At 43.6% G+C, this 65,781-nt stretch overlaps 10 protein-coding genes across 10 annotated transcripts in view; 1 reads left to right on the forward strand and 9 right to left on the reverse strand.

Annotated features, from left to right (window-relative positions):
* The window catches only part of LOC128448734 (integumentary mucin C.1-like), a gene marked incomplete at both ends in the record, with an annotated part of 2,940 nt that extends 2,395 nt beyond the window's left edge, over positions 1–545 (reverse strand). The window contains one exon of the mRNA XM_053431506.1: positions 222–545. Within this exon, the coding sequence (XP_053287481.1) occupies positions 222–545 (324 nt within the window). The remainder of the gene's footprint in view (positions 1–221) is intronic.
* Positions 546–9,287: 8,742 nt separating this feature from the next.
* Positions 9,288–10,448, reverse strand: LOC128448735 (mucin-2-like; the record flags this gene model as incomplete). Its single annotated transcript, XM_053431507.1, has 2 exons — positions 9,288–9,842; positions 10,134–10,448. Coding segments are annotated over 2 exons (870 nt in total), but the record flags the coding sequence as incomplete, so codon positions are not given.
* Positions 10,449–11,519: 1,071 nt separating this feature from the next.
* Positions 11,520–14,338, reverse strand: LOC128448736 (phospholipase A2 inhibitor and Ly6/PLAUR domain-containing protein-like; the record flags this gene model as incomplete). Its single annotated transcript, XM_053431508.1, has 4 exons — positions 11,520–11,692; positions 13,717–13,833; positions 13,958–14,125; positions 14,224–14,338. Coding segments are annotated over 4 exons (573 nt in total), but the record flags the coding sequence as incomplete, so codon positions are not given.
* Positions 14,339–14,443: 105 nt separating this feature from the next.
* On the reverse strand, positions 14,444–18,312 carry LOC128448203 (uncharacterized; the record flags this gene model as incomplete). Its single annotated transcript, XM_053430774.1, has 5 exons — positions 18,172–18,312; positions 16,070–16,171; positions 15,804–15,971; positions 15,565–15,681; positions 14,444–14,610 (listed from the first exon to the last, which is right to left on the reverse strand). Coding segments are annotated over exons 1-5 (606 nt in total), but the record flags the coding sequence as incomplete, so codon positions are not given.
* Positions 18,313–29,225: 10,913 nt separating this feature from the next.
* LOC128448737 (integumentary mucin C.1) lies at positions 29,226–31,230 on the reverse strand. Its single transcript, XM_053431509.1, has 3 exons — positions 31,225–31,230; positions 30,511–30,542; positions 29,226–30,466 (listed from the first exon to the last, which is right to left on the reverse strand). Exons 1-3 carry the CDS (start codon positions 31,228–31,230, stop codon positions 30,028–30,030), a joined length of 477 nt encoding a protein of 158 aa, XP_053287484.1. The 3' UTR covers positions 29,226–30,027.
* A 7,089-nt stretch (positions 31,231–38,319) lies between these two features.
* LOC128448738 (integumentary mucin C.1-like) lies at positions 38,320–39,486 on the reverse strand (the record flags this gene model as incomplete). Its single annotated transcript, XM_053431510.1, has 2 exons — positions 38,320–38,874; positions 39,187–39,486. Coding segments are annotated over 2 exons (855 nt in total), but the record flags the coding sequence as incomplete, so codon positions are not given.
* Positions 39,487–41,130: 1,644 nt separating this feature from the next.
* Positions 41,131–42,324, reverse strand: LOC128448739 (mucin-2-like; the record flags this gene model as incomplete). The annotated part of the gene is made up of 2 exons (XM_053431512.1): positions 41,131–41,691; positions 42,001–42,324. Coding segments are annotated over 2 exons (885 nt in total), but the record flags the coding sequence as incomplete, so codon positions are not given.
* A 1,278-nt stretch (positions 42,325–43,602) lies between these two features.
* LOC128448740 (phospholipase A2 inhibitor and Ly6/PLAUR domain-containing protein-like) lies at positions 43,603–46,285 on the reverse strand (the record flags this gene model as incomplete). Its single annotated transcript, XM_053431513.1, has 5 exons — positions 46,234–46,285; positions 45,810–45,920; positions 45,544–45,711; positions 45,303–45,419; positions 43,603–43,778 (listed from the first exon to the last, which is right to left on the reverse strand). Coding segments are annotated over exons 1-5 (624 nt in total), but the record flags the coding sequence as incomplete, so codon positions are not given.
* A 4,236-nt stretch (positions 46,286–50,521) lies between these two features.
* LOC128448202 (putative nuclease HARBI1) lies at positions 50,522–53,347 on the forward strand. Its single transcript, XM_053430773.1, has 5 exons — positions 50,522–51,318; positions 51,859–52,323; positions 52,405–52,517; positions 52,598–52,709; positions 52,818–53,347. Exons 2-5 carry the CDS (start codon positions 51,891–51,893, stop codon positions 53,186–53,188), a joined length of 1,029 nt encoding a protein of 342 aa, XP_053286748.1. The 5' UTR covers positions 50,522–51,318; positions 51,859–51,890; the 3' UTR covers positions 53,189–53,347.
* A 10,655-nt stretch (positions 53,348–64,002) lies between these two features.
* On the reverse strand, positions 64,003–65,175 carry LOC128448741 (mucin-2-like; the record flags this gene model as incomplete). The annotated part of the gene is made up of 2 exons (XM_053431514.1): positions 64,003–64,554; positions 64,849–65,175. Coding segments are annotated over 2 exons (879 nt in total), but the record flags the coding sequence as incomplete, so codon positions are not given.
* Positions 65,176–65,781: the final 606 nt, after the last annotated feature.

The following is a 65,781-nucleotide window of genomic DNA, read 5'->3' on the forward strand; positions in this document are numbered from 1 at the left end:
GGGGTAGTGGTTGTTGTAGGCGGGGTAGTGGTAGTTGTAGTTGGGGTAGTGGTTGTTGTAGTTGGTGTAGTGGTTGTTGTAGTTGGGGTAGTGGTTGTTGTAGGCGGGGTAGTGGTTGTTGTAGTTGGGGTAGTGGTTGTTGTAGGCGGGGTAGTGGTTGTTGTAGTTGGGGTAGTGGTTGTTGTAGTTGGGGTAGTGGTTGTTGTAGGCGGGGTAGTGGTTGTTGTAGTTGGGGTAGTGGTTGTTGTAGTTGGGGTAGTGGTAGTTGTAGTTGGGGTAGTGGTTGTTGTAGTTGGGGTAGTGGTTGTTGTAGTTGTGGTAGTGGTAGTTGTAGTTGGTGTAGTGGTTGGAGAGGTCGTTGTTGTTGTAGTTGGGGTAGTGGTTGTTGTAGTTGGGGTAGTGGTTGTTGTAGTTGGGGTAGTGGTAGTTGTAGTTGGGGTAGTGGTTGTTGTTGTTGGGGTAGTGGTTGTTGTTGTTGGGGTAGTGGTTGTTGTAGCTGGGGTTGTGGTTGTTGTTGTTGGGGTGGTGGTTGTTGTAGTTGGGCTAGTGGTTGTTGTTGTTGGGGTAGTGGTTGTTGTTGTTGGGGTAGTGGTTGTTGTTGTTGGGGTAGTGGTTGTTGTAGTTGGGTTAGTGGTTGTTGTGGTTGGGGTAGTGGTTGTTGTAGTTGGGGAAGTGGTTGTTGTAGTTGGGGTAGTGGTTGTTGTAGTTGGGGTAGTGGTTGTTGTAGTTACGGCCATGGTTATATGGCTATTGGTTGTTGTAGTTGAGGTAGTTGTTGTTGGGGTAGTGGCTGTTGTAGCTGGGGTTGTGGTTGTTGTTGTTGGGGTCATGGATGTTGTTGTTGGGGTAGTGGTTGTTGTTGTTGGGGTCGTGGTTGTTGTTGTTGGCGTAGTGGTTGTTGTTGTTGGGGTAGTGGTAGTTGTAGTTGGGGTAGTGGTTGTTGTAGTTGGTGTAGTGGTTGTTGTAGTTGGGGTAGTGGTTGTTGTAGGCGGGGTAGTGGTTGTTGTAGTTGGGGTAGTGGTTGTTGTAGTTGGTGTAGTGGTTGTTGTAGTTGGGGTAGTGGTTGTTGTAGGCGGGGTAGTGGTTGTTGTAGTTGGAGAGGTCGTTGTTGTTGTAGTTGGGGTAGTGGTTGTTGTAGTTGGGGTAGTGGTTGTTGTAGGCGGTGTAGTGGTTGTTGTAGTTGGGGTAGTGGTTGTTGTAGGCGGGGTAGTGGTAGTTGTAGTTGGGGTAGTGGTTGTTGTAGTTGGTGTAGTGGTTGTTGTAGTTGGGGTAGTGGTTGTTGTAGGCGGGGTAGTGGTTGTTGTAGTTGGAGAGGTCGTTGTTGTTGTAGTTGGGGTAGTGGTTGTTGTAGTTGGGGTAGTGGTTGTTGTAGGCGGGGTAGTGGTTGTTGTAGTTGGGGTAGTGGTTGTTGTAGTTGGGGTAGTGGTAGTTGTAGTTGGGGTAGTGGTTGTTGTAGTTGGGGTAGTGGTTGTTGTAGTTGTGGTAGTGGTAGTTGTAGTTGGTGTAGTGGTTGGAGAGGTCGTTGTTGTTGTAGTTGGGGTAGTGGTTGTTGTAGTTGGGGTAGTGGTAGTTGTAGTTGGGGTAGTGGTTGTTGTAGTTGGGGTAGTGGTTGTTGTAGTTGGTGTAGTGGTTATTGTAGTTAGGGTAGTGGTTGTTGTAGTTGGGGTAGTGGTTGTTGTTGTTGGGGTAGTGGTTGTTGTAGCTGGGGTTGTGGTTGTTGTTGTTGGGGTGGTGGTTGTTGTAGTGGGGCTAGTGGTTGTTGTTGTTGGGGTAGTGGTTGTTGTAGTTGGGGTAGTGGTAGTTGTAGTTGGGGTAGTGGTTGTTGTAGTTGGTGTAGTGGTTGTTGTAGTTGGGGTAGTGGTTGTTGTAGGCGGGGTAGTGGTTGTTGTAGTTGGAGAGGTCGTTGTTGTTGTAGTTGGGGTAGTGGTTGTTGTAGTTGGGGTAGTGGTTGTTGTAGTTGGGGTAGTCGTTGTTGTAGTTGGTGTAGTGGTTGTTGTAGTTGGGGTACTGGTTGTTGTAGAGGGGGTAGTGGTTGTTGTAGTTGGGGTAGTGGTTATTGTAGTTGGTGTAGTGGTTGTTGTAGTTGGGGTAGTGGTTGTTGTTGTTGGGGTAGTGGTTGTTGTAGGCGGGGTAGTGGTTGTTGTAGTTGGAGAGGTCGTTGTTGTTGTAGTTGGGGTAGTGGTTGTTGTAGTTGGGGTAGTGGTTGTTGTAGTTGGGGTAGTGGTTGTTGTAGTTGGTGTAGTGGTTGTTGTAGTTGGGGTACTGGTTGTTGTAGAGGGGGTAGTGGTTGTTGTAGTTGGGGTAGTGGTTATTGTAGTTGGTGTAGTGGTTGTTGTAGTTGGGGTAGTGGTTGTTGTTGTTGGGGTAGTGGTTGTTGTTGTTGGGGTAGTGGTTGTTGTAGCTGGGGTTGTGGTTGTTGTTGTTGGGGTGGTGGTTGTTGTAGTTGGTGTAGCGGTTGTTGTAGTTGGGGTAGTGGTTGTTGTTGTTGGAGTAGTGGTTGTTGTTGTTGGGGTAGTGGTTGTTGTAGTTAGGGTAGTGGTTGTTGTAGTTGGTGTAGTGGTTGTTGTAGTTGGTGTAGTGGTTGTTGTAGTTGGGGTAGTGGTTGTTGTAGGCGGGGTAGTGGTTGTTGTAGTTGGGGTAGTGGTTGTTGTAGTTGGTGTAGTGGTTGTTGTAGTTGGGGTAGTGGTTGTTGTTGTTGGGGTGGTGGTTGTTGTAGTTGGGCTAGTGGTTGTTGTTGTTGGGGTAGTGGTTGTTGTAGTTGGTGTAGCGGTTGTTGTAGTTGGGGTAGTGGTTGTTGTTGTTGGAGTAGTGGTTGTTGTTGTTGGGGTAGTGGTTGTTGTAGTTAGAGTAGTGGTTGTTGTAGTTGGTGTAGTGGTTGTTGTAGTTGGTGTAGTGGTTGTTGTAGTTGGGGTAGTGGTTGTTGTAGGCGGGGTAGTGGTTGTTGTAGTTGGGGTAGTGGTTGTTGTAGTTGGTGTAGTGGTTGTTGTAGTTGGGGTAGTGGTTGTTGTTGTTGGGGTAGTGGTTGTTGTTGTTGGGGTAGTGGTTGTTGTAGCTGGGATTGTGGTTGTTGTTGTTGGGGTGGTGGTTGTTGTAGTTGGGCTAGTGGTTGTTGTTGTTGGGGTAGTGGTTGTTGTTGTTGGGGTAGTGGTTGTTGTTGTTGGGGTAGTGGTTGTTGTAGTTGGGTTAGTGGTTGTTGTGGTTGGGGTAGTGGTTGTTGTAGTTGGGGAAGTGGTTGTTGTAGTTGGGGTAGTGGTTGTTGTAGTTGGGGTAGTGGTTGTTGTAGTTACGGCCATGGTTATATGGCTATTGGTTGTTGTAGTTGAGGTAGTTGTTGTTGGGGTAGTGGGGGTTGTAGTTGGGGTGGTGGTTGTTGTTGTTTGGGTTGTTGTTGTTGTTGGGGTCATGGATGTTGTTGTTGGGGTAGTGGTTGTTGTTGTTGGGGTCGTGGTTGTTGTTGTTGGCGTAGTGGTTGTTGTTGTTGGGGTAGTGGTAGTTGTAGTTGGGGTAGTGGTTGTTGTAGTTGGTGTAGTGGTTGTTGTAGTTGGGGTAGTGGTTGTTGTAGGCGGGGTAGTGGTTGTTGTAGTTGGGGTAGTGGTTGTTGTAGTTGGTGTAGTGGTTGTTGTAGTTGGGGTAGTTGTTGTTGTAGGCGGGGTAGTGGTTGTTGTAGTTGGAGAGGTCGTTGTTGTTGTATTTGGGGTAGTGGTTGTTGTAGTTGGGGTAGTGGTTGTTGTAGGCGGTGTAGTGGTTGTTGTAGTTGGGGTAGTGGTTGTTGTAGGCGGGGTAGTGGTAGTTGTAGTTGGGGTAGTGGTTGTTGTAGTTGGTGTAGTGGTTGTTGTAGTTGGGGTAGTGGTTGTTGTAGGCGGGGTAGTGGTTGTTGTAGTTGGGGTAGTGGTTGTTGTAGGCGGGGTAGTGGTTGTTGTAGTTGGGGTAGTGGTTGTTGTAGTTGGGGTAGTGGTTGTTGTAGGCGGGGTAGTGGTTGTTGTAGTTGGGGTAGTGGTTGTTGTAGTTGGGGTAGTGGTAGTTGTAGTTGGGGTAGTGGTTGTTGTAGTTGGGGTAGTGGTTGTTGTAGTTGTGGTAGTGGTAGTTGTAGTTGGTGTAGTGGTTGGAGAGGTCGTTGTTGTTGTAGTTGGGGTAGTGGTTGTTGTAGTTGGGGTAGTGGTTGTTGTAGTTGGGGTAGTGGTAGTTGTAGTTGGGGTAGTGGTTGTTGTAGTTGGGGTAGTGGTTGTTGTAGTTGGTGTAGTGGTTATTGTAGTTAGGGTAGTGGTTGTTGTAGTTGGGGTAGTGGTTGTTGTTGTTGGGGTAGTGGTTGTTGTAGCTGGGGTAGTGGTTGTTGTAGTTGGGGTAGTGGTTGTTGTAGTTGGGGTAGTGGTTGTTGTAGTTGGTGTAGTGGTTGTTGTAGTTGGGGTACTGGTTGTTGTAGAGGGGGTAGTGGTTGTTGTAGTTGGGGTAGTGGTTATTGTAGTTGGTGTAGTGGTTGTTGTAGTTGGTGTAGTGGTTGTTGTAGTTGGGGTAGTGGTTGTTATAGTTGGTGTAGTGGTTGTTGTAGTTGGGGTAGTGGTAGTTGTAGTTGGTGTAGTGGTTGTTGTAGTTGGGGTAGTGGTTGTTGTAGTAGGGGTAGTGGTAGTTGTAGTTGGTGTAGTGGTTGTTGTAGTTGGGGTAGTGGTTGTTGTAGTTGGGGTAGTGGTAGTTGTAGTTGGTGTAGTGGTTGTTGTAGTTGGGGTAGTGGTTGTTGTAGTTGGGGTAGTGGTAGTTGTAGTTGGTGTAGTGTTTGTTGTAGTTGGGGTAGTGGTTGTTGTAGTTGGGGTAGTGGTTGTTGTAGTTGGGGTAGTGGTTGTTGTAGTTTGTGTAGTGGTTGTTGTAGTTGGGGTAGTGGTTGTTGTTGTTGGGGTAATGGTTGTTGTAGTTGGAGAAGTGGTTGTTGTTGTTGGTGTAGTGGTTGTTGTAGTTGGTTTAGTGGTTGTTGTAGTTGGTGTAGTGGTTGTTGTAGTTGGGGTAATGGTTGTTGTAGTTGGAGAAGTGGTTGTTGTTGTTGGTGTAGTGGTTGTTGTAGTTGGTGTAGTGGTTGTTGTAGTTGGGGTAGTGGTTGTTGTAGTTGGGGTAGTTGTAGTTGGGGTAGTGGTTGTTGTAGTTGGGGTAGTGGTTGTTGTAGTTGGGGTAGTGGTTGTTGTAGTTGGGGTAGTGGTAGTTGTAGTTGGTGTAGTGGTTGTTGTAGTTGGGGTAGTGGTTGTTGTAGTTGGGGTAGTGGTTGTTGTAGTTGGGGTAGTGGTAGTTGTAGTTGGTGTAGTGGTTGTTGTAGTCGGGGTAGTGGTTGTTGTAGTTGGGGTAGTGGTAGTGGTAGTTGGTGTAGTGGTTTTTGTAGTCGGGGTAGTGGTTGTTGTAGGCGGGGTAGTGGTTGTTGTAGTTGGGGTAGTGGTTGTTGTAGTTGGTGTAGTGGTTGTTGTAGTTGGGGTAGTGGTTGTTGTTGTTGGGGTAGTGGTTGTTGTTGTTGGGGTAGTGGTTGTTGTAGCTGGGCTTGTGGTTGTTGTTGTTGGGGTAGTGGTTGTTGTAGCTGGGGTAGTGGTTGTTGTTGTTGGGGTAGTGGTTGTTGTTGTTGGGGTAGTGGTTGTTGTTGTTGGGGTAGTGGTTGTTGTAGTTGGTGTAGTGGTTGTTGTAGTTGGAGTAGTGGTTGTTGTTGTTGGGGTAGTGGTTGTTGTTGTTGGGGTAGTGGTTGTTGTAGCTGGGCTTGTGGTTGTTGTTGTTGGGGTAGTGGTTGTTGTAGCTGGGGTAGTGGTTGTTGTTGTTGGGGTAGTGGTTGTTGTTGTTGGGGTAGTGGTTGTTGTTGTTGGGGTAGTGGTTGTTGTAGCTGGGCTTGTGGTTGTTGTTGTTGGGGTAGTGGTTGTTGTAGCTGGGGTAGTGGTTGTTGTTGTTGGGGTAGTGGTTGTTGTAGTTGGGGTATTGGTTGTTGTAGGCGGGGTAGTGGTAGTTGTAGTTGGTGTAGTGGTTGTTGTAGTTGGGGTAGTGGTTGTTGTAGTTGGAGAAGTGGTTGTTGTTGTTGGTGTAGTGGTTGTGGTAGTTGGTGTAGTGGTTGTTGTAGTTGGGGTAGTGGTTGTTGTAGTTGGGGTAGTGGTAGTTGTAGTTGGGGTAGTGGTTGTTGTAGTTGGGGTAGTGGTTGTTGTAGTTGGGCTAGTGGTTGTTGTAGGCGGGGTAGTGGTTGTTGTAGCTGGGGTAGTTGTTGTTGTAGTTGGGGTAGTGGTTGTTGTAGCTGGGGTAGTGGTTGTTGTTGTTGGGGTACTGGTTGTTGTAGTTGGGCTAGTTGTTGTTGTAGTTGGGGTAGTGGTTTTTGTAGTTGGGGTAGTGGTTGTTGTAGTTGGAGAGGTTGTTGTTGTTGTAGTTGGGGTAGTGGTTGTTGTAGTTGGGGTAGTGGTTGTTGTAGTTGGGGTAGTGGTAGTTGTAGTTGGTGTAGTGGTTGTTGTAGTTGGGGTAGTGGTTGTTGTAGTTGGGGTAGTGGTTGTTGTAATTGGGGTAGTGGTAGTTGTAGTTGGTGTAGTGGTTGTTGTAGTTGGGGTAGTGGTTGTTGTAGGCGGGGTAGTGGTTGTTGTAGTTGGGGTAGTGGTTGTTGTAGTTGGTGTGGTGGTTGTTGTAGTTGGGGTAGTGGTTGTTGTTGTTGGGGTAGTGGTTGTTGTAGGCGGGGTAGTGGTTGTTGTAGTTGGGGTAGTGGTTGTTGTAGTTGGTCTAGTGGTTGTTGTAGTTGGGGTAGTGGTTGTTGTAGTTGGTGTAGTGGTTGTTGTAGTTGGGGTAGTGGTTGTTGTTGTTGGGGTAGTGGTTGTTGTAGCTGGGGTAGTGGTTGTTGTTGGGGTAGTGGTTGTTGTAGTTGGGCTAGTGGTTGTTGTAGTTGGGGTAGTGGTTGTTGTAGTTGGGGTAGTGGTTGTTGTACTTGGAGAGGTCGTTGTTGTTGTAGGCGGGGTAGTGGTTGTTGTAGTTGGGGTAGTGGTTGTTGTAGTTGGGGTAGTGGTTGTTGTTGTTGGGGTAGTGGTAGTTGTAGTTGGTGTAGTGGTTGTTGTAGTTGGGGTAGTGGTCGTTGTAGTTGGGGTAGTGGTTGTTGTAGTTGGTGTAGTGGTTGTTGTAGTTGGGGTAGTGGTTGTTGTAGGAGGGGTAGTGGTTATTGTAGTTGGGGTAGGGGTTGTTGTAGTTGGTGTAGTGGTTGTTGTAGTTGGAGTAGTGGTTGTTGTTGTTGGGGTAGTGGTTGTTGTTGTTGGGGTTGTGGTTGTTGTTGTTGGGGTGGTGGTTGTTGTAGTTGGGCTAGTGGTTGTTGTTGTTGGGGTAGTGGTTGTTGTAGTTGGTGTAGTGGTTGTTGTAGTTGGGGTAGTGGGTGTTGTTGTCGGGGTAGTGGTTGGTGTAGTTGGGGTAGTGGTTGTTGTAGTTGGTGTAGTGGTAGTTGTAGTTGGAGTAGTGGTTGTTGTAGTTGGTGTAGTGGTTGTTGTAGTTGGGGTAGTGGTTGTTGTAGGCGGGTTAGTGGTTGTTGTAGTTGGGGTAGTTGTTGTTGTAGTTGGGGTAGTTGTTGTTGTAGTTGGTGTAGTGGTTGTCGTAGTTGGGGTAGTGGTTGTCGTAGTTGGGGTAGTGGTTGTTGTAGCTGGGGTAGTGGTTGTTGTTGTTGGGGTAGTGGTTGTTGTAGTTGGGGTAGTGGTTGTTGTAGTTGGAGAAGTGGTTGTTGTAGTTGGGGTAGTGGTTGTTGTAGTTGGAGAGGTCGTTGTTGTTGTAGTTGGGGTAGTGGTTGTTGTAGTTGGGGTAGTGGTTGTTGTAGTTGGGGTAGTGGTTGTTGTAGTTGGGGTAGTGGTAGTTGGAGAGGTCGTTGTTGTTGTAGTTGGGGTAGTGGTTGTTGTAGTTGGGGTACTGGTTGTTGTAGTTGGGGTAGTGGTTGTTGTAGTTGGGGTAGTGGTAGTTGTAGTTGGTGTAGTGGTTGTTGTAGTTGGAGTAGTGGTTGTTGTAGTTGGGGTAGTGGTTGTTGTAGTTGGGGTAGTTGTAGTTGTAGTTGTAGTTGGTGTAGTGTTTGTTGTAGTTGGGGTAGTGGAAGTTGTAGATGGGGTAGTGGTTGTTGTAGTTGGTGTAGTGGTTGTTGTAGTTGGGGTAGTGGTTGTTGTAGGCGGGGTAGTGTTTGTTGTAGTTGGCGTAGTGGTAGTTGTAGTTGGGGTAGTGGTTGTTGTAGTTGGGGTAGTGGTAGTTGTAGTTGGGGTAGTGGTTGTTGTAGTTGGGCTAGTGGTTGTTGTAGTTGGGGTAGTGGTTGTTGTAGTTGGGATAGTTGTTGTTGTAGTTGGGGTAGTGGTTGTTGTAGCTGGGGTAGTGGTTGTTGTTGGGGTAGTGGTTGTTGTAGTTGGGCTAGTGGTTGTTGTAGTTGGGGTAGTGGTTGTTGTAGTTGGGGTAGTGGTTGTTGTACTTGGAGAGGTCGTTGTTGTAGTTGGGGTAGTGGTTGTTGTAGTTGGAGAGGTCGTTGTTGTTGTAGTTGGGGTAGTGGTTGTTGTAGTTGGGGTAGTGGTTGTTGTAGTTGGAGTAGTGGTTGTTGTAGTTGGGGTAGAGGTTGTTGTAGTTGGGGTAGTTGTAGTTGTAGTTGTAGTTGGTGTAGTGGTTGTTGTAGTTGGGGTAGTGGTTGTTGTAGTTGGGGTAGTGGAAGTTGTAGTTGGGGTAGTGGTTGTTGTAGTTGGTGTAGTGGTTGTTGTAGTTGGGGTAGTGGTTGTTGTAGGCGGGGTAGTGTTTGTTGTAGTTGGCGTAGTGGTAGTTGTAGTTGGGGTAGTGGTTGTTGTAGTTGGGGTAGTGGTAGTTGTAGTTGGGGTAGTGGTTGTTGTAGTTGGGCTAGTGGTTGTTGTAGTTGGGGTAGTGGTTGTTGTAGTTGGGCTAGTGGTTGTTGTAGTTGGGGTAGTGGTTGTTGTAGTTGGGATAGTTGTTGTTGTAGTTGGGGTAGTGGTTGTTGTAGCTGGGGTAGTGGTTGTTGTTGGGGTAGTGGTTGTTGTAGTTGGGCTAGTGGTTGTTGTAGGCTGGGTAGTGGTTGTTGTAGTTGGGGTAGTGGTTGTTGTAGTTGGGGTAGTGGTTGTTGTTGTTGGGGTAGTGGTAGTTGTAGTTGGTGTAGTGGTTGTTGTAGTTGGGGTAGTGGTCGTTGTAGTTGGGGTAGTGGTTGTTGTAGTTGGGGAAGTGGTTGTTGTAGTTGGGGTAGTGGTAGTTGTAGTTGCTGTAGTGGTTGTTGTAGTTGGGGTAGTGGTTGTTGTAGGAGGGGTAGTGGTTGTTGTAGTTGGGGTAGTGGTTGTTGTAGTTGGTGTAGTGGTTGTTGTAGTTGGAGTAGTGGTTTTTGTTGTTGGGGTAGTGGTTGTTGTTGTTGGGGTTGTGGTTGTTGTTGTTGGGGTGGTGGTTGTTGTAGTTGGGCTAGTGGTTGTTGTTGTTGGGGTAGTGGTTGTTGTAGTTGGTGTAGTGGTTGTTGTAGTTGGGGTAGTGGTTGTTGTTGTCGGGGTAGTGGTTGGTGTAGTTGGGGTAGTGGTTGTTGTAGTTGGTGTAGTGGTAGTTGTAGTTGGGGTAGTGGTTGTTGTAGTTGGTGTAGTGGTTGTTGTAGTTGGGGTAGTGGTTGTTGTAGGCGGGTTAGTGGTTGTTGTAGTTGGTGTAGTTGTTGTTGTAGTTGGGGTAGTTGTTGTTGTAGTTGGTGTAGTGGTTGTTGTAGTTGGGGTAGTGGTTGTTGTAGCTGGGGTAGTGGTTGTTGTTGTTGGGGTAGTGGTTGTTGTAGTTGGGGTAGTGGTTGTTGTAGTTGGAGTAGTGGTTGTTGTAGTTGGGGTTGTGGTTGTTGTAGTTGGAGAGGTCGATGTTGTTGTAGTTGGGGTAGTGGTTGTTGTAGTTGGGGTAGTGGTTGTTGTAGTTGGGGTAGTGGTAGTTGGAGAGGTCGTTGTTGTTGTAGTTTGGGTAGTGGTTGTTGTAGTTGGGGTAGTGGTTGTTGTAGTTGGGGTAGTGGTTGTTGTAGTTGGGGTAGTGGTAGTTGTAGTTGGTGTAGTGGTTGTTATAGTTGGAGTAGTGGTTGTTGTAGTTGGGGTAGTGGTTGTTGTAGTTGGGGTAGTGGTAGTTGTAGTTGGTGTAGTGGTTGTTGTAGTTGGGGTAGTGGTTGTTGTAGTTGGGGTAGTGGTAGTTGTAGTTGGGGTAGTGGTTGTTGTAGTTGGTGTAGTGGTTGTTGTAGTTGGGGTAGTGGTTGTTGTAGTTGGTGTAGTGGTTGTTGTAGTTGGGGTAGTGGTTGTTGTTGTTGGGGTAGTGGTTGTTGTTGTTGGGGTTGTGGTTGTTGTTGTTGGGGTGGTGGTTGTTGTAGTTGGGCTAGTGGTTGTTGTTGTTGGGGTAGTGGTTGTTGTAGTTGGTGTAGTGGTTGTTGTAGTTGGGGTAGTGGTTGTTGTTGTCGGGGTAGTGGTTGGTGTAGTTGGGGTAGTGGTTGTTGTAGTTGGTGTAGTGGTAGTTGTAGTTGGGGTAGTGGTTGTTGTAGTTGGTGTAGTGGTTGTTGTAGTTGGGGTAGTGGTTGTTGTAGGCGGGTTAGTGGTTGTTGTATTTGGGGTAGTTGTTGTTGTAGTTGTGGTAGTTGTTGTTGTAGTTGGTGTAGTGGTTGTTGTAGTTGGGGTAGTGGTTGTTGTAGCTGGGGTAGTGGTTGTTGTTGTTGGGGTAGTGGTTGTTGTAGTTGGGGTAGTGGTTGTTGTAGTTGGAGTAGTGGTTGTTGTAGTTGGGGTAGTGGTTGTTGTAGTTGGAGAGGTCGTTGTTGTTGTAGTTGGGGTAGTGGTTGTTGTAGTTGGGGTAGTGGTTGTTGTAGTTGGGGTAGTGGTAGTTGGAGAGGTCGTTGTTGTTGTAGTTGGGGTAGTGGTTGTTGTAGTTGGGGTAGTGGTTGTTGTAGTTGGGGTAGTGGTTGTTGTAGTTGGGGTAGTGGTAGTTGTAGTTGATGTAGTGGTTGTTGTAGTTGGAGTAGTGGTTGTTGTAGTTGGGGTAGTGGTTGTTGTAGTTGGGGTAGTTGTAGTTGTAGTTGTAGTTGGTGTAGTGGTTGTTGTAGTTGGGGTAGTGGTTGTTGTAGTTGGGGTAGTGGTAGTTGTAGTTGGGGTAGTGGTTGTTGTAGTTGGTGTAGTGGTTGTTGTAGTTGGGGTAGTGGTTGTTGTAGGCGGGGTAGTGGTTGTTGTAGTTGGTGTAGTGGTTGTTGTAGTTGGGGTAGTGGTTGTTGTTGTTGGGGTAGTGGTTGTTGTTGTTGGGGTAGTGGTTGTTGTAGCTGGGGTTGTGGTTGTTGTTGTTGGGGTAGTGGTTGTTGTAGTTGGGCTAGTGGTTGTTGTAGTTGTGTTAGGTGTAGTTGTAGCTGGGGTAGTGGTTGTTGTAGTTGGGATAGTTGTTGTTGTAGTTGGGGTAGTGGTTGTTGTAGTTGGTGTAGTGGTTGTTGTAGTTGGTGTAGTGGTAGTTGTAGTTGGGCTAGTTGTTGTTGTAGGTGGGGTAGTGGTAGTTGCAGTTGGGGTAGTGGTTGCTGTAGTTGGGGTAGTGGTTGTTTTAGTTGGAGAAGTGGTTGTTGTTGTTGTAGTGAGAGTGTTACACAAACTAGTCCCACAACAGGCTGGTCCACTGGTAATGGTACCAACATCTTGCATGAAAGGCAGTGACCCCAGGCTGGCAGCAGCTGCACACAGATTTGTAGATGCACAGCCAAAAGCTGGAGAAGTGACGCCCGTATTTGTCACTAAAGATGAAACACAATTGTAGGTTTGTTAGTTGGATAATTTCAGAGAGAATTCTTCACTTTAAGAATAACATGAATTCACAAGGAAATATTTTTGATGACAGTAGTTTAACATTAGTTGTTGCCATGGTTACAGTGGTGCAGTATTTTAACATCGCACCTTATTACTGACATGTACACGTGTACTTCAGGACCTCGTGACATCACTGATTTCACAGTTATATGTTCTCACGTGTGCAGCAGAGAATACGTGTGATCCAATCCAACCACACCCTTCAACTATACTGGTTGTTTTCAGAGGTGATACAGGCCTGAAGCTTTCAACCAGCAGAGGGCAGCAGAACACTGTGTTTCAGTCTGATGTTAAGTTACTTGTCTCAGTGAAAGAAGCAAGTTCACAATTTAAACATACGTTCACGTCAGTACAAATGTTGAACTAAATCTAACTCAATTAATGAGTTTGTTCAATGTTTATTGTTGTGCAGTAATCATCTTATGTTTTCAAGGCTGTTACCATTTCTTAGTTCAATTATTATTAAAACAAAGAATTGTTCATTTAAGTCATTTTGGAATCAAAGAAAATCACAATTAGCAAAAACTTTTTTGTCGACAAAGAAAGATATTTTTATAAGGAAGTGTAAAGCATTCCCTTGAAATCTTAGTTCCTGTATAGACACAAACTTACTGTTATGAATCTGTAACTTCACAAAGGAATAGTTTTATGTTTTAGCGACCCTCCAAAGAGGCACAAGCTCTTACTGTGTTGTTTAGGGAAGTTTCAAATGAACCTGAAAAAATCTGTTGAAAGTCTCGACCATCTTCCGGGGGATATGCTACAGAGAGATAAAGGATAGTTTCCATTTTTGTCCATAATTCCAATATTTCGTTTGTTAGTCTTTTGTAGGTCACTGTTATTTTTACAGAAGGAGAGTCTGAAAGTTTTAAAGGGGACATATTATGCCCATTTTACCACAGCTGATATGGCTCCTTGGAGTCTTAATGAAATGTCTGTAACATATTTTGGTCAAAATACCACAAGGATCATTTAAAACAGCACCTTTTTACCCTGTCTAAAACAGCCCTCCTTAGATTGACCTGTTTTGAGTGTCCCGCCATCCTCACCCCCAGTGAGCCTGGCTGCGAGAGCCCCAGCTCCCCAGCGCAGCCCTGCAGTCGGAGCAGTGGGAGCTTGAACTGGCGCAGCAGCAGCATCTTTCCACACTGTTGAGTCAACGTTTAGAGGTGTCCCGGGGGTCCCTTGTTTATGCGGCCACTTTAATGTCTGACGGGTAGCAGCAGCAAGCTAATGCTAGCCGGGCTCCACCGGCCCGGTTAGCTCGCTCGTCCAAGGCCATGTAGCGAGACTCCCTACATGGGCATGGTGTGACTATGACGTTTATTTCGGTCGTAATCCCATTCGACGCACTCTAGCGTAACGTTTCTGACATAGAGGAACCACAACAAATCGCAGGAGTCGTTTTCATCCAGAGTTTTTGGGTAGGTAGACATGCCAGATACCCAAATTAACGTGTAGAAGCACTACAAAAGTGGAATTTTCATAATATGTCCCCTTTAGGCAACGCTATTCGTCATGGCGCTAAAACAAGAAATTGTGCCAAACAAAAGATGCGAAAGGTCCAGGCAAAATGAAACTTCATCAAAATATATTAATAATTAATAGTTTTGTCAACTGGTTAAGATGAAACTTGTCTTAACTACTTTATGTCCTGGGTGCTGTTTAATTCTAAAACATAATGATGATCGTAACATGAAGAGAAAATAAACTTTTCATAAAAAGACATAAGGCAGTAAAAAGTAAGCTTTTAATCTCTAATGTTATGGATCATAAATACAGACTAACACAGATGATACAGATTTAATTAAAGTGCTTTAAAAGTTTAGTGCATGAGTAAATATATCTTAACTCGTCACTCTTTAGTATGAATATGTTAAAAATACTTAAAGGTAGTAGAATAGGTTTGAAGTAAACTTTGTTTAATGCAGTATATAAGAAGAAGACTTACCACTGGCTTGAAAGCAGCGATCCTCTGTTCCCTTACATTGTACTGAAGAGCTGCAATCAGAGGTCATGGGGTTACAAACGTGACACTGTAGACTGTTAACTGCTGGAACCATAGGGACTGAAACAGACAAAAAATGATACTGTTTATTAGAGGAAGAGAGAAGATGGAAGTGTTATGGATTAAAAACAGAACATTTCAGGAGATGGATGCAGATTAAGAAGACTCATCTACATCTACTTACAAGGCAGAGTGACAGAGTTGCAGCTGTCTGTGTTGCAGCATGTAGCACTTGCAAGTGCACTGGAAACACCCAAGTTCACTGAAAATGTCTGAGAGCCTGTGGCTGGACACAGGGAGGGGGGGGCACAGGCCTTGTAGATTTGCTGTCCAGGAGTCCCAGATGAAACGGCTGCAGAGTCAAAGTGCAGTTTGTTAATGGTGATGGAAAGCACACGTCACTTTGCAGTACATGTATTTCACTGGAAAGTAACTTGTAGAGAAGTTTACCTTGAATGGAAGCTGTGATACACATCGTGCCTGTGGGACATGTAACTGCTGCTGTGGTTGAACAGGTAACATTCGTACAAGTTTCACACACAAGTGTTGTTGTAGTTGGTGTAGTGGTTGTTGTAGTTGGGGTAGTGGTTGTTGTAGTTGGAGAAGTGGTTGTTGTTGTTGGGGTAGTGGTTGTTGTAGTTGGGGTAGTGGTAGTCGTTGTAGGGGTAGTGGTTGTTGTAGTGAGAGTGTTACACAAACTAGTCCCACAACAGGCTGGTCCACTGGTAATGGTACCAACATCTTGCATGAAAGGCAGTGACCCCAGGCTGGCAGCAGCTGCACACAGATTTGTAGATGCACAGCCAAAAGCTGGAGAAGTGCCGCCCGTATTTGTCACTAAAGATGGAACACAATCGTAGGTTTGTTAGTTGGATAATTTCAGAGAGAAGTCTTCACTTTAAGAGGAACTTGAATTCACAAGGAAATGTTTTTGATGACAGTAATTAACATTAATCGTTGCCATGGTTACAATCGTGAAGTATTTTAACATCGCACCTTATTACTGACATGTACACGTGTACTTCAGGACCTCGTGACATCACTGATTTCACAGTTATATGTTCTCATGTGTGCAACAGAGAATACGTGTGATCCAATCCCACCACACCCTTCAACTATACTGGTTGTTTTCAGAGGTGATACCGGCCTGAAGCTTTCAACCAGCAGAGGGCAGCAGAACACTGTGTTTCAGTCTGATGTTAAGTTACTTGTCTCAGTGAAAGAAGCAAGTCCAGAATTTAAACATACGTTCACGTCAGTCAAAATGTTGAACTAAATCTAACTCAATTAATGAGTTTGTTAATGTCAATGTTCATTGTTGCAGTATTTATCTCATGTTTTCAAAGCTGTTACCATTTCTTAGTTCAATTATTATTAAAACATAGAATTGTTCATTAAATCATTTTGGAATTAAAGAAGCTCAAAATGAGCAAAAACTTTTTTGTTGACAAATTAAGAGATTTTTATTTCGTCATGGTGCTAATACAATAAATCGTGCCAAACAAAATATGCGAAACGTCCATGCAAAATGTAACTTCATCAAAATACTAGATTACAATTATCTAAGAAAAACAGAGCCTTTTAAAAATATATATATATCTCTGAATTTTCTAGATAATTATCTACGAAAAATAAGGCATATTTAATTAAAGTGCTTTAAATGTTTAGTACATGAGTAAAAATATCTTAACTCTTCACTCATTAGTATGAATATGTTAAAAATACTTAACGGTAGTAGAATAGGTTTGAAGTAATCTTTGTTTAAATGCAGTATATAAGAAGAAGACTTACCACTGGCTTGAAAGCAGCGATCCTCTGTTCCCTTACATTGTACTGAAGAGCTGCAATCAGAGGTGATGGGGTTACAGAAGTGACACTGTAGACTGTTAACTGCTGGAACCACAGGGACTGAAACAGACAAAAAATGATACTGTTTATTAGAGGAAGAGAGAAGATGGAAGTGTTAGGGATTAAAAACAACATGTCAGGAGAAGGATGCAGATTAATAAGAGTCATCTACATCTACTTACAAGGCAGAGTGTTGGAGTTGCAGCTGTCTGTGTTGCAGCATGTAGCACTTGCAAGTGCACTGGAAACAGCCAAGTTAACTGAAAATGTCTGAGAGCCTGTGGCTGGACACAGGGAGGGGGGGGCACAGGCCTTGTAGATTTGCTGTCCAGGAGTCCCAGATGAAACGGCTGCAGAGTCAAAGTGCAGTTTGTTAATGGTGATGGAAAGCACACGTCACTTTGCAGTACATGTATTTCACTGGAAAGTAACTTGTAGAGAAGTTTACCTTGAATGGAAGCTGTGATACACATCGTGCCTGTGGGACATGTAACTGATACTGTGGCTGAACAGGTAACATTCGTACAAGTTTCACACAAAAGTGCTTCACCTGCAATGTGGAGAAAAATAGTCAGTGATATGTTGATCTGATCTAAATTGTGGTTCATAAAGGCTCAAACATCTTTTCACTGTTCAAAAGGAGTTTCAGACATATGGGTTGTAATTTAAATATAAATAGACACTACATACAGTGCTGTGAAAAAGTATTTGCCGCCTTCCTGGTTTCTTATGTTGTTGCATATTTGTCACACTTAAATGTTTCAGATCATCAAACCAGTTTTTATATTAGACAAAGATAACCTGAGTAAACATCAAATGCAGTTTTTAAATGATGATTTCACTTATTAAGGGGAAAAAGCTATCCAAACCTACCTGGCCCTATGTGAAAAAGTAATTGCACCCCATGATAAATCATGAATGAATTGTGATTAACAAAATTTTTTGGAAAGCTGAATTCAATTTCACTAGCTACACCCAGGCCTGATTACTGCACGACCTGTTGAATAAAGAAACAACTTAAATAGAACCTGTCTGACAAAGTGAAGTAGGCTAAAAGATCTCAAAAAGCAACACATCGTGCCTCGATCTAAAAGAAATTCCAAAACAGATGAGAAACAAAGTAATTGACATGTATCAGTCTGGAAAGGGTTACGAAGCCATTTCTAAGGCTTTGGGACTTCAGTGAACCACGGTGAGAGCCATTATCCTCATATGGAGAAGACTTGGAACAGTGGTGAACCTTCCCAGGAGTGGCTGGCATACCAAAATTACTCCAAGAGCGCATCGATACTCCGGTGACCTTGAGTATCCTGAAAGGCGCCTTATAAATAAAATGTATTATTATTATTATTATTATTATTATCCAGGAGGTCATAAAAGACTCCAGAACAACATCTAAGGAACTGCCGGCCTCACTTGCCTCAATTAAGGTCAGTGTTCATGATTCAGCAATAAGAAAGACACTGGGCAAAAATGCTATCCATGGCAGAGTTCCAAGACAAAAGCCACTGCTGACCAAAAATAACACAAAGGCTCGTCTCACATTTGCCAAAAAACATCTTGATGATCCCAAAGACTTTTGGGCAAATATTTTGTGGACTGACGAAACAAAAGATGAACTTTTGGAAGATGTGCACCGCGTGACATCTGGCGTAAAACTAACACAGCATTTCATAAAAACAACATCATAGCAACAGTCAAACATGGTGGTGGTAGTGTGATGGTCTGGGGCTATTTTGCAGCTTCAGGACCTGGACGACTTGCCACAATTGATGGAACCATGAATTCTGCTCTCTACCAGAAAATCCTGAATGAGAATGTCCGGCCATCAGATGTGACCTCAAGCTCAAGTGGACTTGGGTTATGCAGCAGGACAATGATCCGAAACACACCAGCTTGTCCACCTCTACAAAATAAAGGTTTTGGAGTGGCCTAGTCAAAGTCTGGACTTAAATCTGATTGAGATGCTGTGGCATGACCTTAAACAAGCCGTTAATACAACAAAAAAAACTACAATGTGGCTGAATTAAAACTATTCTGCAAAGAAGAGTGGGCCAAAATTCCTCCACAGCGATGTGTAAGACTCATTGCCAGTTATCGCAAATGCTTGATTGCAGTTGTTGCCGCCAAGGGTGGCACAACCAGTTATTAGGTTTAGGGGGCAATTACTTTTTCACAATGGACCAGGTAGGTTTGGATAGCTTTTTTCCCTTAATAAGTGAAATCATGATTTAAAAACTGCATTTTGTATTTACTTGGGTTATCTTTGTCTAATATTAAAATTTGTTTGATGTTCTGAATCATTTAAGTGGGACAAATATGCCAAAAAATCGAAAAATCTGGAAGGGGGCAAATACTTTTTCACAGCACTGTACATGACTCTAAATTATTTTATCTGCTTCCTACCTGTTTAGTCTGTTTCTTGTACTGCTGTACTGTAACTTATGAATTTCTCCTCTGAGGATCAATAGAGCCTCCTTATATTGTCAAGGATATTAATAATACAATATGATCAATAATAATATATTACTAAAAATAGTAATTAGTTACCTGTGCTGGAGAGCGCCCAGATGAGAGTCAGAGAAAGAAGCAGCTTCATCATGATGAACAGGTAAGTTCAGTAGATTCCTTATACGACCTCTCATCTGCACGGAGGCACTTTATATACTCTACAGGTGATGAACGCCTGTATGGCTGATACATGTCTGAATATCTCAGGGATTGGGCGTGTTTCAATTTTTACAGCGTGATCATTCAAACTGTCAGTCTCTCTTTTGTCACATAGAAAACACATCAGCACACGACAACACACCCATTTTAACTTAGTCACTGTTAACCTGTTCAGGATAGTGCACCAAAATCAAAAAGAATAAAACATAGACCTACATTTCCCTCAGGATCATCTAAGTATTTATATGTACTATATATATATAAATATATCAATGTATTCGATACGGCTTAATTATTGAGTTTAACAGACTTTCTCTGAGTAGCAGAATCTGTCATTAAAAGTTTTGATTTCATGTTTCTCAGAACTCTAAATAAAAGAAAAGCGTTTTTTACAATGATCACATGTCACAATCGCTTCTTGTCATTCATCATCTGGAATGTTGTGAAACTGGTAACCTGTTTCTTAATAAATCTTGATGCAGCAGCCAATAAAAAAATATTAAATAAATATATGTTAATAATAATTATATGATATAACACTAATCCAGTTAATTGAGTAGACTATACATCGAACAAAACTCAGTATTACTGGGTTAAATTTAAGTTAATTGTAAGTAAAACATTACACATGTTTTCTATCATTATATATCATCATATAGTTTTACCAACATTGCAATGAAAGAAACATTAAACATTGAATCTTGCCGAGTTGTTTTTTATTACCAGTGTGTTGCATTAATAAGCAAAACCTAGGGTTTGTAGAATATTGACCTGGAAAGTAAATTGTATTTAGAAAAACAAGCACAAAATTACATTAAAAGGAAATAAAATGTCACACTGTGCAATAACCAGTAGTTCATTCTAAATTCAAGATCTTTATTGTCATCATTGCACTATAAAAGTATAAGAGTCTTATCTTTCCAAGATATATCTATATATAGGTGTCAAGATGTGGAGAAATATAGAAAACAACAATAGTAGAAGCATCAGCAACAAACTACATACAAAAGATAAGAAATAAAAAAATTTACAGTGAAAAACAAGATTATTTTGGTGATTTCAGTCCCTGAGGAAGGAGTGTGTGTGAGTGTGTTAATCACAGCCCTTGATATGTGTGTGTGTGTGTGTGTGTGTGTTTCCTTCATAGTCCTTGATGTGTGTGAAGGTGCATTCTGAAAGGTGGTTTGACAGACTATGATGTGTTGGGGCACGGAGGAGTGTGATGAAGGTCATGGCTCTGGGGTAGATTCTTCTCCTCAGTCTGTTGGTGGAGGATCTTTGTTATGGTCTGCACCATGGCCCCTCCCGCCTCTGTGTGTGTGTGTGTGGGGGGGGGGGGGGGTGGGGGGGGGGGGGGGGATTTAATATGCAACTGATCATCAACAACTGATCAATCAACAACTGATCAGTCGTCATCATTAATGACAAACCACATGGAAACAGATTGGGGTAGAAGTAGCAGCAGCGCAGCAAACGTGATGCTGGCAACAGTTCATCAACGTATTTCACATGCTGCTGTTTCATTGTCCCAGGATTCATACCAAGCTGTCTATCTGACAGGCGAACAAATAACATCACGTCAGTAAAGTTATTTATTAAAGTCAATAAAGAAAGGGTTGGTACTCAGACAGCTGTATTGTTGACGCCCTGGTACACTGCCACACCTACTACTGAACTGACGCACAGCCTCTCTCTATTTTTTTCACTCATTCAGTTTTACCTCAACTGCTGCACATCGCACAACGTTACCTTTGACCTCCCAAGAAGTCGTTGAGGATGGACCTCACACTCAGCTGTGACGTCACCCAGAAATAAAAAGACTTGGAAAAGTGGACTTTATAGTTTTACAAAGATTAAAACCCCATGGCTTAAAAAGGTTTTAACACAAAGAGTAATAATGGACCATGGCTGTTTCCTCAGGTTTCCTGTCCACAGCTAATTCTTACACTATAGTCTCCATCAAAGGTTCATGTGATGTAAAGTCAGAAGTTTAAAACTATATTTTTAATACATGTTTTAGAATCAGTGTAACTTTGGTTGAACTGTTTTCCAGGATATTAGACCTGGAGACATTGTGACATGAAATGGTCAAACAGACATTTCAATTTGCAAAGGTCTTGTTCTACAGAGACTGAATATGACTCCAGGTCAAGATGGCTGCTGTGATTTAGTTCAGGCACAGATTCAAATTTTTTATTTTTGCTACTGATCTCAAAATCGTGTCAGTGATGGAATTGCATAGAAAAATAAACGTGCTGTTCTCTATAGTGTGTTGTGCTGTATTGTTGATGTTCTTTAGCAACATTACCACACCTCCTATTGTTGAATTGATGGAACAGCCTCTCTATTTATATCTCTGGCCTTTAGAAATCAAAAGTATGTTTTTCTTCAGGTAGGTAATAAAGCTTCTCCCACAGATGCTTCAGATGTTTGTTTGGGTGGGAACCGTTTCTGTGTGAGGACGCCAACAACGCCTAAACAATGGGAAATAATCTATTTCACTTTTGGAGACTTAATTGGACGTCTTCCTCATCTGAATGCCGAAGTGTCCTTGGGCAAGATAATGAACCCTGAATTGCCCCTGATAGAAAAAGTGCTGCTCATGGATGTAGTGTCATTTTACCCATTGTCCCTATATTCACTCATGTGGAAATAGTATTACAACAATAACCTGCAAAACCTCAGCTGCTGCCGACTTAATTATTAGAAACTACAAAACAGGTTTGTGGTGTTTTGTTAAAACTGCTTCATGTTTCATATGCTGTCTAAAATGATATATTATCTTCATGGACGGAGAGGGGGAGGGGGGACCCTGGTCCAGAACCTCTGTGTCAAGAGAGTGTTAATATTTCTCCTTATAAAGTCAAGCAAATGACAACACAGAGACAATAAGGCCTGGGACCCCCACCTGACTCTGTCTTTTATTCCGCCCCCACACCTCAAGGATGTGTTAAATTAACACATTATATTATTTTATATTATACTGCATTACATTGCATATTGCACTCTGACACTGTTCACTGTTTTGCATCTTGCATTTCACTTTTTACATCACTTTTTATATCTTTTATCTATTATCTATATTTTATTTAGATATGTTTATGTCTAAATAAATGTTACTTTGTCTAAATATTAGAAAAAGGGAGTAAATAAGAAGTAAATAGTGAGTTAATATATATTGTTTATTTTTATTGCTTTTATAATGTGTGTTGTATTTATTGTGTTTTATGTTTTTATGTTTCTATGTTCATTGTATGCACCAATAACCAGAGCAAATTCCTTGTAGGTGTAAACCTACTTGGCAATAAATACTTTCTGATTCTGATTCTGATTCTGATAAATGAGCAAAAAGGCTGAAAGATACGCAAACTACTTTAAAGTGATGCAAAAAGGACAAAACCAGGAAGAGACAAAACAAGTATTAATATAAAAATCAGACTCTTCAGGGCCAGGTTGATAAATATGATTTAAGGTTTGTGGGAAGCTGCAACACCTGTATTATTGTTATCCTTACGCAAGATTCATAAACATGTTTCTTGTTAAACCAGTCTTGGCATTTAGATCGCTTCTAACATAGCCAATAAAAGTGCGTCATTACATTCATCTCTAAATGCTTGTGCCTTTCAACACAGGAGATCACACCTTGAGTCGATACTCATAACAAAAGACGGACATTAGACTGGAAGGTCACTGGTTCAATGACTGACACAAACATACCTCGATATGGACCAGTCCTGGATCTGTTTAAGTCCAAGAGGACTCTCCCTACTTAGACAGGGGGGCTGTCTAAGTGCCCTTGGACCAATAAAGGAATCTTGAATGTGAATTTAGGGACACTGGTATAAGTGATCTGTATTAAGCTGTTATTCAAGGGTCTGTCAAGAACGCCTCAATTAGTGCAAAACATGGACTGTTGTTGTTGCAAGATGTTCAGCATTAGGTTTTGGAGGCTATAATTGGTTTGATCTACCTCATCTACCATGATTTTCTTCAGAATTTTTCTGAGTTTGTTCTTCAGAACTTTCCTAATAAAACTCAGTGTTCTTATATTGATGAATTCCAATATCTTTGGAAGATGCACATTTGCATATTGGTAAATGCCCTGCCACTGCCCATAAAATCTCATGCGACTGCAGTGCCGTGTGCACACAGAGAAATAATAGAAACTGAAAAGGAAATTTAAGACGTCAAGAGGACTCTCCCTACCCCCCCTGTCTATGTGCCCTTGGACCAATAAAGGAATCTTGAATGTGAATTTAGGGACACTGGTATAAGTGATCTGTATTATGCTGTTATTCAAGGGTTCTTAATGACACCCTTCATCTAACAAAGAACCCTTGCAAGCATTAGAGTCTTGTTTTGGAGTCATTTGATTTGTGTGTTTCTGTCTGTGTGCTTGCTCTGTGAAATGCTTCTCTCTTGCCGTCCGTCTCTGCTCTGTCCCTCTCTGTTCTGTCCGTCTCTGCCCTGTCCCTCTCTGCTCTGTCCCTCTCTGTTCTGTCCCTCTCTGCTCTGTCCCTCTCTGCTCTGTCCGTCTCTGCTCTGTCCCTCTCTCCTCTGTCCCTCTCTGCTCTGTCCCTCTCTCCTCTGTCCCTCTCTGCTCTGTCCCTCTCTGTTCTGTCCGTCTCTGCCCTGTCCCTCTCTGCTCTGTCCCTCTCTGTTCTGTCCCTCTCTGCTCTGTCCCTCTCTGCTCTGTCCGTCTCTGCTCTGTCTCTCTCTGCTCTGTCCCTCTCTCCTCTGTCCCTCTCTGCTCTGTCCCTCTCTCCTCTGTCCCTCTCTGCTCTGTCCGTCTCTCCTCTGTCCCTCTCTGCTCTGTCCCTCTCTGCTCTGTCCGTCTCTCCTCTGTCCTTCTCTGCTCTGTCCCTCTCTGCTCTGTCCGTCTCTGCTCTGTCCCTCTCTGCTCTGTCCGTCTCTGCTCTGTCCGTCTCTGTCTCTCTCTGCTCTGTCCCTCTCTCCTCTGTCCCTCTCTGCTCTGTCCCTCTCTGTTCTGTCCGTCTCTGCTCTGTCCGTCTCTGCTCTGTCCCTCTCTCCTCTGTCCCTCTCTGCTCTGTCCCTCTCTGCTCTGTCCGTCTCTGCTCTGTCCCTCTCTGCTCTGTCCCTCTCTGCTCTGTCCCTCTCTGCTCTGTCCGTCTCTCCTCTGTCCCTCTCTGCTCTGTCCGTCTCTCCTCTGTCCCTCTCTGCTCTGTCCCTCTCTGCTCTGTCCGTCTCTGCTCTGTCCCTCTCTCCTCTGTCCTTCTCTGCTCTGTCCCTCTCTGCTCTGTCCGTCTCTGCTCTGTCCCTCTCTGCTCTGTCCGTCTCTGCTCTGTCCGTCTCTGTCTCTCTCTGCTCTGTCCCTCTCTCCTCTGTCCCTCTCTGCTCTGTCCCTCTCTGTTCTGTCCGTCTCTGCTCTGTCCGTCTCTGCTCTGTCCCTCTCTCCTCTGTCCCTCTCTGCTCTGTCCCTCTCTGCTCTGTCCGTCTCTGCTCTGTCCCTCTCTGCTCTGTCCCTCTCTGCTCTGTCCGTCTCTGCTCTGTCTCTCTCTGCTCTGTCCCTCTCTCCTCTGTCCCTCTCTGCTCTGTCCCTCTCTGTTCTGTCCCTCTCTGCTCTGTCCCTCTCTGCTCTGTCCTTCTCTGCTCTTTCCGTCTCTGCTCTGTCCGTCTCTGCTCTGTCCCTCTCTGCTCTCTGCTCTTTCCCTCTCTGCCCTGTCCCTCTCTGCTCTGTCCCTCTCTGCTCTGTCCCTCTCTGCTCTCTGCTCTTTCCCTCTCTGCCCTGTCCCTCTCTGCTCTGTCCCTCTCTGGTCTGTCCCTCTCTGCTCTGTCCCTCTCTGCTCTGTCCTTCTCTCCTCTGTCCCTCTCTGCTCTGTCCTTCTCTGCTCTGTCCGTCTCTGCTCTGTCCCTCTCTGCTCTGTCCGTCTCTGCTCTGTCTCTCTCTGCTCTGTCCCTCTCTCCTCTGTCCCTCTCTGCTCTGTCCGTCTCTGCTCTTTCCGTCTCTGCTCTGTCCCTCTCTCATCTGTCCCTCTCTGCTCTGTCCCTCTCTGCTCTCTGCTCTGTCCCTCTCTGCTCTTTCCCTCTCTGCTCTGTCCCTCTCTGCTCTGTCCCTCTCTGCTCTGTCCCTCTCTGCTCTGTCCCTCTCTGCTCTGTCCCTCTCTGCTCTGTCCCTCTCTGCTCTGTCCCTCTCTCATCTGTCCCTCTCTGCTCTGTCCCTCTCTGCTCTCTGCTCTGTCCCTCTCTGCTCTTTCCCTCTCTCCTCTGTCCCTCTCTGCTCTGTCCGTCTCTGCTCTTTCCGTCTCTGCTCTGTCCCTCTGTTCTGTCCGTCTCTGCCCTGTCACTCTCTGCTCTGTCCCTCTCTGCTCTCTGCTCTTTCCCTCTCTGCCCTGTCCCTCTCTGCTCTGTCCCTCTCTGGTCTGTCCCTCTCTGCTCTGTCCCTCTCTGCTCTGTCCTTCTCTCCTCTGTCCCTCTCTGCTCTGTCCTTCTCTGCTCTGTCCGTCTCTGCTCTGTCCCTCTCTGCTCTGTCCGTCTCTGCTCTGTCTCTCTCTGCTCTGTCCCTCTCTCCTCTGTCCCTCTCTGCTCTGTCCGTCTCTGCTCTTTCCGTCTCTGCTCTGTCCCTCTCTCATCTGTCCCTCTCTGCTCTGTCCCTCTCTGCTCTCTGCTCTGTCCCTCTCTGCTCTTTCCCTCTCTGCTCTGTCCCTCTCTGCTCTCTGCTCTGTCCCTCTCTGCTCTGTCCCTCTCTGCTCTCTGCTCTGTCCCTCTCTGCTCTGTCCCTCTCTGCTCTGTCTCTCTCTGCTCTGTCCCTCTCTGGTCTGTCCCTCTCTGCTCTGTCCCTCTCTGCTCTGTCCGTCTCTGCTCTGTCCCTCTCTGCTCTGTCCCTCTCTGCTCTGTCCCTCTCTGCTCTGTCCGTCTCTGCTCTGTCTCTCTCTGCTCTGTCCCTCTCTCCTCTGTCCCTCTCTGCTCTGTCCCTCTCTGCTCTGTCCCTCTCTCCTCTGTCCCTCTCTGCTCTGTCCCTCTCTCCTCTGTCCCTCTCTGCTCTGTCCCTCTCTCCTCTGTCTGTGAATGCTACAGTTAACATAGGGTGGGGGGGCACTTTCAGATGTGCCCCATGAAATCTGCCTAACAACTCGACTCGAATGATGCGAGACGCGACTCCAGCTCCGAGCCTGTTGCCTGCTCGGCTTCACCTGAGCTAACAAGCTAACAGGCTAACAGGCTAACAAGCTAACAGGCTAACAGGAGTGTCTGTGGAGAGGTCTCACTCACATATTGGATGAATAACACGGTTTGATCTTCGGTTTGTTCTCCTGACAGAGAAGCTAAAGACGTCTGCGATCCCGTGTCTGTGGTAAGTCAAGTTTAGTATTGTATTTATGGGTTAGTAGCAGTGTTGCCATAGTTACTTTGAAAAAGTAACTTAGTTACTTTGCAAGTTACTTGATTTTAAAAGTAACTAAGTTAGATTACAAGTTACTTTATTAGTTACATTCAGCAGCTGCCGACAACACCCCCGCCGCCTCAACATAAAAATGCCAACCGGTTTTGCCAACACTCACTTTATTAGAAACGACCCCCCTCCCCCCCCGCGCGGGCGAACGGAGGGTTCCCCCAACGGGGCCGTAGCTGAGGTGATCCGCGAGAAGGGCCCGACATGCGTCCAGAGTCGCTGCCGCCGACCGCCGTACCCGGTTCCCTCCAACCGGTCCCCGCCTTCCGCAGCGCCGACGGACATCGCCCCGCGGCCCACAAGAAGGAAAGCCCCCGCACCGCGGACGAGCACCTCCCCCCCTAAAAAAACGTCGAGGCGGGCCGCACACCGAGCCTCCGGCGGCGTGGTGAGGAGGGCGACGGGGCGACTGCTCCCCCAGCCGCGGCACGTGCACAGCGGTTTAACCACAAATACCGAAATAGTTACGCAAGGTGACTTGGATAATTAACTTTAATCTGATTACTGGTTTGGAAATAGTAACGCGTTAGATTACTAGTTACTGAAAAAAGTGGTGAGATTAGATTAACGCGTTTCTGGCATCACTGGTTAGTAGTGATGAGCAGGTACCTGTACGTGGCTTGTTAGTTTAGCTCTGCTAGCGTGCAGGCGATGCTAACGGGACTGTACGGAGTTATTGACCCGACATGAACCGACATGAAAAACGACTGGAAAAGCGTTAGAGTTGATGGAGTTGAGGATGAGTGTGTTTGGAGAATTAGCTCCACCACGTAAGATATCTAATGGTATGTAAAGTTGTTTCACTAGTCAACCCATTTGACTTGACTACGTTACACAGATTATTATTCTGCAGAAACAGATTTACTGTGATCAACTGAAAAGTGAGTATTTAAAGTCACATCTGCATTTTAAGAGCAGCTGTTTAAAGTAGCATTACGTCTCCTAAAGCTCTCTATTCAGAGTATTGATGTGAAGCTATGTGTCTGTCTAATCTTTTTACTTTGTTGCAATCATTTGACTTTAATGCTGTTTTATAGGCAACATCTTTGTGTCGCGCTGATTGCTAAAGCATGTGAAATGTATATGAAACAGGATTTCTGCTCCCTGCTGGCACTCAAAATGCAGCCCATAGTATATCTTACTGAACTTTACTGCTTATAATAATCAGCTACCTCTATTTTTGTGACGGTGACATAACATCATACAAAATTGCCCCACCAGAAATTTCAGGCTAAATCGCCACTGCAGTTTCTTTTTCATGACCACCTCTTTTTTCTTTGTCAACATCTGCCCCACTGTGGTATTTTTAAGAAACTGCAGCAGGTGGATGTGAAGCGTTTCATTCAGCTTCCAGCATCGACTGAGCTGTGTTGACTGATACAAGCTTTATCATATAGATTTAAAAAAGTGTAACTGAATGTTTATCTGACCACTCACTGTAATGCACCAAACACTATTACCATCAATTTAGTAGCTGGGTCACACACAGACATTTTTTTACTGTTTTTAAACTTACTGTTGTAAACTGAAAAAATAAAAAACAATATTATAAATCAAATCAAATTGAATTTGTTATCAGGTTTGTAAAAAGTAGACAAACTCAAATCTATTGCTGGTGATAAAGTTGTCATCACAATCCACAGCTCAATGAATCGTTTCCTGTCTTAGCCTCTGCAACTTTTAGCCTCAGATGACCGACCCCAAAGAACATGTACTCATTGTTATATTCCACAAGTTGATGTAAAGACATTTACACAATAGCGGATGTTGTGGATCCAGCAGTGGAGGAGAAGGACTAGAGGAGGTCTGCCAAAGCTGTACATGAAAAAGTTGTCTGACTTGACATTTAATAAATAATAGCTTTTGTTTCTAAAGCACTAATCTAAACAAGGTCAAAAATTACTTTGGAATAAAACGACACAGAACAAGGCAAAACAAAGAGTAAGAATTGTTGAATTTAAAAACATTAACATGCTCTCCTAGAAAGCGTTTTAATACATTATTTAAAACATAAGCAAATGTTTTAAAAACAGGTGAATTGCTGGCTAATCTCCTCAGGTGTCAGGGCCGGCAGAATGGCAGGCGTGAACCCAAAAGCCAGGACACTGAAGCAGAATCAGCAAAGTTCTGGGTTTATTAAACATAGCAGGGGTCAGGAGCCAGGCAGTCGGTCCGGTTACAAACAAGTCCAACAAGGAGCAGGCAAAAGATAAGTCCAGGGAAACAGCAGGCAGGTCACGATGGGGATCAGGCAGAAGATAAGGCAGGAGGGAAACTGCTGGAAGGTTAGGCAGGAACACACTAAACCATCTGACAGAGGACAAAGGGAACAGGCAGGCAGATAAACTGGGGAGACTAATGAGTTGATGGAAGACAGGTGCGTCTGTGGGTGGGGCCGGTGAAGGGCTCTGTGGAACGAGGAAGTGCAGAGCAGGAGGTGAGTGGCTGAGATATGACAAATGGATTAGTATGCAAAGCTTCTGATAGGACAAATTACAATATTAATTAGAGGGTGCACCTTAGCACCGCACGTCCCCATAACTCTGATACTGTATATATTTTGTTCTATATTGTTGTTTTTTTATTGTTGTTTTATGTTGAGTGCACCAACGAACGACACCAAAGCAATTTCCTGTAAGTTCAAACATACTTGGCAAATAAAAGAATTCTTATTCTGATTCTGATTCTGATTCTGAATTCGTGCCATCAGGTAAGGAATCTTAGACTCATGAGGTCCTGGTGACAGAAGTCCACTCATCCTTGGTTACAAACCTTGATTTAGGAACTACTAGAAAGTGTTGGGTGCAAGAACTTAGATAACAGTTCAGAGCAAAGGGAGTTAGTAGCTCTGAAATATATAAGGGGCACTCAGACCATGCTGAGCTTTAAGTTTACTACACAGGTTATGAAATGGTCTCATCTTAAAATTGTAACTTCTTTATGACCTACAACAGCAAATCAGAGAAAATTGGCTTCTTCTACACTATTGTCGTTGTCTGTGATCAGGTCACATTTCCTGCAAGGATTTACGGTAATCAGGTCCGAAAAGCATATATTTATATTTCCAGCGCTGTGGGGTTAAGTTTCAACACTTGTTTGATCCTGCGTACTGCAGAGAGCACCGGCATTACCATCTCACCAGCAAACAAAGCAGGTTATTTATTTCTTCCCTCGAGACTTCCTGTACCAAAACCATTTATCATCATTGAATAATTATTAGAAAACTTTTGCTATACTGCCAGTCGTTGTCTGAGCCGTGTTGGGGCGTAACTCCAGCTCCACCCACACAAGAAGAAGCATGTGACACATCCTGCTGCTGTCATATAAAAAAAAAACAATTAACGTTCTCGAATACATGTATTCAAATTATGTATTTATTTCCATATCTAGAATGGAAAAGGCTTATCTACTAAAGCAGCTGGGAAAAATAAAAAATTGTTATTTGATGAAGCTGGTCCCGGTATGATTTATCAGGAGGAAGATTGACAGCAGTAATGAAGTTGTTTTTTTAAGTAGTTTAATGAATGATTACAACATATAATGCAGTAAATATTTTTCTTCTTTTGTGTAATAACACACATTTATCATCATTCCCATCTTTTGTGGCCTTAATCTAATGTGAAAGAAATTTGTGTCATATACAAAAGAGTAACCACAACAAGTTTTTTCCTACATTTTCAGGAAAACGTCTGAAGAAAAGTAATAAATTAATAAATGAATTAAGAGCATTAAAAGAAACAATGGAATTTATTTGATTGTCATCTCGCTCCTGTACTGATTCAAATTGGCATAAATATATGAGATTAAAATAATATTAAATATTGAAAAAATTTAGAAAAACTTTCACTTGAAGCATGAAATAAAGCTGTACATTTTTTAAATGGTTAATTTATTGAACACATTTCCTGAAGTTTGACTTTCATTTATGCCACAATTTAATAATATAACATTTTTAAATAAGGTATCATAGTTGTACAAGTTGCCAAAAAAAGTTAAATAAGATCACATGTTTAACAGCATTCAGTCCACTTCAAAAAATAAACACAGATTTGTAATGAAATCTCAAGTGAGTATGTTTCCGTGAGGCAATTTATGTTTCACTTAAATTAAGGCTAATAAATTGAACAAAAGTTAAAGTTTTGTATGCATCTGTCTATATCATTGGTGCTGACTTAGCTCACTTTAACTTCACCCAGACCCTATCCCCTTTGGACTAAATAGGAATTTTATAATCAAAGATGGCAGCAAGTACACCAAAGACTGCTAAGGCTTCTCTCAGAGTCCTTCCAGTGGATTCAAAGGTTCATCCACTTTTGTTCTGAAATCTAAAATAGTATGAAAATGAAGAGTCCAATCAGCAGATGCAGCATTCCCATTCTGACACAACAGGCATCACTGGCAGTAGTAGTTGTGGTTGTGGCAGCAGCAGTTGGGGCAGTTGTTCCTGTAGTTGGGGCAGTGGTTGTTGTAGTTGGGGTAGTGGTTGTTGTAGTTGTCGTGGTGGTTGTTGTAGTTGGAGTAGTGGTAGTTGGTGTAGTGGTTGTTGTTGTTTGGTCAGTGGTTGTTGTTGTTGGGGAAGTTGTTGTTGTAGTTGGAGTAGTGGTTGTTGTTGCAGGGGTAGTGGTTGTTGCAGTTAGGGTAGTGGTTGTTGTAGTTGGAATAGTGGTTGTTGTTGCAGGGGTAGTGGTTGTTGTAGTTGGGGTAGTGGTTGTTAAAGTTGGGGTCGTGGTTGTTTTAGTTGGGGTAGTTGTTGTTGTAGTTGGAGTAGTGGTTGTTGTTGTTGTTGGGGTAGTGGTAGTTGTTGATACGGCCATGGTTGTAGGGGTAGTGGTTGTTGTTGCTGGGGCCGTGGTTGTAGTAATTGGGGTAGTGGTTGTTGTTGTTGTTGGGGTAGAGGTTGTTGTAGTTGGGGTAGTTGTTGTTGTAGTCGGGGTTGTGGTTGTTGTAGTTGGGGTAGTGGTTGTAGTCAGGGTTGTGGTTGTTGTTGTTGGGGTTGTGGTTGTAGTAATTGGGGTAGTGGTTGTTGTTGTTGGGGTAGTGGTTGTTGTAGTCGGGGTAGTGGTAGTTGTAGTCGGGGTAGTGGTTGTTGTAGTTGGGGTAGTTGTTGTTGTAGTTGGCGTAGTGGTTGTTGTAGTTTGCGTAGTGGTTGTTGTTGGGGGAGTTGTAGTTGTAGTTGGGCTAGTGGTTGTTGTAGTTGGGGTAGGGGTAGTTGTAGTTGGGGTGGTGGTTATTGTAGTTGGGGGAATGGTTGTTGTTGTTGGGCTAGTGGTTGTTGTAGCTTGGGTAGTGGTTGTTGTTGTTGGGGTAGTGGTTGTTGTAGTTGGGGTAGTGGTTGTTGTAGTTTGCGTAGTGGTGGTTGTTGTTGGGGTAGTGGTAGTTGTTGTTAGAGGCATGGTTATAGGAGTAGTGGTTGTTGTTGTTGGGGTCGTGGTTGTTGTAGTTGGGGTAGTGGTAGTTGTTGTTGGGGTAGTGGTCGTTGGGGTCATGGTTGTTGTAGTTGGGGTAGTGGTAGTTGCTGTTACGGCCATGGTTATAGGAGTAGTGGTTGTTGTTGTTGGGGTCGTGGTTGCTGTAGTTGGTGTAGTGGTTGTTGTAGTTGGGGTAGTGGTTGTTGTAGGCGGGGTAGTGGTTGTTGTAGTTGGGGTAGTGGTTGTTGTAGTTGGGGTAGTGGTTGTTGTTGTTGGGGTAGTGGTTGTTGGGGTAGTGGTTGTTGTAGTTGGGGTAGTGGTTGTTGTACTTGGTGTAGTGGTTGTTGTAGTTGGGGTAGTGGTTGTTGTAGTTGGGGTAGTGGTTGTTGTAGTTGGTCTAGTGGTTGTTGTAGTTGGGGTAGTGGTTGTTGCAGTTGGTGTAGTGGTTGTTGTAGTTGGGGTAGTGGTTTTTGTAGTTGGGCTAGTGGTTGTTGTAGTTGGGGTAGTGGTAGTTGTAGTTGGGGTAGTGGTTGTTGTAGTTGGGGTAGTGGTTGTTGTAGTTGGAGAAGTGGTTGTTGTAGTTGGGGTAGTGGTTGTTATAGTTGGGGTTGTGGTACTTGTAGTTGGGGTAGTGTTTGTTGTAGTTGGTGTAGTGGTTGTTGTAGTTGGGGTAGTGGTTGTTGTAGTTGGGGTAGTGGTAGTTGTAGTTGGGGTAGTGGTTGTTGTAGTTGGGGTAGTGGTTGTTGTAGTTGGGGTAGTGGTTGTTGTAGTTGGGCTAGTGGTTGTTGTAGTTGGGGTAATGGTTATTGCAGTTGGTGTAGTGGTTGTTGTAGTTGGGGTAGTGGTTGTTGTAGTTGGGGTAGTGGTTGTTGTAGTTGGGCTAGTGGTTGTTGTAGTTGGGGTAATGGTTATTGCAGTTGGTGTAGTGGTTGTTGTAGTTGGGGTAGTGGTTGTTGTAGTTGGGGTAGTGGTTGTTGTAGTTGGGGTAGTGGTTGTTGTAGTTGGGGTAGTGGTAGTTGTAGTTGGGGTAGTGGTTGTTGTTGTTGGGGTAGTGGTTGTTGTAGTTGGTGTAGTGGTTGTTGTAGTTGTGGTAGTGGTTGTTGTAGTTGGGGTAGTGGTAGTTGTAGTTGGTGTAGTGGTTGTTGTAGGCGGGGTAGTGGTTGTTGTAGTTGGGGTAGTGGTTGTTGTAGTTGGGGTAGTGGTTGTTGTAGTTGGGGTAGTGGTAGTTGTAGTTGGGGTAGTGGTTGTTGTAGTTGGGGTAGTGGTTGTTGTAGTTGGAGAAGTGGTTGTTGTTGTTGGGGTAGTGGTTGTTGTTTTTGCTGGGGTAGTGGTTGTTGTAGTTGGTGTAGTGGTTGTTGTAGTTTGGGTAGTGGTTGTTGTAGTTGGGGTAGTGGTAGTTGTAGTTGGGGTAGTGTTTGTTGTAGTTGGTGTAGTGGTTGTTGTAGTTGGGGTAGTGGTTGTTGTAGTTGGGGTAGTGGTTGTTGTAGTTGGGGTAGTGGTTGTTGTAGTTGGGGTAGTGGTTGTTGTAGTTGGGGTAGTGGTTGTTGTAGTTGGTGTAGTGGTAGTTGTAGTTGGGGTAGTGGTTGTTGTAGTTGGGGTATTGGTTGTTGTAGTTGGGGTAGTGGTTGTTGTAGATGGGGTAGTGGTTGTTGTAGTTGGGGTAGTGGTAGTTGTAGTTGGGGTAGTGGTTGTTGTTGTTGGGGTAGTGGTTGTTGTAGTTGGTGTAGTGGTTGTTGTAGTTGGGGTAGTGGTTGTTGTAGTTGGGGTAGTGGTAGTTGTAGTTGGTGTAGTGGTTGTTGTAGGCGGGGTAGTGGTTGTTGTAGTTGGGGTAGTGGTTGTTGTAGTTGGGGTAGTGGTTGTTGTAGTTGGGGTAGTGGTTGTTGTAGTTGGGGTAGTGGTAGTTGTAGTTGGGGTAGTGGTTGTTGTAGTTGGGGTAGTGGTAGTTGTAGTTGGTGTAGTGGTTGTTGTAGGCGGGGTAGTGGTTGTTGTAGTTGGGGTAGTGGTAGTTGTAGTTGGGGTAGTGGTTGTTGTAGTTGGGGTAGTGGTAGTTGTAGTTGGTGTAGTGGTTGTTGTAGGCGGGGTAGTGGTTGTTGTAGTTGGGGTAGTGGTAGTTGTAGTTGGGGTAGTGGTTGTTGTAGTTGGAGAACTGGTTGTTGTAGTTGGGGTAGTGGTTGTTGTAGTTGGGGTAGTGGTTGTTGTAGATGGGGTAGTGGTAGTTGTAGTTGGGGTAGTGGTTGTTGTAGTTGGTGTAGTGGTTGTTGTAGTTGGGGTAGTGGTTGTTGTAGTTGGGGTAGTGGTAGTTGTTGTTGGGGTAGTAGTTGTTGTAGTTGGGGTAGTAGTTGTTGTAGTTGGTGTAGTGGTTGTTGTAGTTGGGGTAGTGGTTGTTGTAGACGGGGTAGTGGTTGTTGTAGTTGGGGTAGTGGTAATTGTCGTTGGGGTAGTGGTTGTTGTAGTTGGGGTAGTGGTAGTTGTAGTTGGGGAAGTGGTTGTTGTAGTTGGGCTAGTGGTTGTTGTAGTTGGGGTAGTGGTTGTTGCAGTTGGTGTAGTGGTTGTTGTAGTTGGGGTAGTGGTTTTTGTAGTTGGGCTAGTGGTTGTTGTAGTTGGGGTAGTGGTAGTTGTAGTTGGGGTAGTGGTTGTTGTAGTTGGGGTTGTGGTTGTTGTAGTTGGAGAAGTGGTTGTTGTAGTTGGGGTAGTGGTTGTTGTAGTTGGAGAACTGGTTGTTGTAGTTGGGGTAGTGGTTGTTGTAGTTGGTGTAGTGGTTGTTGTATTTGGGGTAGTTGTTGTTGTAGTTGGGGTAGTGGTTGTTGTAGTTGGGGTAGCGGTTGTTGTAGTTGGGCTAGTGGTTGTTGTAGTTGGGGTAATGGTTATTGCAGTTGGTGTAGTGGTTGTTGTAGGCGGGGTAGTGGTTGTTGTAGTTGGGGTAGTGGCTGTTGTAGTTGGTGTAGTGGTTGTCGTAGTTGGGCTAGTGGTTGTTGTAGTTGGGGTAGTGGTAGTTGTAGTTGGGGTAGTGGTTGTTGTAGTTGGGGTAGTGGTTGTTGTAGTTGGAGAAGTGGTTGTTGTTGTTGGGGTAGTGGTTGTTGTTGTTGCTAGGGTAGTGGTTGTTGTAGCTGGGGTAGTGGTTGTTGTAGTTGGGGTAGTGGTAGTTGTAGTTGGGGTAGTGGTTATTGTAGTTGGTGTAGTGGTTGTTGTAGTTGGGGTCGTGGTTGTTGTCGTTGGGGTAGTGGTTGTTGTAGTTGGTGTAGTGGTTGTTGTAGTTGGGGTCGTGGTTGTTGTCGTTGGGGTAGTGGTTGTTGTAGTTGGAGAAGTTGTTGTTGTTGTTGGGGTAGTGGTTGTTGTAGTTGGGGTAGTGGTTGTTGTAGTTGGTGTAGTGGTTGTTGTAGTTGGGGTAGTGGTTGTTGTTGTTGGGGTAGTGGTTTTTGTTGTTGTTGGGGTAGTGGTTGTTGTAGTTGGTGTAGTGGTTGTTGTAGTTGGGGTAGTGGTTGTTGTAGTTGGGGTAGTGGTTGTTGTAGCTGGGGTAGTGGTAGTTGTAGTTGGGGTAGTGGTTGTTGTAGTTGGTGTAGTGGTTGTTGTAGTTGGGGTAGTGGTTGTTGTAGTTGGGGTAGTGGTTGTTGTAGTTGGTGTAGTGGTTGTTGTAGTTGGGGTAGTGGTTGTTGTAGTTGGGGTAGTTGTAGTTGGGGTAGTGGTTGTTGTAGTTGGTGTAGTGGTTGTTGTAGTTGGTGTAGTGGTTGTTGTAGTTGGGGTAGTGGTTGTTGTAGTTGGGGTCGTGGTTGTATTCGTTGGGGTAGTGGTTGTTGTAGTTGGATAAGTCGTTGTTGTAGTTGGGGTAGTGGTTGTTGTAGCTGGGGTAGTGGTAGTTGTAGTTGGGGTAGTTGTTGTTGTAGTTGGTGTAGTGGTTGTTGTAGTTGGGGTACTGGTTGTTGTAGTTGGGGTAGTGGTTGTTGTAGTTGGTGTAGTTGTTGTTGTTTGGGTAGTGGTTGTTGTAGTTGGGGTAGTGGTAGTTGTAGTTGGGGTAGTGGTTGTTGTAGTTGGGGTCGTGGTTGTTGTCGTTGGGGTATTGGTTGTTGTAGTTGGGGTAGTGGTTGTTGTAGTTGGGGCAGTGGTTGTTGTAGTTGGTGTAGTGGTTGTTGTAGTTGTGCTAGTGGTTGTTGTAGTTGGGGTAGTGGTTGTTGTAGTTGGTGTAGTGGTTGTTGTAGTTGGGGTAGTGGTTGTTGTAGTTGGGGAAGTGGTAGTTGTAGTTGGGGTAGTGGTTGTTGTAGTTGGTGTAGTGGTTGTTGTAGTTGGGGTAGTGGTTGTTGTAGTTGGTGTAGTGGTTGTTATAGTTTGGGTAGTGGTTGTTGTAGTTGGGGTAGTGGTAGTTGTAGTTGGGGTAGTGGTTGTTGTAGTTGGTGTAGTGGTTGTTGTAGTTGGTGTAGTGGTTGTTGTAGTTGGGGTAGTGGTTGTTGTAGTTTGGGTCGTGGTTGTTGTAGTTGGGGTAGTGGTTGTTGTAGTTGGTGTAGTGGTTGTTGTATGCGGGGTAGTGGTTGTTGTAGTTGGGGTAGTGGTTGTTGTAGTTGGGGTAGTGGTTGTTGTAGTTGGTGTAGTGGTTGTTGTAGTTGGGGTAGTGGTAGTTGTTGTTGGGGTAGTAGTTGTTGTAGTTGGGGTAGTAGTTGTTGTAGTTGGTGTAGTGGTTGTTGTAGTTGGGGTAGTGGTTGTTGTAGACGGGGTAGTGGTTGTTGTAGTTGGGGTAGTGGTTGTTGTAGTTGGTGTAGTGGTTGTTGTAGTTGGGGTAGTGGTTGTTGTAGTTGGGGTAGTGGTAATTGTCGTTGGGGTAGTGGTTGTTGTAGTTGGGGTAGTGGTTGTTGTAGTTGGGGTAGTGGTTGTTGTAGTTGGTGTAGTGGTTGTTGTAGTTGGGGTAGTTGTTGTTGTAGTCGGGGTAGTGGTTGTTGTAGTTGGGGTAGCGGTTGTTGTAGTTGGGCTAGTGGTTGTTGTAGTTGGGGTAATGGTTAATGCAGTTGGTGTAGTGGTTGTTGTAGTTGGGGTAGTGGTTGTTGTAGTTGGGGTAGTGGTTGTTGTATGCGGGGTAGTGGTTGTTGTAGTTGGGGTAGTGGCTGTTGTAGTTGGTGTAGTGGTTGTCGTAGTTGGGCTAGTGGTTGTTGTAGTTGGGGTAGTGGTAGTTGTAGTTGGGGTAGTGGTTGTTGTAGTTGGGGTAGTGGTTGTTGTAGTTGGAGAAGTGGTTGTTGTAGTTGGGGTAGTGGTAGTTGTAGTTGGGGTAGTGGTTGTTGTAGTTGGTGTAGTGGTTGTTGTAGTTGGTGTAGTGGTTGTTGTAGTTGGGGTAGTGGTTGTTGTAGTTTGGGTCGTGGTTGTTGTAGTTGGGGTAGTGGTTGTTGTAGTTGGTGTAGTGGTTGTTGTATGCGGGGTAGTGGTTGTTGTAGTTGGGGTAGTGGTTGTTGTAGTTGGGGTAGTGGTTGTTGTAGTTGGTGTAGTGGTTGTTGTAGTTTGGGTAGTGGTTGTTGTAGTTGGGGTAGTGGTAGTTGTAGTTGGGGTAGTGGTTGTTGTAGTTGGTGTAGTGGTTGTTGTAGTTGGTGTAGTGGTTGTTGTAGTTGGGGTAGTGGTTGTTGTAGTTTGGGTCGTGGTTGTTGTAGTTGGGGTAGTGGTTGTTGTAGTTGGTGTAGTGGTTGTTGTAGGCGGGGTAGTGGTTGTTGTAGTTGGGGTAGTGGTAGTTGTAGTTGGGGTAGTGGTTGTTGTAGTTGGGGTAGTGGTAGTTGTAGTTGGTGTAGTGGTTGTTGTAGGCGGGGTAGTGGTTGTTGTAGTTGGGGTAGTGGTAGTTGTAGTTGGCGTAGTGGTTGTTGTAGTTGGAGAACTGGTTGTTGTAGTTGGGGTAGTGGTTGTTGTAGTTGGGGTAGTGGTTGTTGTAGTTGGGGTAGTGGTAGTTGTAGTTGGGGTAGTGGTTGTTGTAGTTGGTGTAGTGGTTGTTGTTGTTGGGGTAGTGGTTGTTGTAGTTGGGGTAGTGGTAGTTGTTGTTGGGGTAGTAGTTGTTGTAGTTGGGGTAGCAGTTGTTGTAGTTGGTGTAGTGGTTGTTGTAGTTGGGGTAGTGGTTGTTGTAGACGGGGTAGTGGTTGTTGTAGTTGGGGTAGTGGTTGTTGTAGTTGGTGTAGTGGTTGTTGTAGTTGGGGTAGTGGTTGTTGTAGTTGGGGTAGTGGTAATTGTCGTTGGGGTAGTGGTTGTTGTAGTTGGGGTAGTGGTTGTTGTAGTTGGGGTAGTGGTTGTTGTAGTTGGTGTAGTGGTTGTTGTAGTTGGGGTAGTTGTTGTTGTAGTTGGGGTAGTGGTTGTTGTAGTTGGGGTAGCGGTTGTTGTAGTTGGGCTAGTGGTTGTTGTAGTTGGGGTAATGGTTAATGCAGTTGGTGTAGTGGTTGTTGTAGTTGGGGTAGTGGTTGTTGTAGTTGGGGTAGTGGTTGTTGTAGGCGGGGTAGTGGTTGTTGTAGTTGGGGTAGTGGCTGTTGTAGTTGGTGTAGTGGTTGTCGTAGTTGGGCTAGTGGTTGTTGTAGTTGGGGTAGTGGTAGTTGTAGTTGGGGTAGTGGTTGTTGTAGTTGGGGTAGTGGTTGTTGTAGTTGGAGAAGTGGTTGTTGTTGTTGGGGTAGTGGTTGTTGTTGTTGCTGGGGTAGTGGTTGTTGTAGTTGGTGTAGTGGTTGTTGTAGTTGGGGTAGTGGTTGTTGTAGTTGGGGTAGTGGTAGTTGTAGTTGGGGAAGTGGTTGTTGTAGCTGGGGTAGTGGTTGTTGTAGTTGGGGTAGTGGTTGTTGTAGTTGGGGTAGTGGTTGTTGTAGTTGGGGTAGTGGTTGTTGTAGTTGGGGTAGTGGTAGTTGTAGTTGGGGTAGTGGTTGTTGTAGTTGGTGTAGTGGTTGTTGTAGTTGGGGTCGTGGTTGTTGTCGTTGGGGTAGTGGTTGTTGTAGTTGGAGAAGTCGTTGTTGTTGTTGGGGTAGTGGTTGTTGTAGTTGGGGTAGTGGTTGTTGTAGCTGGGGTAGTGGTTATTGTAGTTGGTGTAGTGGTTGTTGTAGTTGGGGTCGTGGTTGTTGTCGTTGGGGTAGTGGTTGTTGTAGTTGGGGTAGTTGTAGTTGTAGTTGGGGAAGTGGTTGTTGTAGCTGGGGTAGTGGTTGTTGTAGTTGGGGTAGTGGTTGTTGTAGTTGGGGTAGTGGTTGTTGTAGTTGGGGTAGTGGTTGTTGTAGTTGGGGTAGTGGTAGTTGTAGTTGGGGTAGTGGTTGTTGTAGTTAGTGTAGTGGTTGTTGTAGTTGGGGTCGTGGTTGTTGTCGTTGGGGTAGTGGTTGTTGTAGTTGGAGAAGTCGTTGTTGTTGTTGGGGTAGTGGTTGTTGTAGTTGGGGTAGTGGTTGTTGTAGCTGGGGTAGTGGTTATTGTAGTTGGTGTAGTGGTTGTTGTAGTTGGGGTCGTGGTTGTTGTCGTTGGGGTAGTGGTTGTTGTAGTTGGTGTAGTGGTTGTTGTAGTTGGGGTCGTGGTTGTTGTCGTTGGGGTAGTGGTTGTAGTAGTTGGAGAAGTCGTTGTTGTTGTTGGGGTAGTGGTTGTTGTAGTTGGGGTAGTGGTTGTAGTAGTTGGTGTAGTGGTGGTTGTAGTTGTGGTAGTGGTTGTTGTTGTTGGGGTAGTGTTTTTTGTTGTTGTTGGGGTAGTGGTTGTTGTAGTTGGTGTAGTGGTTGTTGTAGTTGGGGTAGTGGTTGTTGTAGTTGGGGTAGTGGTTGTTGTAGCTGGGGTAGTGGTAGTTGTAGTTGGGGTAGTGGTTGTTGTAGTTGGTGTAGTGGTTGTTGTAGTTGGGGTAGTGGTTGTTGTAGTTGGGGTAGTGGTTGTTGTAGTTGGTGTAGTGGTTGTTGTAGTTGGGGTAGTGGTTGTTGTAGTTGGGGTAGTTGTAGTTGGGGTAGTGGTTGTTGTAGTTGGTGTAGTGGTTGTTGTAGTTGGTGTAGTGGTTGTTGTAGTTGGGGTAGTGGTTGTTGTAGTTGGGGTCGTGGTTGTATTCGTTGGGGTAGTGGTTGTTGTAGTTGGATAAGTCGTTGTTGTAGTTGGGGTAGTGGTTGTTGTAGCTGGGGTAGTGGTAGTTGTAGTTGGGGTAGTGGTTGTTGTAGTTGGTGTAGTGGTTGTTGTAGTTGGGGTAGTGGTTGTTGTAGTTGGGGTAGTGGTTGTTGTAGTTGGTGTAGTGGTTGTTGTTTGGGTAGTGGTTGTTGTAGTTGGGGTAGTGGTAGTTGTAGTTGGGGTAGTGGTTGTTGTAGTTGGTGTAGTGGTTGTTGTAGTTGGTGTAGTGGTTGTTGTAGTTGGGGTAGTGGTTGTTGTAGTTGGGGTCGTGGTTGTTGTCGTTGGGGTATTGGTTGTTGTAGTTGGGGTAGTGGTTGTTGTAGTTGGGGTAGTGGTTGTTGTAGTTGGTGTAGTGGTTGTTGTAGTTGGGCTAGTGGTTGTTGTAGTTGGGGTAGTGGTTGTTGTAGTTGGTGTAGTGGTTGTTGTAGTTGGGGTAGTGGTTGTTGTAGTTGGGGTAGTGGTAGTTGTAGTTGGGGTAGTGGTTGTTGTAGTTGGTGTAGTGGTTGTTGTAGTTGGGGTAGTGGTTGTTGTAGTTGGTGTAGTGGTTGTTGTAGTTTGGGTAGTGGTTGTTGTAGTTGGGGTAGTGGTAGTTGTAGTTGGGGTAGTGGTTGTTGTAGTTGGTGTAGTGGTTGTTGTAGTTGGTGTAGTGGTTGTTGTAGTTGGGGTAGTGGTTGTTGTAGTTGGGGTCGTGGTTGTTGTCGTTGGGGTAGTGGTTGTTGTAGTTGGGGTAGTGGTTGTTGTAGTTGGGGTAGTGGTTGTTGTAGTTGGTGTAGTGGTTGTTGTAGTCGGGCTAGTGGTTGTTGTAGTTGGGGTAGTGGTAGTTGTAGTTGGGGTAGTGGTTGTTGTAGTTGGGGTAGTGGTTGTTGTAGTTGGTGAAGTGGTTGTTGTTGTTGGGTTAGTGGTTGTTGTTGTTGTTGGGGTAGTGGTTGTTGTAGTTGTTGTAGTGGTTGTTGTAGTTGGGGTAGTGGTTGTTGTAGCTGGGGTAGTGGTAGTTGTAGTTGGGGTAGTGGTTGTTGTAGTTGGTATAGTGGTTGTTGTAGTTAGGGTAGTGGCTGTTGTAGTTGGGGTAGTGGTAGTTGTAGTTGGGGTTGTGGTTGTTGTAGTTGGTGTAGTGGTTGTTGTAGTTGGGGTCGTGGTTGTTGTAGTTGGAGAAGTCGTTGTTGTTGTTGGAGAAGTCGTTGTTGTTGTTGGGGTAGTGGTTGTTGTAGTTGGGGTTGTGGTTGTTGTAGTTGGTGTAGTGGTTGTTGTAGTTGGGGTAGTGGTTGTTGTAGTTGGTGTAGTGGTTGTTGTAGTTGGGGTAGTGGTAGTTGTAGTTGGGGTAGTGTTTGTTGTAGTTGGTGTAGTGGTTGTTGTAGTTGGGGTAGTGGTAGTTGTAGTTGGGGTAGTGGTTGTTGTTGTTGGGGTAGTGGTTGTTGTAGTTGGGGTAGTGGTTGTTGTAGTTGGGGTAGTGGTTGTTGTAGTTGGTGTAGTGGTTGTTGTAGTTGGTGTAGTGGTTGTTGTAGTTGGGGTAGTTGTTGTTGTAGTTGGTGTAGTGGTTGTTGTAGTTGGGGTATTGGTTGTTGTAGTTGGGGTAGTGGTAGTTGTAGTTGGGGAAGTGGTTGTTGTAGTTGGGGTAGTGGTAGTTGTAGTTGGGGAAGTGGTTGTTGTAGTTGGTGTAGTGGTTGTTGTAGTTGGGGTAGTGGTTGTTGTAGTTGGGGTCGTGGTTGTTGTCGTTGGGGTAGTGGTTGTTGTAGTTGGGGTAGTGGTTGTTGTAGTTGGAGAAGTCATTGTTGTTGTTGGGGTAGTGGTTGTTGTAGTTGGGGTTGTGGTTGTTGTAGTTGGGGTCGTGGTTGTTGTCGTTGGGGTAGTGGTTGTTGTAGTTGGGGTAGTGGTTGTTGTAGTTGGAGAAGTCGTTGTTGTTGTTGGGGTAGTGGTTGTTGTAGTTGGGGTTGTGGTTGTTGTAGTTGGTGTAGTTGTTGTTGTAGTTGGGGTAGTGGTTGTTGTAGTTGGAGAAGCCGTTGTTGTTGTTGGGGTAGTGGTAGTTGTAGTTGGGGTAGTGGTTGTTGTAGTTGGGGTAGTGGTTGTTGTAGTTGGGGAAGTGGTTGTTGTTGTTGGGGTAGTGGTTTTTGTAGTTGGGGTAGTGGTTGTTGTAGTTGGTGAAGTGGTTGTTGTAGTTGGTGTAGTGGTTGTTGTAGTTGGGGGAGTGGTTGTTGTAGTTGGGGTCGTTGTTGTTGTCGTTGGGGTAGTGGTTGTTATAGTTGGGGTAGTGGTTGTTGTAGTTGGTGTAGTGGTTGTTGTAGTTGGGCTAGTGGTTGTTGTAGTTGGGGTAGTGGTAGTTGTTGTTGGGGTAGTGGTTGTTGTAGTTGGGGTAGAGGTTGTTGTAGTTGGGGTAGTGGTTGTTGTAGTTGGTGTAGTGGTTGTTGTAGTTGGGCTAGTGGTTGTTGTAGTTGGGGTAGTGGTAGTTGTTGTTGGGGTAGTGGTTGTTGTAGTTGGGGTAGTGGTAGTTGTAGTTGGGGAAGTGGTTGTTGTAGTTGGTGTAGTGGTTGTTGTAGTTGGGGTAGTGGTTGTTGTAGTTGGGGTCGTGGTTGTTGTCGTTGGGGTAGTGGTTGTTGTAGTTGGGGTAGTGGTTGTTGTAGTTGGAGAAGTCATTGTTGTTGTTGGGGTAGTGGTTGTTGTACTTGGGGTTGTGGTTGTTGTAGTTGGGGTCGTGGTTGTTGTCGTTGGGGTAGTGGTTGTTGTAGTTGGGGTAGTGGTTGTTGTAGTTGGAGAAGTCGTTGTTGTTGTTGGGGTAGTGGTTGTTGTAGTTGGGGTTGTGGTTGTTGTAGTTGGTGTAGTGGTTGTTGTAGTTGGGGTAGTGGTTGTTGTAGTTGGAGAAGCCGTTGTTGTTGTTGGGGTAGTGGTAGTTGTAGTTGGGGTAGTGGTTGTTGTAGTTGGGGTAGTGGTTGTTGTAGTTGGGGAAGTGGTTGTTGTTGTTGGGGTAGTGGTTGTTGTAGTTGGGGTAGTGGTTGTTGTAGTTGGTGTAGTGGTTGTTGTAGTTGGTGTAGTGGTTGTTGTAGTTGGGGGAGTGGTTGTTGTAGTTGGGGTCGTTGTTGTTGTCGTTGGGGTAGTGGTTGTTGTAGTTGGGGTGGTGGTTGTTGTAGTTGGGGTAGTGGTTGTTGTAGTTGGTGTAGTGGTTGTTGTAGTTGGGCTAGTGGTTGTTGTAGTTGGGGTAGTGGTAGTTGTTGTTGGGGTAGTGGTTGTTGTAGTTGGGGTAGTGGTTGTTGTAGTTGGAGAAGTGGTTGTTGTTGTTGGGTTAGTGGTTGTTGTTGTTGTTGGGGTAGTGGTTGTTGTAGTTGTTGTAGTGGTTGTTGTAGTTGGGGTCGTGGTTGTTGTCTTTGGGGTAGTGGTTGTTGTAGTTGGAGAAGTGGTTGTTGTTGTTGGGTTAGTGGTTGTTGTAGTTGGGGTAGTGGTTGTTGTAGTTGGGGTAGTGGTTGTTGTAGTTGGTGTAGTGGTTGTTGTAGTTGGGGTAGTGGTTGTTGTAGTTGGGGTAGTGGTAGTTGTAGTTGGGGTAGTGTTTGTTGTAGTTGGTGTAGTGGTTGTTGTAGTTGGGGTAGTGGTAGTTGTAGTTGGGGTAGTGGTTGTTGTTGTTGGGGTAGTGGTTGTTGTAGTTGGGGTAGTGGTTGTTGTAGTTGGGGTAGTGGTTGTTGTAGTTGGTGTAGTGGTTGTTGTAGTTGGTGTAGTGGTTGTTGTAGTTGGGGTAGTTGTTGTTGTAGTTGGTGTAGTGGTTGTTGTAGTTGGGGTAGTGGTTGTTGTAGTTGGGGTAGTGGTAGTTGTAGTTGGGGAAGTGGTTGTTGTAGTTGGGGTAGTGGTTGTTGTAGTTGGGGTAGTGGTAGTTGTAGTTGGGGAAGTGGTTGTTGTAGTTGGTGTAGTGGTTGTTGTAGTTGGGGTAGTGGTTGTTGTAGTTGGGGTCGTGGTTGTTGTCGTTGGGGTAGTGGTTGTTGTAGTTGGGGTAGTGGTTGTTGTAGTTGGAGAAGTCGTTGTTGTCGTTGGGGTAGTGGTTGTTGTAGTTGGGGTTGTGGTTGTTGTAGTTGGGGTCGTGGTTGTTGTTGTTGGGGTAGTGGTTGTTGTCGTTGGGGTAGTGGTTGTTGTAGTTGGGGTTGTGGTTGTTGTAGTTGGGGTCGTGGTTGTTGTTGTTGGGGTAGTGGTTGTTGTAGTTGGGGTTGTGGTTGTTGTAGTTGGTGTAGTGGTTGTTGTAGTTGGGGTAGTGGTTGTTGTAGTTGGAGAAGTCGTTGTTGTTGTTGGGGTAGTGGTAGTTGTAGTTGGGGTAGTGGTTGTTGTAGTTGGGGTAGTGGTTGTTGTAGTTGGGGAAGTGGTTGTTGTTGTTGGGGTAGTGGTTGTTGTAGTTGGGGTAGTGGTTGTTGTAGTTGGGGTAGTGGTAGTTGTAGTTGGGGTAGTGGTTGTTGTAGTTGGGGTCGTGGTTGTTGTCGTTGGGGTTGTTGTTGTTGTAGTGAGAGTGTTACACAAACTAGTCCCACAACAGGCTGGTCCACTGCTAATGGTACCAACATCTTGCATGAAAGGCAGTGACCCCAGGCTGGTAGCAACTGCACACAGATTTGTAGATGCACAGCCAAAAGCTGGAGAAGTGCCGCCCGCATTTGTCACTAAAGATGAAACACAATTGTAGGTTTGTTAGTTCGATAACTTGAGAGAGAATTCTTCACTTTAAGAATAACTTGAATTCACAAGGAAATGTTTTTGATGACAGTAGTTAAACATTAGTCGTTGCCATGGTTACAGTCGTGCAGTATTTTAGCATCGCACCTTATTACTGACATGTACACGTGTACTTCAGGACCTCGTGACTTCACTGATTTCACAGTTATATGTTCTCACGTGTGCAACAGAGAATACGTGTGATCCAATCCAACCACACCCTTCAACTATACAGGTTGTTTTCAGAGGTGATACAGGCCTGAAGCTTTCAACCAGCAGAGGGCAGCAGAACACTGTGTTTCAGTCTGATGTTAAGTTACTTGTCTCAGTGAAAGAAGCAAGTCCACAATTTAAACATACGTTCACGTCAGTCAAAATGTTGAACTAAATCTAACTCAATTGATGAGTTTGTTCTATGTTTATTGTTTTGCAGTATTTATCTTATGTTTTCAAGGCTGTTACCATTTCTTAGTTCAATTATTATTAAAACAAAGAATTGTTCATTTAAGTCATTTTGGAATCAAAGAAAATCACAATTAGCAAAAACTTTTTTTTCGACAAAGAAAGATATTTTTATTAGGAAGTGTAAAGCATTCCCTTGAAATCATAGTTCCTGTATAGACACAGACTTACTGTTATGAATCTGTAACTTCACAAAGGAAAAGTTTTATGTTTTAGACCCTCCAAAGAGGCACAAGCTCTTAATGTGTTGTTTAGGGAAGTTTCAAATAAACCTGAAAAAATCTGTTGAAAGTCTCGACCATCTTCCGGGGGATATGCTACAGAGAGATAAAGGATAGTTTTCCATTTTTGTCAATAATTCCAATATTTCGTTTGTTAATCTTTTGTAGGTCACTGTTATTTTTACAGAAGGAGAGTCTGCCAGTTTTAAAGGGGACATATTATGCCCATTTTACCACAGCTGATATGGCTCCTTGGGGTCTTAATGAAATGTCTGTAACATATTTTGGTCAAAATACCACAAGGATCATTTAAAACAGCATCTTTTTACTCTGTCTAAAACAGCCCTCCTCAGATTGACCTGTTTTGAGTGTCCCGCCCCCCTCACCCCCGGTGAGCCTGGCTGCGAGAGCCCCAGCTCCCCAGCGCAGCCCTGCAGTGGGAGCAGTGGGAGCTTGAGCTTTTAAGCGACGCTATTCGTCATGGAGCTAAAACAAGAAATTGTGCCAAACAAAAAATGCGAAAGGTCCAGGCAAAATTAAACTTAAATATATTAATAATTAATAGTTTTGTCAACTGGTTAAGATGAAACTTATTTTAACTACTTTATCTCCTGGGTGCTGTTTAATTCTAAAACATAATGATGATCTTAACATGATGAGAAAATAAACTTTTCATAAAAAGACATAAGGCTGTAAAAAGTAAGTTTTTAATCTCTAATGTTATGGATCATAAATACAGAGTAACACAGATAAACTTTGTTTAGTGCAGTATATAAGAAGAAGACTTACCACTGGCTTGAAAGCAGCGATCCTCTGTTCCCTTACATTGTACTGAAGAGCTGCAATCAGAGGTGACGGGGTTACAAACGTGACACTGTAGACTGTTATCTGCTGGAACCACAGGGACTGAAACAGACAAAAAATGACACTGTTTATTAGAGGAAGAGAGAAGATGGAAGTGTTATGGATTAAAAACAGAACATGTCAGGAGAAGGATGCAGATTAATAAGACTCATCTACATCTACTTACAAGGCAGAGTGTTGGAGTTGCAGCTGTCTGCGTTGCAGCATGTAGCATTTGCAAGTGCACTGGAAAGACCCAAGTTCACTGAAAATGTAGAAGAGCCAATGGCTGGACACAGGGAGGGGGGGGCACAGGCCTTGTAGATTTGCTGTCCAGGAGTCCCAGATGAAACGGCTGCAGAGTCAAAGTGCAGTTTGTTAATGGTGATGGAAAGCACACGTCACTTTGCAGTACATGTATTTCACTGGAAAGTAACTTGTAGAGAAGTTTACCTTGAATGGAAGCTGTGATACACATCGTGCCTGTGGGACATGTAACTGCTGCTGTGGCTGAACAGTTAGCATCTGTAACATCTGTGCAAGTTTCACACATAAGTGCTTCACCTGCAATGTGGAGAAAAATAGTCAGTGATATGTTGATCTGATCTAAATTGTGTTTCATAAAGGCTCAAAAATCTTCTCACTGTTCAAAAGGAGTTTAAGACATATGGGTTGTAATTTAAATATAAATAGACACTACATACATGACTAAATTATTTCATCTGCTTCCCACCTGTTTAGTCTGTTTCTTGTACTGCTGTACTGTAACTTATGAATTTCTCCTCTGAGGATCAATAGAGCCTCCTTATATTTTCAAGGATATTAATAATACAATATGATAAATAATAATCTATTATTTAAAATAGTAGTTAGTTACCTGTTCTGGAGAGCGCCCAGATGAGAGTCAGAGAAAGAAGCAGCTTCATCATGATGAACAGGTAAGTTCAGTAGATTCCTTATACGACCTCTCATCTGCACGGAGGCACTTTATATACTCTACAGGTGATGAACGCCTGTATGACTGATACACGTCTGAATATCTCAGGGATTGGGCGTGTTTAAATTTTTACAGCGTGATCATTGAAACTGTCAGTCTCTCTTTTGTCACATAGAAAACACGTCAACACACGACAATACACGACAACACACCTAAACACACCCATTTTAACATTGTCACTGTTAACCTGTTTAGGATTGTGCACCAAAAACAAAAAGCCTAAAACAGAGAGCTAAATTTCCCTCAGGGTCATTTAAGTATTAATTTGTATTATATATATATATATATATCAATGTATTTGATACGGCTTAATTAATTACAGAGTTTAACAGACTTTCTCTGAGTAACAGAATCTTTTGTTAAAAGTTTTGATTTCATGTTTCTCAGAACTCTAAATAATAAGTTGTTATGATAAGTTGTTTTTAAAATGATCAAATGTTACATACGCTTCTTGTCATTTATCATCTGAAAAAGTGAGTACTTTGTTAATAATAATTATGTGATATTACACTAATCCAGTTATTTAAAGTAGACTATACACCAAAAAAAAATCCAGTATTACTGGGTTAAATTAAAATTAAACATAAGTAAAACACTACACATTTTTAATTTTAGATATCATGATATAGTTTTACCAACATTGCAATGAAAGAACAATTTACACCTTGACCAAGATCTTTATTGTCATCATTGTACAATAAAAGTATAAGAGTCTTCTCCTTCCAAGATATATCTATATATAGGTGTCAAAATGTGGAGAAATATAGTTTGAAAACAACAATATTAGCAGCATTAGCAACTAACTACATACAGAAGTTAAGAAATAAACATTTTTACAGTAAAAAAAAAGATTATTTTGGGGATTTCAGTCCCTGAGGAAGGAGTGTGTGTGAGCGTGTTAATCACAGCCCTTGATATGTGTGTGTGTGTGTGTGTGTGTGTTTCCTTCATAGTCCTTGATGTGTGTGAGGAGTGCACTCTGAAAGTGGGTTTGACAGACTATGATGTGTTGGGGCACGGAGGAGTGTGATGAAGGTCATGGCTCTGGGATAGATTCTGTTCCTCAGTCTGTTGGTGGAGGATCTTTGTTATGGTCTGCACCATGGCCCCTCCCTCCTCTGTGTGTGTGTGTGGGGGGGGGGGGGGGGGGGGGGAAATTAATGTACAACTGATCATCAACAACAGATCAATCATCAAGTGATCAGTCGTCATCATTAATGACAAACCACATGGAAACAGATTGGGGTAGAAGTAGCAGCAGCGCAGCAAACGTGATGCTGGCAACAGTTCATCGAGGTATTTCACACGCTGCTGTGTCATTGTCCCAGGATTCATACCAAGCTGTGGACCTGCCTGGTCTATCTGACAGGCGAACAAATAACATCACGTCAGTAAAGTTATTTATTAAAGTCAATAAAGAAAGGGTTGGTACTCAGACAGCTGTATTGTTGATGCTATGGTACACTGCCACACCTACTACTGAACTGACGCACAGCCTCTCTCTATTTTTACATTAATAATAGGCCTTTGAAAAACAAGAGATGTTCACTAGGTGGGCTCTCTCTCTCTCTCTCTCTCTCTCTCTCTCTCTCTCTCTCTCTCTCTCTCTGACACACAGCTTCAATATGTGACTTTTATTTCAGTGTCGACACAACACATAGCAATCGGGGGAAACAATGGTATGTCTAATACGTTATATATTTTTCGTCAACTTTCCGTAAGTCTCTGGGACTAGTATTAAAGCCGAAAATAGAATATGCTAATGTTATATGATATATTTATATATCATATAATATAGATCTATGATGCAAGACATCTTCAGCACTTACTTTAGGTTTGATACCCTGAATTCAGTTATTCAAATGAGTAATTCTCATTGAGCGTGTGTGAGACAGAAGACTCGGCTTCACCTTCACTCATTCAGTTTTACCTCAACTGCTACACGTCGAACAACGTTACCTTTGACCTCCCAAGAAGTCGTTGAGGATGGTCCTCACACTCAGCTGTGACATCAACCAGAAATAAAACGACTTGGAAAAGTGGACTTTATAGTTCTACAAAGATTAAAACCCCATGGCTTAAAAAGGTTTTAACACACAGAGTAATAATGGCTCATGGCTGTATCCTCAGGTTTCCTGTCCACAGCTAATGCTAACACTATAGTCTCCATCAAAGGATCATGTGAAGATAAGTCTGAAGTCTAAAATTATATTTTAGTGCCCTCTTATGTTTAATGTCCATTAAAATGTTTTTCTTCTCTTTTAGAATCAGTGTTACTTTGGTTGAACTGTTTTCCAGGATATTAGACCTGGAGACATTGTGACATGAAATGGTCAAACAGACATTTCAATTTGCAAAGGTCTTGTTCTACAGAGACTGAATATGACTCCAGGTCAAGATGGCTGCTGTGATTTAGTTCAGGCTCAGATCATTTTATTTTTATTTGTGCTGTTGGACTCAAAATCGTGTCAGTGAAGAAATTGCTTAAAAAAATAAACGTGTTGTTCTCTATAGTGTGTTGTGCTGTATTGTTGATGTTCTTTAGCAACATTACCACACCTCCTATTGTTGAATTGATGGAACAGCCTCTCTATTTATATCTCTGGCCTTTAGAAATCAAAAGTATGTTTTTCTTCAGGTAGGTAATAAAGCTTCTCCCACAGATGCTTCAGATGTTTGTTTGGGTGGGAACCGTTTCTGTGTGAGGACGCCAACAACGCCTAAACAATGGGAAATAATCTATTTCACTTTTGGAGACTTAATTGGAAGTCTTCCTCATCTGAAGGCCGAAGTGTCCTTGGGCAAGATACTGAACCCTGAATTGCCCCTGATAGAAAAAGTGCTGCTCATGGATGTAGTGTCATTTTACCCATTGTCCCTATATTCACTCATGTGGAAATAGTATTACAACAATAACCTGCAAAACCTCAGCTGCTGCCGACTTAATTATTGGAAACTACGAAACAGAAACTTAAAATAAAATAAAGGTTTGTGGTGTTTTGTTAAAACTGCTTCATGTTTCATATGCTGTCTAAAATGTTATTTTATCTCCTGTCCTGCACAGGTTGACAGCAGACTAGTTGCTGCTGTGAGGTCACTGACAAAAGAAGAAAACACTGGATTTACAGACAGCATGGACGGAGAGGGGGAGGGGGGACACTGGTCCAGAACCTCTGTGTCAAGTGAGTGTTAATATTTCTTCTTGTAAAGTCAAGCAAATGACAACACAGAGACAAAAAAACGAGCAAAAAGGCTAAAAGATATGCAAACTACTTTAACGTGATGCAAATAGGACACAACCAGAAAGAGACAAAACAAATATGAACATAAAAATAAGACTCTTCAGGGACAGGTTTGTAAATATGATTTAAGGTTTGTGGGAAGCTGCAACACCTGCATTATTGTTATCCTTACGCAAGATTCATAAATATGTTTCTTGCTAAACCAGTCTTGGCATTTATATCGCTTCTAACATAGCCAATAAAAGTGCGTCATTACATTCATCTCTAAATGCTTGTGTCTTTCACACCACACAGAGATCACACCTTGAAAACCAATTCACTAGTAATGTCAGAACAATATGATAGAACTAAAATAGTTAGAGGATAACTTCAGTGATAGCACAGAGTCGATACTCATAACAAAAGACGGACATTAGACTGGAAGGTCACTGGTTCAATGACTGACACAAACATACCTCGATATGGACCAGTCCTGGATCTGTTTAAGTCCAAGAGGACTCTCCCTACCCCCCCTGTCTAAGTGCCCTTGGACCAATAAAGGAATCTTGAATGTGAATTTAGGGACACTGGTATAAGTGATCTGTATTAAGCTGTCATTCAAGGGTCTGTCAAGAACGCCTCAATTACTGCAAAACATGGACTGTTGTTGTTGCAAGATGTTCAGCATTAGGTTTTGGAGGCTATAATTGGTGTGATCACAGAGAGAGTGGCCTAGGGGATAGAGCGGGTGCTCTGCAACAAGAAGGTTGCCGGTTCAAATCTCACTCTATCCCATCTGCATATGTAGCATGTATTAAAAGTATTATTTAATTCCGCCAGAAATACTTCTGTTTTTGTTAATTAATGATTTTGTACTGTGTGTTTCACATGTGTTTGGCGCCCTCTGTTGGTCGCGAGTGGCTATTGTATTTATCCTCCCGGTTTTCACCAGAATGTTCTAGATCTGGCTGAGACCGGTACGTATCGTTTACAGCGCGACACTAATGTGTAAAGTTTGTAATTTAAGTAATCTGTAAGTTATTTAAAATGTGTCATGTGTTTCATACGATCATAGTAGTCGAGTTGCTTCAATCTTTTATGGTTTATTTTCATTTTTGAGTTAGTTCAGAGTGTTACAGCAAGCTAGCAAACATGTATTAAGTTTGCTAGCTTGCTTGTGTAAGTGTGTAGGTATCCGTCATTTTGTGTCCTGAAGAATGCCTTCTGAACTATGTATTTTTTTTGTTAGGCATGTGACCAAATGATGAATGTTTTCTGTTCTTTTGCTGAACCTCTGAACAGGTATGTTTTGTTGCATAAGACTCATGTTATTTTTGTAAATAGAAGATTTGATTATTTTAATGATGTGTTTGATTGAATGTGAGACATTCAAAGGTAATTGTAAATTATAGTTTTGTTATTTATTTTTATGAATACTTTGAGTATTTTGGAACTTATTATTTTTTATATAGGTCTTTTTGTTTTTATTAGACACCAGAATGTTCTAGATCTGGCTGAGACCGGCATGTGACCAAATGATGAATGTTTTCTGCTCTTTTGCCGAACCTCTGAACAGAAATAAAAGTCCTGTGTCAAGAAAAGAACAAGTCCTGGTCATCCATTTTTAGACACAACGCAGAGAAAATCACCACCAGAGAGAGACCGGTTACACATGCCTAAGTGTCCTTGGCAAGATACTGGACCCCTAAAATGGCCCCTCATAAATGCTGAGTGTTCTAAAAATGTAAATGACATGTAATGTAATCTACCTCATCTACCTTGATTTTCTTCAGAATTTTTCTTCGTTTGTTCTTCAGAACTTTCCTAATCAAACTCAGTGTTCTCATGTTGATGAATGCCAATATCTTTGGAAGATGCAAATTTGCATATAGGAAAACGCCCTGCCATTGCCCATAAAATGGCATGCAGTGCCGTGTGCACACAGAGAAATAATAGAAACTGAAAAGGAAATTTAAGAGGTCAAGAACATTTAAGTGAAGGTTCCTAGACCTTACAATACTCGTGCTTTGAGAAATTTCTCGAAATTTCAGGCTAAATCGCCACTGCAGTTTCTTCTTCATGACCACGGGCCCGTTTCACAAAGCAGGTTTAGTGAAAACTCTGAGTTAGTTAACCCTGAGATGAGGGAAACTCTGGTTTTTCAGTTTCACAAAGCCAGTTCAGCTTTACTCTGAGTCAGTTACCCTGGCAACATACTCCGTGAACCTAACCTGCTCGCTGGCAGGTTTTCTTCAACTAACCCCGAGTTTCTCCTGCTCTTAAGTTGAAGCCTGCAGACTGAAGGCAGTGGCAGACATGGCGTGTCCTTTTATTGAAGAGCCAGTTGATGTCGAGGCGCAGATACTCCGCAGACATCTCCACCGGGAGAGGATTATTAGACCCCGATTGGATGTTTTATCATTCCCTGATGAGTATCTGTTTGAGCGTTTCCGTTTCTCTGCATCATCTATAATTTATATAAACGATATTCTCAGCCCTCACATCGCTCACATGACGCATCGTGGACATGCTCTCAGTTCCGAGCAAATTCTTTGTATTGCACTTCGTTTTTTTGCCAACGGCAGTTTTTTGTATAACGTCGGTGATGCAGAGCATGTGTCCAAGGCAACTGTCTGTCGGGCTGTCCGAAATGTGACACTTGCACTGAAACAGCTACTATGCACGTTTGTAGTGTTCCCAAGTCACAGACCCACCAGACTTCTCAAAGAAGAGTTCCACAGAATTGCAGGTATCAGTCTAAGCAGTAATTCATTTATGTCATAAAGCTTTGAGACTTGAAGCACTAATCAGTCAATTTGATATATTTTAGGGTTTCCAGGTGTGATTGGCTGCATAGATGGCACTCACATTCCTATCATCGCTCCTTCAATAAATGAAGGAGATTATGTGAATAGGAAATCTGTCCACAGCATTAATGTGCAGGTAGGCCTAAATAGTAGCCTTTAACATTCCAAATTAAATACACTACACCATACAGCTAATTACTGTTCTCCACTGTGAAGATCATATGTGATGGAGCCCACATGATTAACAATGTGGAAGCGAAGTGGCCTGGGTCTGTGCATGACTCACGAATGTTTCGTGAGTCAACACTGAGTGCCAGATTTGCCGGTGGTGAGTTTATATATATAATTTATATACAGTATATAGTTATATCCTATGATCAAATATTTTGTTTCCTCCTATTGCAACTGAAACAAACTGTATCTTGTATTATCATAGTAGAGTTCGATGGTTACCTACTCGGAGACAGAGGGTACCCCTGCCAGCGCTATCTGCTGACCCCTTACCCTGACCCTGAGCCTGGCCCACAGCGACACTACAACTTGGCTCACTGCAGGACACGAGCCAGAGTGGAGATGACCATCGGGATACTCAAGGCCCGGTTCCAGTGCCTTCGTAGGCTCAGGGTCACCCCAGAGAGAGCTTGTGACATTATAGTGGCATGTGTGGTTCTCCACAACATTGCCACTATTAGAGGAGAACAATGTCCTACTCTTTCCCCCTGTGATCTAGGTATTAATCATACCCCCCCTGCTGATACACGAGATGGAAGAGCTGTTAGAGACATGATATGTGTCAATCATTTCTAACTGACCCATCACCTCCCCAATGTTCAAGAACGACAATATGCATCTCATTTTATGAGGTCTTCTTTATTTCCTAGAAGGACAAATTTTGTACAGTTGTTAATCCTTTGTTGTTGAAACAATTAAAAAACATCCACCTGTGGGCACGTCACCCACCTTTAACTGATGGTCCAGCAGTTGTATTTCCTTTTCTGTTTTGGTGATCTGCAGCCTTATGTGCTCCATTTCTAGGTGTGATTTGTTTATTTGAGATTCTAAATATACCTTGTAAAGTTGTTTCACAGGGAGCTATAGGAACATAAATGACATTGAATTTCAGTGCCATGTCTATTTAGTGTCATTGTAAGTTGTGGGTCAATGCTGAACAACATCTTACTGAGGTAAGCTGTGCTGTGGAGGTTGATGGACCTTCTTCCCCATTGTAATTTCCAGCATGGCTCTGTTAGAGAGAAAGAAGTTGCAAGTTGTATTGTGGAACAACACTATTAACTGAGCCAAAGTTATTTTAAAAAAAAAAGGTGTATACTTCAGCAGGCCTCTCTGCATCTTCCCTCTCTGTGGCAGCTGATAAGGTTTCTTCATCATTCTCCTGTAATGAAACAGAATGTGTGTGTTATATTCTACCAATTATGAAAAATCTGTGGAATATTAAGAGTACTTACAACAGCATGGAGGTCTGTTATGGCAGAAGGCTCAACGAGACAGATTACACCATCAGTAACTGGTAGAAAATGAAGATTAGACAGTTGATGATTACCCAGAAAAGTGCCCCACCTAATTTAAACACAATTTTTCAAACTCTGAGTCACCTTAAAATAGATTGATATCTGAAAGCAAAAGCAGCCAATTGCAAAGAACTGTAGCTTACTGCTACAAGAAAAATCAGTGTGCCAACTAAGTTGTGTCTAAGATGAATGGGTGGCCATTACTGAGCGAACACTAGAAAAAGGATTAACGTACATGCCATTCATTTGAATAACTTACCTCTTATGTAGGCCCCTGTGACCTGGGGCGTGGGTGGGTCCGATGAACTCCCCCCAGAGATGCCCTCAGCAATGGGTCGTCCACTGTTCTGACTGAGGGCCATCTTTTCAGCCTCTGTGAGAGGTGGTGGTGGTGGACCGCCACCTGTTTTGCGGGCCTCAGCCTTTTTTCTGTTGGCTATAATGGAGGTCAAATTTAAATACATACAGAAAACACAACTTTGGAGACTTGTATGTATAAAAGGCATTTAGGTGTTGCTTTCATAGAGACAATATTAATTACTGGCAGTGTTGGGATTTCTCTTTTTTTTGCAGATTTCCCTAATTACTTAAATATATCCATCACATGTTGAATGTAGCCACTAAATGCTGTTTAATGAGGGCAGGCTAAACAACATCACAATTGCTTGTACTTTATTATACCTTACCTGTTTGAACTACATTTTTATATTTCATCTTTAGCTGCTGCCAAGTCCGTTTGGTGCCTGTTGGGTTGCACCTGTGCTCACAGACACACATATGGAATATAATTGTTGAATAAGTGGAACATTCAAGACAAAACATTTCTTTTTTTTCTCAAATTAATACTGACGCATTAACTCGGTCAGCAATTTCCTGCCACGCAAGATCCCGCGCTTTTGCTGCTGCCACAGTATTGCTTCTTTTTAAAAATATATGCTCACTTTCTGCATACGCAGTCATTAATATTTCCAACTCCACTGGGGAGAAGTAGGAGGATCGAGGCTGTTTACCACTTGTTGCCATGGTGAATCATGTTATCTGTGTTCCATTGATGAAGGCTTTTTATATCCTCATGCACAAGCTTCACTCAGGGTTACCTTGACTCTGAGTTGATTGAACTAAGTGTTATCACCTGTTCTGAAACCGAAAACTTAGAGTTTGACAGCTCAGAGTTGCTCAACCCAGAGTTAAGGTTTTAACTCAGAGTTTGTTGAACCTGCTTTGTGAAACGGGCCCCACCTCTTTTTTCTTTGTCAACATCTGCCCCACTGTGGTATTTTTAAGAAACTGCAGCAGGTGGATGTGAAGCGTTTCATTCAGCTTCCAGCATCGACTGAGCTGTGTTGACTGATACAAGCTTTATCATATAGATTTAAAAAAGTGTAACTGAATGTTTATCTGACCACTCACTGTAATGCACCAAACACTATTACCATCAATTTAGTAGCTGGGTCACACACAGACATTTTTTTACTGTTTTTAAAGTTACTGTTGTAAACTGAAATAATAAAAAAAAATATTACAAATCAAATCGAATTTGTTATGAGGTATGTAAAAAGTTGACAAAAAACTCAAATCTATTGTTGGTGATAAAGTTGTCATCACCATCCACAGCTCAATGAATCGTTTCCTGTCTTAGCCTCTGCAGCTTTTAGCCTCAGATGACCGACCCCAAAGAACATGTACTCATTGTTATATTCCACAAGTTGATGTAAAGACATTTACACACTAGCGGATGTTGTGGATCCAGCAGTGGAGGAGAAGGAGTAGAGGAGGTCTGCCAAAGCTGTACATGAAAAAGTTGTCTGACTTGACATTTAATAACCTTTGTTTCTAAAGCACTAATCTAAACAAGGTCAAAAATTACTTTGGAATAAAACAACACAGAACAAGGCAAAACAAAGAGTAAGAATTGTTGAATTTAAAAACATTAACATGCTCTCCTAGAAAGCATTTTAATACATTATTTAAAACATACGCAAATGTTTTAAAAACAGGTGAATTGCTGGCTAATCTCCTCAGGTGTCAGGGCCGGCAGAATGTCAGGCGTGAACCCAAAAGCCACGACACTGAAGCAGAATCAGCAAAGTTCTGGGTTTATTAAACATAGCAGGGGTCAGGAGCCAGGCAGTCGGTCCGGTTACAAACAAGTCCAACAAGGAGCAGGCAAAAGATAAGTCCAGAGAAACAGCAGGCAGGTCGCGATGGGGATCAGGCAGAAGATAAGGCAGGAGGGAAACCGCTGGAAGGTTAGGCACGAACACACTAAACCATCTGACAGAGGACAAAGGGAACAGGAAGGCAGATATACTGGGGAGACTAATGAGTTGATGGAAGACAGGTGCGTCTGTGGGTGGGGCCGGTGAAGGGCTCTGTGGAACGAGGAAGTGCAGAGCAGGAGGTGAGTGGCTGAGATATGACAAATGGATTAGTATGCAAAGCTTCTGATAGGACAAATTACAATATTAATTAGAGGGTGCACCTTAGCACCGCACGTCCCCATAACTCTGATACTGTATATATGTTGTTCTATATTGCTGTTTTTTTATTGTTGTTTTATGTTGAGTGCACCAACGAACGACACCAAAGCAATTTCCTGTAAGTTCAAACATACTTGGCAAATAAAATAATTCTTAATCTGATTCTGATTCTGATTCTGAATTCGTGACATCAGGTAAGGAATCTTAGACTCATGAGGTCCTGGTGACAGAAGTCCACTCATCCTTGGTTACAAGCCTTGATTTAGGAACTACTAGAAAGTGTTGGGTGCAAGAACTTAAATAACAGTTCAGAACAAAGGGAGTTAGTAGCTCTGTAATATAAGGGGCACTCAGACCATGCTGAGCTTTAAGTTTACTACACAGGTTATGAAATGGTCTCATCTTAAAATTGTAACTTCTTTATGACTTACAACAGCAAATCAGACAGTCTGGGAGAAAATTGGCTTCTTCTAAACTATTGTCGTTGTCTGTGATCAGGTCACATTTCCTGCAAGGATTTACGGTAATCAGGTCCGAAAAGCATATATTTATATTTCCAGCGCTGTGGGGTTAAGTTTCAACACTTGTTTGATCCTGCGTACTGCAGAGAGCACCGGCATTACCATCCCACCAGCAAAACAAAGCAGGCTTTTTATTTCATCCCTCGAGACTTCCTGTACCAAAACCATTTATCATCATTGAATAATTATTAGAAAACTTTTGCTATACTGCCAGTCGTTGTCTGAGCCGTGTTGGGGCGTAACTCCAGCTCCATCCACACAAGAAGAAGCATGTGACACATCCTGCTGCTGTCATATTACAAAAAACAAATTAACGTTCTCGAATACATGTATTCAAATTATGTATTTATTTCAATATCTAGAATGGAAAATGTTTCTCTACTAAAGCAGCTGGGAAAAATTAAAAATGGTTATTTGGTGAAGCTGGCCCCGGTATGATTTATCAGGAGGAAGATTGACAGCAGTAATGAAGTAGATTTTTTAAGTAGTTTAATGAATGATTACAACATATAATGCAGTAAATATTTTTCTTCTTTTGTGTTATAACACACATTTATCATCATTCCCATCTTTTGTGGCCTTAATCTAATGTGAAAGAAATTTGTGTCATATACAAAAGAGTAACCACAACAAGTTTTTTCCTACATTTTCAGGAAAAAAGTCTTAAGAAAAGTAATAAATTAATAAATGAATTAAGAGCATTAAAAGAAACAATGGAATTTATTTGATTGTCATCTCGCTCCTGTACTGATTCAAATTGGCATAAATATATGAGATTAAAATAATATTAAATATTGAAAAAATTTAGAAAAACTTTCACTTGAAGCATGAAATAAAGCTGTACATTTTTTAAATGGTTAATGTATTGAACACATTTCCTGAAGTTTGACTTTCATTTATGCCACAATTTAATAATATAACATTTTTAAATAAGGTATCATGGTTGTACAAGTTGCCAAAAAAAGTTAAATAAGATCACATGTTTAACAGTATTCAGTCCACTTCAAAAAATAAACACAGATTTGTAATGAAATCTCAAGTGAGTATGTTTCCGTGAGGCAATTTATGTTTCACTTAAATTAAGGCTAATAAATTGAACAAAAGTTAAAGTTTTGTATGCATCTGTCTATATCATTGGTGCTGACTTAGCTCACTTTAACTTCACCCAGACCCTATCCCCTTTGGACTAAATAGGAATTTTATAATCAAAGATGGCAGCAAGTACACCAAAGACTGCTAAGGCTTCTCTCAGAGTCCTTCCAGTGGATTCAAAGGTTCATCCACTTTTGTTCTGAAATCTAAAATAGTATGAAAATGAAGAGTCCAATCAGCAGATGCAGCATTCCCATTCTGACACAACAGGCATCACTGGCAGTAGTAGTTGTGGTTGTGGCAGCAGCAGTTGGGGGAGTTGTTCCTGTAGTTGGGGCAGTGGTTGTTGTAGTTGGGGTAGTGGTTGTTGTAGTTGTCGTGGTGGTTGTTGTAGTTGGAGTAGTGGTAGTTGGTGTAGTGGTTGTTGTTGTTTGGTCAGTGGTTGTTGTTGTTGGGGAAGTTGTTGTTGTAGTTGGAGTAGTGGTTGTTGTTGCAGGGGTAGTGGTTGTTGCAGTTAGGGTAGTGGTTGTTGTAGTTGGAATAGTGGTTGTTGTTGCAGGGGTAGTGGTTGTTGTAGTTGGGGTATTGGTTGTTATAGTTGGGGTCGTGGTTGTTTTAGTTGGGGTAGTTGTTGTTGTAGTTGGAGTAGTGGTTGTTGTTGTTGTTGGGGTAGTGGTAATTGCTGATACGGCCATGGTTGTAGGGGTAGTGGTTGTAGTAATTGGGGTAGAGGTTGTTGTTTTTGTTGGGGTAGAGGTTGTTGTAGTTGGGGTAGTTGTTGTTGTAGTCGGGGTTGTGGTTGTTGTAGTTGGGGTAGTGGTTGTAGTCGGGGTTGTGGTTGTTGTTGTTGGGGTTGTGGTTGTAGTAATTGGGGTAGTGGTTGTTGTAGTCGGGGTAGTGGTTGTTGTAGTCGGGGTAGTGGTAGTCGTAGTCGGGGTAGTGGTTGTTGTAGTTGGGGTAGTTGTTGTTGTAGTTGGCGTAGTGGTTGTTGTAGTTTGCGTAGTGGTTGTTGTTGGGGGAGTTGTAGTTGTAGTTGGGATAGTGGTTGTTGTAGTTGGGGTAGGGGTAGTTGTAGTTGGGATGGTGGTTATTGTAGTTGGGGGAATGGTTGTTGTTGTTGGGCTAGTGGTTGTTGTAGCTGGGGTCGTGGTTGTTGTTGTTGGGGTAGTGGTTGTTGTAGTTGGGGTAGTGGTTGTTGTAGTTTGCGTAGTGGTGGTTGTTGTTGGGGTAGTGGTAGTTGCTGTTAGAGGCATGGTTATAGGAGTAGTGGTTGTTGTTGTTGGGGTCGTGGTTGTTGTAGTTGGGGTAGTGGTAGTTGTTGTTGGGGTAGTGGTCGTTGGGGTCATGGTTGTTGTAGTTGGGGTAGTGGTAGTTGCTGTTACGGCCATGGTTATAGGAGTAGTGGTTGTTGTTGTTGGGGTCGTGGTTGTTGTAGTTGGTGTAGTGGTTGTTGTAGTTGGGGTAGTGGTTGTTGTAGGCGGGGTAGTGGTTGTTGTAGTTGGGGTAGTGGTTGTTGTAGTTGGTGTAGTGGTTGTTGTAGTTGGGGTAGTGGTTGTTGTAGTTGGGGTAGTGGTAATTGTCGTTGGGGTAGTGGTTGTTGTAGTTGGGGTAGTGGTTGTTGTTGTTGGGGTAGTGGTTGTTGGGGTAGTGGTTGTTGTAGTTGGGGTAGTGGTTGTTGTACTTGGTGTAGTGGTTGTTGTAGTTGGGGTAGTGGTTGTTGTAGTTGGGGTAGTGGTTGTTGTAGTTGGGCTAGTGGTTGTTGTAGTTGGGGTAGTGGTTGTTGCAGTTGGTATAGTGGTTGTTGTAGTTGGGGTAGTGGTTTTTGTAGTTGGGCTAGTGGTTGTTGTAGTTGGGGTAGTGGTAGTTGTAGTTGGGGTAGTGGTTGTTGTAGTTGGGGTAGTGGTTGTTGTAGTTGGAGAAGTGGTTGTTGTAGTTGGGGTAGTGGTTGTTATAGTTGGGGTTGTGGTAGTTGTAGTTGGGGTAGTGTTTGTTGTAGTTGGTGTAGTGGTTGTTGTAGTTGGGGTAGTGGTTGTTGTAGTTGGGGTAGTGGTAGTTGTAGTTGGGGTAGTGGTTGTTGTAGTTGGGGTAGTTGTTGTTGTAGTTGGGGTAGTGGTTGTTGTAGTTGGGGTAGTGGTTGTTGTAGTTGGGCTAGTGGTTGTTGTAGTTGGGCTAGTGGTTGTTGTAGTTGGGGTAATGGTTATTGCAGTTGGTGTAGTGGTTGTTGTAGTTGGGGTAGTGGTTGTTGTAGTTGGGCTAGTGGTTGTTGTAGTTGGGGTAGTGGTAGTTGTAGTTGGGGTAATGGTTGTTGTTGTTGGGGTAGTGGTTGTTGTAGTTGGTGTAGTGGTTGTTGTAGTTGTGGTAGTGGTTGTTGTAGTTGGGGTTGTGGTAGTTGTAGTTGGTGTAGTGGTTGTTGTAGGCGGGGTAGTGGTTGTTGTAGTTGGGGTAGTGGTTGTTGTAGTTGGGGTAGTGGTTGTTGTAGTTGGGGTAGTGGTAGTTGTAGTTGGGGTAGTGGTTGTTGTAGTTGGGGTAGTGGTTGTTGTAGTTGGAGAAGTGGTTGTTGTTGTTGGGGTAGTGGTTGTTGTTGTTGCTGGGGTAGTGGTTGTTGTAGTTGGTGTAGTGGTTGTTGTAGTTGGGGTAGTGGTTGTTGTAGTTGGGGTAGTGGTAATTGTCGTTGGGGTAGTGGTTGTTGTAGTTGGGGTAGTGGTTGTTGTAGTTGGGGTAGTGGTTGTTGTATTTGGGGTAGTGGTTATTGTCGTTGGGGTAGTGGTTGTTGTTGTTGGGGTAGTGGTTGTTGGGATAGTGGTTGTTGTAGTTGGGGTAGTGGTTGTTGTACTTGGTGTAGTGGTTGTTGTAGTTGGGGTAGTGGTTGTTGTAGTTGGGGTAGTGGTTGTTGTAGTTGGGCTAGTGGTTGTTGTAGTTGGGGTAGTGGTTGTTGTAGTTGGGGTAGTGGTTGTTGCAGTTGGTGTAGTGGTTGTTGTAGTTGGGGTAGTGGTTTTTGTAGTTGGGCTAGTGGTTGTTGTAGTTGGGATAGTGGTAGTTGTAGTTGGGGTAGTGGTTGTTGTAGTTGGGGTAGTGGTTGTTGTAGTTGGAGAAGTGGTTGTTGTAGTTGGGGTAGTGGTTGTTATAGTTGGGGTAGTGGTAGTTGTAGTTGGGGTAGTGGTTGTTGTAGTTGGGGTAGTTGTTGTTGTAGTTGGGGTAGTGGTTGTTGCAGTTGGTGTAGTGGTTGTTGTAGTTGGGGTAGTGGTTGTTGTAGTTGGGCTAGTGGTTGTTGTAGTTGGGGTAGTGGTAGTTGTAGTTGGGGTAGTGGTTGTTGTTGTTGGGGTAGTGGTTGTTGTAGTTGGTGTAGTGGTTGTTGTAGTTGGGGTAGTGGTTGTTGTAGTTGGGGTAGCGGTTGTTGTAGTTGGGCTAGTGGTTGTTGTAGTTGGGGTAATGGTTATTGCAGTTGGTGTAGTGGTTGTTGTAGTTGGGGTAGTGGTTGTTGTAGTTGGGCTAGTGGTTGTTGTAGTTGGGGTAGTGGTAGTTGTAGTTGGGGTAGTGGTTGTTGTTGTTGGGGTAGTGGTTGTTGTAGTTGGTGTAGTGGTTGTTGTAGTTGGGGTAGTGGTTGTTGTAGTTGGGGTAGTGGTAGTTGTAGTTGGTGTAGTGGTTGTTGTAGTTGGGGTAGTGGTTGTTGTAGGCGGGGTAGTGGTTGTTGTAGTTGGGGTAGTGGTTGTTGTAGTTGGTGTAGTGGTTGTCGTAGTTGGGCTAATGGTTGTTGTAGTTGGGGTAGTGGTAGTTGTAGTTGGGGTAGTGGTTGTTGTAGTTGGGGTAGTGGTTGTTGTAGTTGGAGAAGTCGTTGTTGTTGTTGGAGAAGTCGTTGTTGTAGCTGGGGTAGTGGTAGTTGTAGTTGGGGTAGTGGTTGTTGTTGTAGTTGGTGTAGTGGTTGTTGTAGTTGGGGTAGTGGTTGTTGTAGTTGGGGTAGTGGTTGTTGTAGTTGGTGTAGTGGTTGTTGTAGTTGGGGTAGTGGTTGTTGTAGTTGGGGTAGTGGTAGTTGTAGTTGGGGTAGTGGTTGTTGTAGTTGGTGTAGTGGTTGTTGTAGTTGGGGTAGCGGTTGTTGTAGTTGGTGTAGTGGTTGTTGTAGTTTGGGTAGTGGTTGTTGTAGTTGGGGTAGTGGTAGTTGTAGTTGGGGTAGTGGTTGTTGTAGTTGGTGTAGTGGTTGTTGTAGTTGGTTTAGTGGTTGTTGTAGTTGGGTTAGTGGTTGTTGTAGTTGGGGTCGTGGTTGTTGTCGTTGGGGTAGTGGTTGTTGTAGTTGGGGTAGTGGTTGTTGTAGTTGGGGTAGTGGTTGTTGTAGTTGGTGTAGTGGTTCTTGTAGTCGGGCTAGTGGTTGTTGTAGTTGGGGTAGTGGTAGTTGTAGTTGGGGTAGTGGTTGTTGTAGTTGGGGTAGTGGTTGTTGTAGTTAGAGAAGTGGTTGTTGTTGTTGGGTTAGTGGTTGTTGTTGTTGTTGTTGGGGTAGTGGTTGTTGTAGTTGTTGTAGTGGTTGTTGTAGTTGGGGTAGTGGTTGTTGTAGTTGGGGTAGTGGTTGTTGTAGCTGGGGTAGTGGTAGTTGTAGTTGGGGTAGTGGTTGTTGTAGTTGGTATAGTGGTTGTTGTAGTTGGGGTAGTGGTTGTTGTAGTTGGGGTAGTGGTTGTTGTAGTTGGTGTAGTGGTTGTTGTAGTTGGGGTAGTGGTTGTTGTAGTTGGGGTAGTGGTTGTTGTAGTTTGGGTAGTGATAGTTGTAGTTGGGGTAGTGGTTGTTGTAGTTGGTGTAGTGGTTGTTGTAGTTGGGGTAGTGGTTGTTGTAGTTGGGGTCGTGGTTTTTGTCGTTGGGGTAGTGGTTGTTGTAGTTGGGGTAGTGGTTGTTGTAGTTGGAGAAGTCGTTGTTGTAGCTGGGGTAGTGGTAGTTGTAGTTGGGGTAGTGGTTGTTGTAGTTGGTGTAGTGGTTGTTGTAGTTGGGGTAGTGGTTGTTGTAGTTGGGGTAGTGGTTGTTGTAGTTGGGGTAGTGGTTGTTGTAGTTGGGGTAGTGGTTGTTGTAGTTGGGGTAGTGGTTGTTGTAGCTGGAGTAGTGGTAGTTGTAGTTGGGGTAGTTGTTGTTGTAGTTGGTGTAGTGGTTGTTGTAGTTGGGCTAGTGGTTGTTGTAGTTGGGGTAGTTGTAGTTGGGGTAGTGGTTGTTGTAGTTGGGGTAGTGGTTGTTGTAGTTGGAGAAGTGGTTGTTGTTGTTGGGTTAGTGGTTGTTGTTGTTGTTGGGGTAGTGGTTGTTGTAGTTGTTGTAGTGGTTGTTGTAGTTGGGGTAGTGGTTGTTGTAGTTGGGGTAGTGGTTGTTGTAGCTGGAGTAGTGGTAGTTGTAGTTGGGGTAGTTGTTGTTGTAGATGGTGTAGTGGTTGTTGTAGTTGGGGTAGTGGTTGTTGTAGTTGGGGTAGTGGTTGTTGTAGTTGGTGTAGTGGTTGTTGTAGTTGGGGTAGTGGTTGTTGTAGTTGGGGTAGTGGTTGTTGTAGTTGGGGTAGTGGTAGTTGTAGTTGGGGTAGTGGTTGTTGTAGTTGGTGTAGTGGTTGTTGTAGTTGGTGTAGTGGTTGTTGTAGTTGGGGTAGTGGTTGTTGTAGTTGGGGTAGTGGTAAGTGTAGTTGGGGTAGTGGTTGTTGTAGTTGGTTTAGTGGTTGTTGTAGTTGGTGTAGTGGTTGTTGTAGTTGGGGTAGTGGTTGTTGTAGTTGGGGTCGTGGTTGTTGTCGTTGGGGTAGTGGTTGTTGTAGTTGGGGTAGTGGTTGTTGTAGTTGGGGTAGTGGTAGTTGTAGTTGGGGTAGTGTTTGTTGTAGTTGGTGTAGTGGTTGTTGTAGTTGGGGTAGTGGTAGTTGTAGTTGGGGTAGTGGTTGTTGTTGTTGGGGTAGTGGTTGTTGTAGTTGGGGTAGTGGTTGTTGTAGTTGGGGTAGTGGTTGTTGTAGTTGGTGTAGTGGTTGTTGTAGTTGGTGTAGTGGTTGTTGTAGTTGGGGTAGTTGTTGTTGTAGTTGGTGTAGTGGTTGTTGTAGTTGGGGTAGTGGTTGTTGTAGTTGGGGTAGTGGTAGTTGTAGTTGGGGAAGTGGTTGTTGTAGTTGGGGTAGTGGTTGTTGTAGTTGGGGTAGTGGTAGTTGTAGTTGGGGAAGGTGTTGTTGTAGTTGGTGTAGTGGTTGTTGTAGTTGGGGTAGTGGTTGTTGTAGTTGGGGTCGTGGTTGTTGTCGTTGGGGTAGTGGTTGTTGTAGTTGGTGTAGTGGTTGTTGTAGTTGGGGTAGTGGTTGTTGTAGTTGGGGTAGTGGTTGTTGTAGTTGGGGTAGTGGTAGTTGTAGTTGGGGTAGTGGTTGTTGTAGTTGGTGTAGTGGTTGTTGTAGTTGGTGTAGTGGTTGTTGTAGTGGGGGTAGTGGTTGTTGTAGTTGGGGTCGTGGTTGTTGTCGTTGGGGTAGTGGTTGTTGTAGTTGGGGTAGTGGTTGTTGTAGTTGGAGAAGTCGTTGTTGTTGTTGGAGAAGTCGTTGTTGTTGTTGGGGTAGTGGTTGTTGTAGTTGGGGTTGTGGTTGTTGTAGTTGGTGTAGTGGTTGTTGTAGTTGGGGTAGTGGTTGTTGTAGTTGGGGTAGTGGTTGTTGTAGTTGGTGTAGTGGTTGTTGTAGTTGGGGTAGTGGTTGTTGTAGTTGGGGTAGTGGTTGTTGTAGTTGGGGTAGTTGTTGTTGTAGTTGGTGTAGTGGTTGTTGTAGTTGGGGTAGTGGTTGTTGTAGTTGGGGTAGTGGTAGTTGTAGTTGGGGAAGTGGTTGTTGTAGTTGGGGTAGTGGTTGTTGTAGTTGGGGTAGTGGTAGTTGTAGTTGGGGAAGGTGTTGTTGTAGTTGGTGTAGTGGTTGTTGTAGTTGGGGTAGTGGTTGTTGTAGTTGGGGTCGTGGTTGTTGTCGTTGGGGTAGTGGTTGTTGTAGTTGGTGTAGTGGTTGTTGTAGTTGGGGTAGTGGTTGTTGTAGTTGGGGTAGTGGTTGTTGTAGTTGGGGTAGTGGTAGTTGTAGTTGGGGTAGTGGTTGTTGTAGTTGGTGTAGTGGTTGTTGTAGTTGGTGTAGTGGTTGTTGTAGTGGGGGTAGTGGTTGTTGTAGTTGGGGTCGTGGTTGTTGTCGTTGGGGTAGTGGTTGTTGTAGTTGGGGTAGTGGTTGTTGTAGTTGGAGAAGTCGTTGTTGTTGTTGGAGAAGTCGTTGTTGTTGTTGGGGTAGTGGTTGTTGTAGTTGGGGTTGTGGTTGTTGTAGTTGGTGTAGTGGTTGTTGTAGTTGGGGTAGTGGTTGTTGTAGTTGGTGTAGTGGTTGTTGTAGTTGGGGTAGTGGTTGTTGTAGTTGGGGTAGTGGTAGTTGTAGTTGGGGTAGTGTTTGTTGTAGTTGGTGTAGTGGTTGTTGTAGTTGGGGTAGTGGTAGTTGTAGTTGGGGTAGTGGTTGTTGTTGTTGGGGTAGTGGTTGTTGTAGTTGGGGTAGTGGTTGTTGTAGTTGGGGTAGTTGTTGTTGTAGTTGGTGTAGTGGTTGTTGTAGTTGGTGTAGTGGTTGTTGTAGTTGTTGTAGTTGTTGTAGTGGTTGTTGTAGTTGGGGTAGTGGTAGTTGTAGTTGGGGTAGTGTTTGTTGTAGTTGGTGTAGTGGTTGTTGTAGTTGGGGTAGTGGTAGTTGTAGTTGGCGTAGTGGTTGTTGTAGTTGGCGTAGTGGTGGTTGTAGTTGGGGTAGTGGTTGTTGTAGTTGGTGTAGTGGTTGTTGTAGTTGGCGTAGTGGTGGTTGTAGTTGGGGTAGTGGTTGT

Source organism: Pleuronectes platessa, chromosome 9 (assembly GCF_947347685.1).
Source record: "Pleuronectes platessa chromosome 9, fPlePla1.1, whole genome shotgun sequence".
In the NCBI taxonomy this organism is placed as follows: Eukaryota; Metazoa; Chordata; class Actinopteri; order Pleuronectiformes; family Pleuronectidae; genus Pleuronectes; species Pleuronectes platessa.

Excerpts from the sequence above, each read along its gene's own strand:
- LOC128448202 (XM_053430773.1), top strand. The coding sequence starts at position 51,891 with ATGGCGTGTCCTTTTATTGAAGAGCCAGTTGATGTCGAGGCGCAGATA. Across the intron at positions 52,324-52,404 it reads AGAGTTCCACAGAATTGCAG|GGTTTCCAGGTGTGATTGGC; the intron begins GTATCAGTCTAA and ends GATATATTTTAG. Across the intron at positions 52,518-52,597 it reads TCCACAGCATTAATGTGCAG|ATCATATGTGATGGAGCCCA; the intron begins GTAGGCCTAAAT and ends TCCACTGTGAAG.
- LOC128448737 (XM_053431509.1), bottom strand. Across the intron at positions 30,467-30,510 it reads CTACCCCTACAACCATGGCC|TCCAACTACAACAACAACTA; the intron begins GTATCAACAACT and ends AACAACCACTAC.